A 72,089-nucleotide genomic window follows, 5' to 3' on the forward strand; every position below is an offset into this window, starting at 1 on the left:
CCCCACTTTCCCGAAGAGGAAGTTTGGGGGCGGTGAAGGAAGTGACCAGCCCAAGACTGCCCAGCAGTAAATGACAGAGGCACCATTTGAGGCCTGTGCTCTGGACTAGAGGCTGTGTTCTTTCCATTGCACCACTCTGCCCCACAACCCCCACTCCTCCCTGAGAAGTGACTTCGAAGCAATCATCCTGTGAATTCTCCCTCCCGTGGGCCCCATGGGGGACACTGAGGAGCACTTTCAGGGTCCCCAGGCAGCAGCCTCTTGTGACTATGGCCCGTCTTTGTCACAGACTCACAGAACCTAAGGTTGACAAGAGACACTGCAAAGGACAGTCAGGGCTGTACTGGAACCAGCTCAAACAGCTCAGGAGAGCCAGCTGTAAAATTTTCAATGTAAACATTTATACCTTAGAAATCAGCAAACACTCAAATCAGAGCAAGATATATCTATAATTTTATATACAATTCTCTATATAATGATATTTATTATACTATTGTCTGGTCTTAAAGTGATGGAGAAAATGGTTTTTAAAATGCAGACTACATTTTAAAGTGTGTCATGTCCAGTGAGCTGATTGTTAAACACTCATCATACCCTCCAACATTATCCCCACTCATGATCTTTCAGCCTCAATTCAACACCTCTGGTACAGGGGAGTTCACTACCTCCCTCACTAGCCTCTCTCACTTTACTAGGAAATCTCTCCTTATACCACATCTAAATGTGCCTTTCACAACTCCTACCCATTTCTCTCAGTTCTCCCCTCTGTGGCCAAGCTGAACAAGGCTGAACCCTTATTTTACATGACAGCCTTTCAAACACTTGAAACCCTGAATCTTCTTTGGGCTGATTCTTTCATCTGACCTTCATATAATGTGATTTTGAGGTCCTTCCCTAGCCTGGTCACCCTCCTCTGGACACCCTCCACCTTATCAATGAATATTCAGATTATCAGTATATTATATTATATTAAAGTATATATAATATCAGTATATTTTATTATCAATATAATCAGAGCTCCCCAGTTGTGGAGGCAATGCCTCTCTTAATAATTACATTAGATGTTTTTTCCTACTGTGTCATACTGTTGACTTAAATTAAATGGACAATCCACTAAGACCCTCAGATCTTTTTCATATGCCCCCATTTTATATTTATAAAGTTGATCTTTTTGAACCCAAGTGTAAGATTTCACACTTATGCCTGTTAATTTCATATTCTTAGACTCATCCCAATGCACTAGCCAGACAAGATTTTTTTGAATCTTCACCCTACCATCTCATATGCTAGATATCTCTTCCTGATATTCAGATTTGATAAGCATACCTGTATCTAAATCACTGACCAACATGTTAAAATAACACAGGACCAAAGATAGATCCCTAGGGCACTCCCCTGGAGACCTCCTTCCAAGCTGATATGGAACCATTAATGGTTATTCTTTGAGTACATCCACTAAGTCAGAAACATGAGATGGGCTAGTCAAGAAGGCAGTTTAACCAATGGGAAATTCAAGTGTTTCACTAGTACTCAATGAATGTTATAGACCTAGACCAGAGCCTTGATTGAATATAGGGATCCAAAGAAACATCAGCAATAAGGGAGAGAATTACAGGTGTGCACAAAGGCATGGGAGATAGCATGTCATGTTTGGGGAACACCAAGTAAAACAGTTTCACTTGAACATATGGTATATGATGGGACATAATGTGAAATTAGGCTGTAAATATGGGTTGGAAGCTGATTGTGAAGGTCTTAAAATGACAGTCACAGAAGTTTGTATTTTATCCTAGAGACAATAGGAAGCCACTGATGTTTCTTGAACCAGTCAGACCAGTGCTTTGGAAATATTTCCTTGGAAAGTTATGGAAGCTGTGTTTGTAATGGGGACCAGTGAATGTGCAGACCTTGTCATCTTCCTTAGTCAAGGTAACCTGTCCATGTGGAAGACACCAGGTAGCTTGATTCTAGAACTGTGATGACATGTAAGGAAACAGATTGGAGAGCATTTGTAGACTGTCCAGAATAGTCCCATTTGGTGAAGGGTAGGCTTTTTGCGTGGTCTCAGAAGTGTACAAAAATGGTCTGCCAGTTTTGTCTACTTTCTCTTGTCTTCTCTTTGCTTCATTCCCATCAGAAGGAGCTTGCCAATGACCTCACCAATGGTACCTGGTGAAAGACAAATACAGAGAGGCTTTGGGAACTTTCTCCCTTCTGAAGCCTGCAGCAGCCCCAGCAAACAGGACTTGGTGCTTGGCCTTTATATTTGTTCTTTTCCCTCTTAGGTGAAGGGAGTAGAGTCCCCAATATTGGGGGTTTTAAAAGTCAAGAAAGAAAGCCACAGAAATCTGGCAGTCAGAGTCTGGGCTGGATTTCCTAGCCATCCAAGCTTTATGCCCTGAAGAACAAGCTGTAATTTTCAAGAATGACCTTCAGGACTCCAGCCCAGTGGAAAGTTTCAACCAGGAGTCATGCTATATCTGGACATGAATTTGGTAGGACCAACGCTCTGCAGGAACTGAGCAGAGTTTGGAGCCTGCTGTCCCCAGAGATGGAAGAACATGGCCCGAAGTGTTGGATAAAGTACTTGAACGTTATTTTCTTGCTATATCTTCGAAGTAAACATCTCTTTGTAAAAGCTAACCAGTATGAAGTGGCCAAATAGAGCTGAGATGCCAGTCACAGAACCATAACAATTGGGTGAAGGCAGCTCCAGCCAGTGGAAGTAGGAAAGAGTCACTGGAATATCTCAGAGTTCCTCTGGAACCCTAAGAGGAAATATCTCTGCACTGGTCCTGGGAGAGAGGGCTGGAGTGCGCATGCTACCCGGCAGAGAGGGGGGAGACTAGATGGACAGAAGCCGATTAGATTCTGCAAAGCTATTGTAATCATCCAGATCATGAGGTGACAAAGTCCACCACCTGAGGTGGTGGTGGGCATGTGACTGGAGAGATCTGCAGAATCACAGAAATGCTAAGCTATTAATTGGAATATATTATGTGTTATATATTATAATTATAGTATAAATTCTAAATTATTAGCCATCTAGTCCAATCAATATCCAGAAGGAACACTGCTATAATGTACCCAACAAGTGGTCATGGACTTTCCTGGAAGACCTCCAAGGAGAGGGACCCACCACCTATCAAGGGAGCCCGGGTCACAGAGACAAGTATTGGATGGAGGGTTGAAGCCCTAGCATCTTCCTCCCCTGGGGTAGCATTTCTAGAACAGTTTTCTAAGAGTCTGAACATCCAAGAGCCTTACTCCATGTCATGTTCATGGAAACCATGGAGCCTGGAAGGTGGAGATCTGGAAGAATCCTTCTCAGATGGAGCTTTGCCTTTGAAATGCAGTAAATAGACTATGGGACTGACTAGGAAGTAAGAGATAATGTAGTCCAACTCTCCCCTTTTATAGATGGGTAAACCAAGCTCTAGAAATGGGAAGGGACAGATCCAGGCCCAGGGACCTAGCCAATACACATGTATTGAGCAGCACAGCAAGGATTCTAACTCGTGTCCTCTAGTTCCAAATCACTGTCTGTCTGCTCAGCCATACAGCTCCCACCCGCCTCGGCCCCACCCAACTCTTTTCTGTACCCTGCCACAGCCCAGTCCTGTAACCAGCTCTTCAGTGGGTGACATGGGAGTCAGAGGAGAGCTGGGCCCTGTCCACTGAGAGCTCCAGTCCCCCGTGGGGGCAGGAAGGGGCAACAGGACTCATCCATAGAAGAGAGACTCAGACCAGTGTATTAACTTATTCATTTAGCATTCATTCATTTGCTCATTCAACACACATTTATGATTTAATTTGATTTATTATTTAAAATATTCTGCATGCAGAAAACTGCTGGGGCAATTTAGTGAAGGCCAGGCCCTGAACTTGTAGAACCTCTAGTCTAGGAGTAGAAGACTTTCACACAAATACCAGTATTGCACAACAGCGCATGGTAGGGCAAGTTGAGGGAGACTGAGTGCTCTGACACTCAGGGGGTGGAAGCCGGGGCAGAGCACTAGGGTTCCATGGAATGCCAGCAGGGGAGGGTTGGAAGGAAGCTCAGTGGCCACGGGGTTCAATCTGTACACAAAACAATGCCTCTCTATAACATACCTGGCAAGTGGTGGTCCAGTTTTTGCTTGGAAACCTCCAAAGACAGGGAGCTCACCATTTCCCAGGGCAGAACATTCCACTTTGGGATATTTCTCACTGTGAAGAAAGGCTTTCAGGACCACAAGGAGAAAGAATTACCTGGCACTGGGGCAGTCCTGGAAGGTTTCCTGCAGAGTGGGCCTGGAAAGAGAGGGAGGTTTTTAACTGGCTCGTAGTTGGGGGAGGTAGAGGACATATGGGAAAGAGTACAAATAAGAGGGGGTAGAGGGAGAAAGAGAATGAGACTGAGTTAGAAAGTATGGGGGTCCGGGGTAGGCTGAGAAGGACAGGGCAAAGGACAGAAAGGAATTGGGCCTTCAAGCAGGAGGGAGAGAAGGGACCCCTGGGAGGGCCCCTATGGCTCACCCATGAAACCCAACGCAAAGCTGGTCATGGCAGCCACAGACAGCAGCCAGGGTGCAACAGTCTTTGTGACTGCCCTGAGCTCCAGCCTCCCTCCCCCCTGCCCATAGTTCTCCCTCCAGGGCAGGGATTAGAGGATCTAAACCTGGGACGTTTGCCCTCAGCGGGACACAAGGGTTCTGGGAATCATTGGCCTAGCGGCTCTGCAGCCTGTAAGGTCACACTCCCAGGCGCGCACACACACACACACACACATGTCTTCCCTGATACTGGTAGGGGAGGTCCTGATTGTAAGGACAAGTCAGGGAAAAGAACCTTAAAATGAAATATTTCTTAGGCACATACATGCCCCAGGCAGAGAACCAGGAGTCAAAAGGATTTCTGGTAGGAGGTATGGTCAGCAATCTGGAGAACCCTCGAATCCCAGGGTAGCATCTAGTCTATTGTATAAGTTGTCATCCATCTCTTCTCTAATGAAACCAGGCCACCGGATCAAAGACTATCTGACAAACCTGTTGTCCCAGGCAAGCAGTGGGGAGGTTCCCCCAGAGGCCAACAGCTGCCTACTTAAAGGCTGGAGGTTCCAGAGAAGCCCAGGCACCCCCAGGGATCCCAGCGACCTTTCTCATTTCTTAGAACCACCTCAGAATCTATCAATTAATAAGCATTGATTAATGCCCTATCATGTGCCTATGCTAGGCACTGTGGATATGAAAATAAATATGAAACAACCCCTGCTCACCAGAATCCCACATTCTACCAAGGAAGAACAGAGCATGTCAGCACTAGAAGGAACCACAGGGCACAGAACACAGAATGTCAGTCAGAGTTTAAAGAGATTTATTTTTTATTTTTAATTATCAAGTGAGAATGATTATAAAGCTCTTATCACAGTATCTGGCACATATTAAGTTTTATATGGAAATGTTAGCTATTATTACCATCATCGTTATTTTAGAACAAAAACCATGGAAAGTCAGAGCTAGAAGGTCCCTAAGAACATAGAATGCTGAACCTAGAAAGGCCCTTAGAACCCAGAACATGGAATTTCAAAGCTGGGAGGACCCTTAGAATGCAGTGGTATCTAAAAATAGGTTTTGGATTAATGGACCAGGGCTAAAAATATGGGCTCTTAGCAAAGGATAGAGTGTCCCTAACAAGAGCCTGGAGTCTAATGAATCTGATTGGAGGTTTTGAATTTGAAAAAGAGGGAATTGCCTTCCAGCATGACAGGAGAGAGTTGTGATGGGGACTTCAGCTAGCCACATATCTGCTGAGATCCTCCCCCAAGAGGCAGAGCACTGAGATAAATCCTGGACTGGCCTTAGTGATCATGTTATCCTTCTAAAGGAAAATGGCACCAAAGGGAGATGCTTCTGTAGACCCTATTCTGGTCAAGAGGGAGCGTTGGCTGGGGAAGAAGGGATATGAATTTCAGGGGGCAAGTAATTGATGTCCTCCCTTGAAATTCACAGGTGAGAAGGAGAGGAAATCAGGGCAGTCTGATGAGCAGCCCAGGTTGGTGGGGAGGAGGGTGATTTCAGAGTTTTCAGAAAGAGAATGGATAGCATCCAATGTATATTATTTATATTAACCCTCCTGCCTGCTTTCTGGTAATTTTCTATTTATAGGAGATGGGCAGCTAGGTGGTGCCAAGGTGTGTAAAGCACCAGGGATGGAGTCAAGAAGACCTGAGTTCAAATCCAGCCTCAGACACTTACTAGCTGTGTGACTCTGGGCTAGTCACTTAACCCTGATTGCCTCAGATTCCTCATCTGTAAAATAAGCTGGAGAAGGAAATGGCAAAGCTATTCTAGTATCTCTGCCTGGAAAACCCCAGATGGGGTCACAGAGAATTTGACAAGACTGGACAACAACAGATCTTGTTCATATAGACCTGTTTGCATGTTGACTCCTCCGTTAGACTGGGAACTCCTTGAGAGCAGGGGCCATGCTTTGCCTTTCCTTGTGTCCCCGCTGCTTATCACAGAGCCTAGCATATAGTAGGTGCTTAATAAATGCTTGCTGACTTGACTATATTGGTTTAAATGTGGAGGATTTTTATCAGATTCTTCATAGAATTTCTCTGGATCTTTATCTTTAGCAACTAATATTGGTGCATCAGCTATAGTTATCTTTATCTCTTTGCCTTCATTCTAGCTTCCCTTTGTATCTGCTATTTTCCCCACTTAGGATGTAATCTCTACCACAGCACAGATGGTCTTTCTTGCTTGTATCTACATACCTAGAGCTTAGCTCAGTATGTGACATGTAATGTTCACTAAATTCTCTTTCTTTCACTCACTTATTCTTATCATTAATATTACAATAAAAGATAAACAGATATCCCCGGAAATAATGTTTCTTGGTGCTTTTGGACTCTGATAAAGCCCACTTCACCAACTACTTTCTTTGCTTCTCCAAGGGGTAAGTACATGTGAGCCAGGAGGAGGAAGAAGAGGAAGAGGACCCATGGGCCATCCTTCCATGGAGTTACCCCTTCCTTCTGACTTCTGACTTTATTTAAAGCGAGAATGTCAAGAAAATGAGGGAATTCAGCTCCTCAATGGTTCCTGAACAAGGATCTCCAAAGAATCTCAGCAGCCCAATTTAAGTTTGTAGATAATCTAAAAACAATCTGAATTTTAGCCCTTTCTGTCCCCTTACACACACTCACACACACACATACACTCACACACACACACAACCACTGTCAGCACAGAAAAAAGAGTCACACAGAATAGACTATCATTTGGTATTTGTTTCATGAATTTTATCAGTGACTTGGATAAATATATAAAGTGCTTTGCAAATCTTACAGTTGTACAGAAATGCTGGCTACTGCTCTTACTTCTCCTTCTACCCTGATTCTCCTCCTTTGCCCCTCTACTACTTGCTGTTATTGTTGTTGCTACTACTACTACTACTACTACTACTACTACTACTACTACTACTACTACTGCTGCTGCTGCTGCTGCTGCTGCTACTACTGCTACTACTACTACTACTACTACTGCTACTACTACTACTACTACTGCTACTACTACTACTATTGCTGCTGTTGCTGCTGCTACAACTACTACTAAATTTTCAGAGAACACGCACCAGAGAGGAGCAGCTCACAAGGAGGTCAGACGCAAGAGCCAAAACAATCCAGACAGTCTAACACAGTGAGATGGATCTAATAAAAAGAACTTTAATAGAGTCAAATGTAAAATAAAAGCCATGAAATGTGATGAAAATGTGAGATAAAAGCATGATTTCCAACATCTCACTAGAAAACATCTAGAAGATGGTGACGAGGACAGTGAGAGAACTGGAGACCATAATGACAATGGTGGTGGTCAGTTGTGACTGACTCTCCAAGACCCCATTTGGGTTTTTTTTGGCAGAGACACTGGAACAGTTTTCCATTTCCTTCTTTAACTCATTTTACAGATGAGGAAACTGAGGCAAACTCAGCTAAGTGGTTTGTTCAGGGTCACACAGTTTGAAAGTGACTGAGGCTGGATTTGAACTCAGGTCTTCCTGACTCCAGGCCCAGTGCTCTGTGCACTATGGTGCTACCTAGCTGCCTCTATCATAATAATAACTAATATCTATTAAGTGCCTCTGGTGCTCTACAATTACTGTCTCATTTGAGCCTCACAATAACCTAGGAGGTAGACACTATTATTATCCCCATTTTACAGATAAAGGAACTGAGGTAAACCGAGGTGAAGTGACTTGGCCAAGGTCATACAGCTAGGAAGGTCTGAAGCTGGATTTGGCTGAGGGCCTGTTAAAGGAAATGGGAGCTTGCCGAGGGCAGGGGCTATGTTTTGCCTTTATTTGTATGCCCAGAACTTAGCACAGGGCCTGGGATGTGGCAAGCCTGTAAAAAATGCTTGTTGACTAACTGATTAACTGATTCTGCCTGGAGAAGGGAAAGCTCAGAAACACATGTAGCAGCTATATTCAAGTTTCTGAAGGGTGGTCATTCGGAAGAGGCATGCAATTCCTTCTGCTTGGCCTGAGAGGGCAGAGCCAGGAAGAGTCAGGGAAGTCGCTGATGTCAGCCCCCACTTCCTAACAGCCCAGTGGACGCCCAGAATGGAAGGGGCTGCCGCAGGAGCTGGGCGGCTCCCTCTCACCTGACCGCATCTCGTCCAGGTGTCCTGGGGCTTCTCTTCTGACTCAGTGAATCTACGAGTCCTTCTACTGTTCCCAGACTGACCCCAAGCCCAGGAGAGGGGATGTGGGACAGTCCAGGGCAGCCCCTCCCAGCCACTGAAGATACAATTCCTCACAGCATCTCCAAAGCCGGGAAAGTGAGAATCACCAGCACAAGGGTGCCAAGCGGGCCACATCATCCCACTTGTACTTTCTCTTCAGTTCTCCCATTCTCTAGGAAGGGAGGGAGGCAGGGGCAGAACAGGGCAACATGATCACCTCTCTACACCTCAGCAAAGCAAGGTCCAGACAAGTTTAATGGCTCACTCAAGATCAGAAAGCCAAGGAATGCTTCTCTTGGCCTGGGCTCTGGGCCTCCAGCACTCTCCTCATGCTCACAGACCTCTCCATTGCTTCTCAGGCCAAATACACACCTCCCTTGTCTTTTAATACTTCTGTTTGCTCTATCTATCCACCCATCTACTTATCATCTGTTTGCTATCCATTCATTCTTCCATCTAACCATCCATTCATCTATCCATCTATTTATCCATCTGTCTATCCATTCATCCATTTATCTGTCTATCAAGCCATCATCTCACTGAAATTGCTCTCTCCAAGGTAACCAATAGCTTCTTATTTGTTCAGTCCAGAAGACTGATTTCTTTCTTCCTGATTTTCTATGAAGTCTGACACTTTGGACAGCCTGAATATTCTCCTACTGAGACTTTTCTACAAAGCCCCATTATTTCCCTCACCTCCACAGGTCCGCTTTCTTCTTTGCTTGGTTCTCCTTTTTAGATTCAGCTTAGTTCCAAACCATGTAACGTTTCCTTGCCTCAGAAGACAAGCAAACCCTCAGACTCCCAGGCTGGTGCAGATCCAGACCACTTTTTGCCCCACTGAGGTGGGATGTTATATATACATATCTAGCCCTAGTTTTACTCCTGAGAGATTATTGGACATCTGCCTATTAGACATCTTTAACTCTCTGTCCCACAGGAATCTTAAACTCAACAGGCCTAAAACATTATATTTCCCTCCAAGCCTCCCCTCCAAACACACCTATTCCTGACAGGGGCACCCCTAGGCTTCCAACTACCCAGGTTCCCAATTTGGAACAGCCTTCTACTCTTTCTTCTCTCTCACCCCACAAATAGCCAATGGACCAAGCAGGCTTTTGTAACATCTCTCCTTAAAACACAGAACATGCCCCAGGGAGCTTTCACTTTCCAAGTTGCAAGGTCCTGAAGACAGGAAAGATGGTGATAACATTCCTCAGACACTCACTTCAAACTGAGACTTCTCTTAGAACCTAGAAGAGAGACTATCAGAACTGGAAGAGTTCTTAGAGCTTAGGATTTCAGAGTGAGACATGAACTCATAATACAGATCAGAGAATGTCAGAGGTGAAAGGGGCCTTAGAACAGAGAATTTCAGAGCCAGGGGAGACTTGGGAACATAGAATACAGAGTATTAGATCTGGAAGGAACACTATGACATAGAACATGGAATGACAAAGCTGAGAGGGGCCACAGAATGCTAAAGTTGGAAAGGTTCTTTGAACCTAGAACCGAGACAGCACTGAGAGAGACCCGAGGACATGGAACATCAGAATGTCAGGAGGAACCACAAAACTGAGATCAGCTGAAAAGAATCTTAGAACATCCAATGTTAGAGCTGGGAGGGCTCTTAGAACATGGAACATCGGAGCTGAGTTGGGTCTTTAGAACAGAGAAAGTCAGAACCAGAAAAGGCCTTTGAGCTCCTTCAGCATGGCAAGGGGCACACTCCAGGAACTGGACCAGGGCTGTCCGACATGTTTACAGATGCTTGGCTATACACAAATAGATAAAAGCACATCAAATTTGCAGATACTCCAAAGCTGAGAGGGAGGGCTAATACAATGGCTGGTGGTCAGGACCCAACAGCCAGAACCTTGGGCTGAATCTAATAAAAGGAAATTCAATGAGGATAAGTGTAAAATCTTGCACTTGGATACAAAAAGTCTCCTTCACAAGGGAACAAGTATTTATTTCACAACTACCATGTGACCGGCAGCTGGGCTGAGCACTTCACAAATATCTCATTTGAGACTCACAACAACCCTGGGAGGAAGGTGCTATTATTACCCCCATTTTATAGATGAGGGAAATCAAGGTCAAGTTACTTGCCCAGGGTCACACAGCTAGTAAGTATCTGAGGTCAGATTTGAACTCAGGTCTTCCTGACTCTTGGCCCGGCACTCCTAAACACAGTGCCATCTTTGCTTCCCAAGCAAAAGATGAAGGAGGGGGGTGGCCAGGTAGCACAGCGAGTAAGAGCACCAGCTCCAGTGTTGAGAAGACCTGGAGATCGAATCCTGGGCTCAGACACTTAGCACCCACCCAGAAACACCTGGCCGTGTAACCTTGAGCAAGTTACTTAACCCCAATTGCTTAGGGGCAGCCAGGTGGCTCAGCAAGTAAGAGCACTGGCTCCAGTGTCGGGATGACCTGGATCAAATCCGGGCTCAGATACACAGCACCACACCCAGAAATAACTGGCCGTGTAACCTTGAGCAAGTTACTTAACCCCAATTGCTTAATTAAAAAAAAAAAAGATGAAGGAGGAATGAAGAGATAGCAGTGTGTCTGAAAGAGGTCTGGGGGTTTTAGTGGACCACAAGCTCAACAGGGCCAGTAGTGTGATGGAAAGGCCAACCAAGTGAACTCATTTAGGGTCTGCGTTGTTCCAGGAACAGAGGTGACAATCTCACAGCCCTCTTTCCTTATCAGACCCATTTGGAGGATTGCATTCAGCTCTGGGCAACATAGCTTAGGAAGGACGCTGATAAAGAATGCCCAGAGGAGGGCAACCAGGTTAGCAGAGGGCCTTCGATTCAATGATCTCATTTCTCAGCAGAGTATCCTTGTACACTTTCCAGCTTTAAACCTCTGATCCTATGAACTCAGGACACATTTTACCCACAAGTAGGGTTGTGTCCAAGCTCCTCCCCTTTCTAAAGAACATCAAGCAACCAGCCTTGTCATGGGTCCCATCTTTAGCCTGGCCCTGTACCGTCGGCATGACGCACAATGCCAGGAGGGGAAGTGTCTGGATTACTTCTCAGTAACAGACGACTCCCAGAAAGACCCGTAGGTTTACTTCTCTCTCTCATGGCTTTGTCAACGTTCCAATGTCTCTGTTTGGTACTGGCTTCTCGGCCCCACAAAGGGGTCAAATAGGTCTGTAGGCCTCTTCCCAGATCCACAGGCATCTGGGCATCTCTTTGTCCTCATGTATCCAGAACAGTCTCATAAAAATGGGAGTTGGAGGAGGGGGAGAGGGCTGCCATGCTCCCTATACTAATAAGACCAATAAGCCTTCAGTACTCAGAAGAAGGAAAAGCGTACCCTGGACATCAGGCCTTGCTGGTCATGGGCACCAGCTCCTCCCTGGAGCCAGTGAGGGTCACAGCCTGACAGTTTTCATGTTCCGTTCCTTTCTGATCACTGAACCTCCAAATCAAGACACAGGACCCCCCTTCCCAACCCTCCCACCAGCCTTCTTGGACTGGGATACTTGGTACACCCAGAGAGAGGTGAAAGAAAGCTGAGGGATCTGAGATTTCTCCAGAGTCAGGACTCCTGGCTTTAGGTCCCAGTCCCACCCTGACTTACTATGTCCCTTTCTTTCTCTGGGCCTAAGCTTTCTCAAGACTATTGTGAGATTCAAATAGGTTGGAGTCCAGGTTCCAAGTGTCAGGGTATGCGGAGAAATACTGAAGGACAGCACCTTCAGACAACCTCTCCCGCTATGGGCAACTGGGTGGGGAGGGGCGGTTCACAAAGAGAGAAACCTCTCAGAAAGTGGTCGTTCATTTATTTGGCAGCTGAAACAGCTCCGTCCCTCTCTTACAGCCTAGGAGGGGGCCAGACACCAACACAGATGAGTATTGACACATGAGCAAAACAGGAGGGGCCAGGGACGACGCTGGCGAAGATCATTATTACCCAGAGGTCAGGGAAGCCTTCTTGGAAGAGGGGCACTGAGTTGGGTTTTAAAGTCTAGGCTGAGTGAGGAAGGGAGGTCATTCAAGGCAGAGAGAACCCAATGAACGAGGTCCCCAAAGCAGGCATGGCCAGAACCAGCCATTTCTGCACCCAGGGATAAATGACAGAAACATTCTCTCAAGCCAACATTTTTTTCTGGTGGTGATGGGGAAGGCAGGAGGTACAGGCCAGGGTGGAGAAAGCAGTATATATCTGTACCTATACCTATATATGTGTGCACACATATGTGTATATGTGCATGTATATTTGTGTGTGTGTATAGATATATATATATATAGTAGTTTCCTGTTTTATTTTATTTTATTTTGCTTTTTGGAGGGGGGAAGGTAGGGCAATTGGGGTTAAGTGACTTGCCCAAGGTCACAAGGCTAGTTTTTGTGTTTGTGTTAAGTGTCTGAGGCTAGAGTTGAACTCAGGTCCTCCTGACTCCAGGGTCGGTGCTCTATCCACTATGCCACCTAGCCACCCCAGGAGTTTCCTATTTTAAGAAATTCTTCTTGCTAGCTGGGCACTAATGTGCTGCAGCACTATGTTACCATGCCCTTTAAATCTGGTGCCCTGAGCACAGCAGCAATCACCCCACCCTAGTTCCATTTCTGTAGGTTTAAGAGCATGGCGGGTTTTCTGGGAACAGAGAATCATTTAGCTTGGCTAGAGGGTAGAGAGGGATGGCAGGCTCACCTGGGAGGGCCTTCCCCCTTCCTGCTTGAACTTCTCCTCTACACAGTACTAGAAATAATAATAATAATTACTGTAAGACTTGGGAAAATTGAGATACCATTGGAGCAGGGAGTCCCATGATGGAGATGTTCCCTCATTTGGACCAGGGGCGGTCAGCTTTCCAGTGCTGAGTTTATATGAATGAGCTGGTCTGATCTTTGACGCCAACACGCTCTCTGCCACTGAGTCCATTGGAAAAGTCTGTCCAGCTTGGCAGGTACAGCCAGTGGCAGAGCCTTTGGGAGCCCAGGGCACTTCTTGTCCTGTGGAGGCACCAGCAGTGGATTCCGAAGAAGGAAAGAGAGCTCTCCCTTCTGTACCATGCTGGAGTCTACAGAGCACCTTCCCCAGAAAGGTCTGGAAGTCAGAAGACCTTGGAGTGACTGATGTCAGAAGATGCTGAATAACGCCTTTGTTTCCCAAGCTGGGGACCCAGGGCCAGGGGCTTCCCCAGCCCGGGCGTCAGCCCCTGCGGGGTCTAGGGCCTGCCACTCTGTGGTCCTGTGGGCAGAAGCACGGGAGGGGAGGGGGAACGGAGCAAAGACAGCCTTGTAAATTCAACAAGAGAGCTTCTCTCCATCACTACCCTTCCCGTCTCCTTGGAGAAAAGCCAGACCTGAGCATGGTCTGATGGATCCAGTCTGCCCCCTGGCGGCCTGACTTGTGAAGGCCTGAGCCTGTGTCAGCCCTGGCCCAGGATAGCCTGACCGTCCACTCCAGAGAGTCATCTAAAAATCGCCCCTTCATCTTGCCCTCCCCACCCACCCCTGCCATGGACAGCCCTGCCTGGGGGCTGATGCATACTGTCAGCACTAAAAGAGCTGGCTTGGGTAAGAACAGGATGCGTGTGTGTGTGTGTGTGTGTGTGTGTGTGTCTATCTGCAAGGATCTAAGTGTATGTCCCCGTGGGCTGGCATGTCGTCTCCGTGTGCCCGGCAGCGGTGAGTGTCTACGAGCCTGTGAGCAACACGTCTCTGTGGACCTGCCTCTGGGTGCACCCGTGCCTGTGTGCCCACACTTGTGTAAATCATCTGTGTCTCTGTGCACACAGGTCCATGAGCACACTTGCATGTTTGTGCCTGTGCCTGTGCGCGTAAGCGTGTGTGAGCCCGGATCTTTGTTTTGGGTCACACATTGAAGCAGTTAAGGCCCCATAATCGTATTGTTTGTTTAAAGTTTGCTTTTGGACAAGGGCCGGAGCCAGAAATAAAGAGCAGATGCGCGGAGCAGCCATTATGTATTTTTGCAATTAGCCGAAAATCCAGAGACTTTTCTTAAATAACAAACACAATTCTGTGGGATGTTGATCGCTGGGAGCCACCCCTCTCCTGGCCAGGCCGGCCAAACCCACCCCAGGGAGGGCTTTGTTTGCAAACGATCCCCAGTGAGATGGAAAAAGGCATCAGGGGTTCTCCAAATAGCATTCGGATGCAGACTCACCAGAAGGGAAATGCCACATTGGAAAAGGAGGAAAAAAGAAGAGGAGGAGGGGAGGGAAGGGAGAGGAGGGGGAGCAAGAAGAAGTGATGATAGAGGGGGAGGAAAAGGAGGAGGAGATGGTGGAGGAGGAGGAAGAGGAGGGGAGAAGAAAACAGAGGAAGGGTTCTTTCCCATCAGGCTGGAAAGCTCTAAATTAAACAAACTACCAGGTGCTGCACTCGAGACTGGAGAAGCAGACAAAACCACCCAGTCTCTGCTTTCAAGGAGCTTACAGTCCATGGAGGGAAACACCAGGTATACAGATAAGGTGACCACACCTTAGCTCAAGGAGAGCAGCACCAAGCAGGGGGTGAGAAAAGGCTTCCTATGGGACACGGCATCTGAGATGAGCCTGGCAGGAAGCTAAAGGTTCTAAGGAGAGGAGGGGCCGTGCTTTCCAGGCACTGGGGATATGAGTGCGCAAAAACAAGGAAGTGGGAAATGGAATCATCACGTGTCCAAATAACAGCTAGCAATCCAGTTTGGTTAGAATGTCAAGAGCAAGAAGATGAATGTGGAAGAATTCTGGGAAAGTAAGAGCAATATTGTAGGAGACCTTGTCCTACAATACTGCAGGAGAGCACCAGGCCTGGAGTTCAGGAGGACCTGAGTTCAAATCAGACTTCAGACACTTACTAGTGGTATAACCCTGGTCAAGTCACCTAACCCTGACTGCCCCCAGAAGTCACTGGAACCCCTTTGGGTAAGGGGTGATGTCTTCAGATTTGTACCTGATGGAGATTATTTTGGCAGCAAGGTGATGAATGAATTGGAGAGGGGAGGGAACTGAGGCAGGGAGACCAGTTGGGAGAACTGAGAGAAGAGGATTATTGTGGAGGATGTGTTGGGAGGGAAAAGCATTTAGAGAGCACCTACTATGTGCCAAGTGCTTTCACAAATATGATCTCATTTGATCCTCACACTCACAAGGCAGGTTTTATAATTATCCCCACTTGACAGTTGAGGAAACTGAGGCAAACAAGTTAAGTGACTTACCCAGGGTCTTACATCTAGTAAGTGTCTGTGGCTAGATTTGAATTCAGGTCTTCCTGACTACCTGTCCTACCTAGCTATCCCCATCTGATGGTCGTGAATGTTCTTTAAGAGTCATTTCGGGACAGCTAGGTGGCATAGTGAATAGAATGTCCACCCCGGAGTCAGGAGGACCTGAGTTCGGATGCAGCCTCAGACACTTAACACACACACACACACACACACACACACACACACACACACACACACACACACACACAAAACCTAGCTGTGTGACCTTGGGCAAGTTACTTAACCCCAATTGCCCTCCAAAAAGAAAAAAAAAAAGTCATTTCCATTAATAGCGCCCATTCTGAGGGTACTATTCCAACTCTCACTCCCACTTTGCAGTCCCCAGAGTCCTTCCAGTTGCCCTGAAGAAAAACCTCCTTTCCGTATTGTCTCTTCCTAGTAGAAAGTGAGCCCCCTGCTAGCTGGGACCACCACCTTGCTTTACTCTTGTGTTCCCATAGAATAGTGCCTGGTGTACAGTAAGCACTTAATAAATGCTTAATTTAAATAATAATAATGACCTAAAATTAAAATAAATGCTTTCTCATTCATTCATTCATCAGCTTATATTTTGAAAAGACACATGCAGAAAGTAGGGAGAGTTAGCATAGCACAGTGGAGAGAATCCTAGGTTTGGAATCCAAAAGACCTGAATTCAAATACAAGCCCAGAGCCCAACTCTGCAATGCTGGGCAAGTCCCTTAACTTCTCCACCTGTAAAATGGGGTTAACCAAAACACTAACCCTCCAAGGGCCATTGTGGGGATTAAATGAGACTGTTTGTAAAGCACTTTGGGGAACTTGAAAATGTGATAGAAGCATCAGCTCTGGCTGTTAGTGATGTCCGAATCACTGAAGCCTAGAATGAGCTGAGGGGGCTGTTGGGTGAGGGGAAGGGCAACAAAAAAATTGTTTTTCAGCAGTCTTGGCAGCAAATGAAAGATCAGAGAAGGAGAGGCCTGAGATGGATGCAATGGTAAACAGAAAGCTGAACCAGAAATTCTATATTTTGTTTGCTTCCTCTACCACAGAGAACTCTCCTCACTCCACACTTCTTGGGATTACGAAAAGAAATGGTTGTCAGGGACCTGTATCCTGAGACCAGCAAGGAGATGGAAAGGGAAAGCCTGGGTTGCCCTCAGTGAGTTCAACTCTGCTACGAACTATATCTAAGGGCATCAAAAAGAGCCCCCATCGGTGGAGAACAGGAGCAAGACTGCAGGATTTGGGCAGATGTCCCAACTATTAAAAACAAAAGGTGGAGACTTCTTCCAAATGTATTGCTGGTGAGCTTGACCTTTAATTCCTGGCAAAATTCTAAAACAGCATACTAAGGAAATTATTTTGCACAAGCTGTTTCTTATACCCAGAATGTTCTTTCTTCTCACCTGTACCCCTTGGAATCCCTAATTCCCTTCAAGGCTAAGCTCAAGAGTCCCATCCCACATGGGGCATTTCTGGATCCCCTCCCTTCCTGTTGAGTCCCTTCTCCCATCCCCAACAAACATCTTATAGTTATTTTGTCTTTTAAAAGGCAGTTTGGCACAGTGGATAGGGAACTTCAGTGGCCCTGTGGGGCTTTAGTTGTGCTATTAAAACTCTGGACCTGAAATACCTTCTTCACCACTGAAGAGGCTTCTTCCTCTTGATGACACTTTTTTCCACCCCTTCCAACCTTCAGCTTTGCTGAAGTCCAAATGGGGACTCCCTTATATGAGCATTTTTAAAGAGCTGCAGAGATCAGAAGTAACAAGTATGGACTTCATCAAGAGTGGGTCACGACAGCTTAGCCACAGTCTAGACAAGAGGTCTCCTAAGGTTTTCTCCAAATCTGAGTGTGAACAGGGACACAAAAGAGCCAGCGCTTAAAATCTAATACAGGAGGGTGGGCAAAGACTTCCAGAGTAAGAATTAAGGGATGATTAAGCACAGAGAAGGAGCTACAGAGAAGGCAGAGAGAAAAGGAACCAGAGATGACTTCCAGTTTCAGGGATGGACCCATACTGGAAACATAGTTATTTTCAGAAACACTTGTCTCAGCAAGACCCAAATGAAGAGATATGAGAGGACTTCCCCAATACACCCTTTTGTGGAGATGGAAGGTACACAAGTGTTTTAAAAACTTTTTTCCAATGTATGGACTGGTTGTGTTGATTTTTTTCTCTTTTCCTTTTGATCTTTAAAAAACATCATTTTGACATATTGGATGAGAACGGATGCTGGCAAAAGCTACAATGATGTGGGAAAAGACATCAACAAAAATTTATTTTAAAAATAGATTTTTTCCATAAACATAAGCTATTCATTAATTACAAGCATTTTCCTTTTTTTAATAGGGGAAAAGAAAATATTTTGTAATTAAAAAAAATTTAAAACAACAACAAAATGTCCATTCTAAGGCAGAATCTGGTCATAGGACGTGGTATGATAGGGAGACCTGAACCAAATGATCAAAAGCATAATGGAACTGTCTCCCTATCCTGCCTCCCTGAAGCCATATGTCGGTTAATTTCTCAGTTGACCATACTCAAATCCATCATTGATACACAGGTGGGTGGTGGAAAGTGTTGATCTGGGGCCAGAGGAAATCGGCCTTAGTGACAGATGCAACAGTTACTAGCTCTGTAAAATGGAGATCACAACAATTCCATGACCAATGTCCCAGGACTTTTGTGAGAAAAGCATTTTGTGAATTTTGAAGTGTAAACATATAGCAGTAGGATTATAACTATTGTAGTAAGGTGAGAAAGAAAGCAATTTGCACTGAGAAGTCCAATCAAGTCCTGTCTTATTCCACCTAGAAGGCTGGGTGGTGAAGTGGCTAGAGCCTTGAACTTGGAAGCAAAGAAAACCTTGGGTCAAATCTGGCCTCAGACACTTACTAGCTGCATGACTTTGGACAAGTCATTCAACCTCTGTCTGCTTGGCTTCCTCGTCTTCCAGGTTGTTGTGACCTCAAGGGATAACATTAGTCATTTGGCAAGCCTTGAAGCACTATATAAATGCTGTTATTTATTATTAACATTATTCCACCTTAGGTGGCCTCCTTGAACTGTGTAAGTGAAACCAGGTCACACCTTGACCAAACACATGACATTCATTTCATGAAAACCAGTGAAAGTGAAGAGTCAAGGATGGTTCCCTGGGAGGACTGAGGTACCTATGACACACGGGAGGGAGGTGGTGTTTTGGGAGTGCTGGCTGGGTCAAAGGGGAAAGATACCAAGTGGAGACGTTATTACTCTTCAAAGGCTTCTTGGAGACTGTAAAGGGGTGACTCCCCCTTCCTGTCTTACTGGGGGATGTCCCTCAGGCAGCTATCAACCTCTCACTCTGCACTCCTTCACCCTCAACCCCAGCAGCAAACAGTACTTTAGCTTTCTTAGTCTGCTGTTCTCCGTGCCTAGCCACAGCAGCATGGGGGCCGGGCTCAGACTGAACATCCCTGGAGGGCCTGAGTGTGTCTGCAGGACTCTTTGGGAAGCCTGCCATAACATCACGTGCAGTTTCATAAATGCTTCAAGATGCTCTTTCTCAGTCATCTTCCTTGGACGCTTCCTCATGGAGGCAGTCGTGCCCTGGGCCCTCCAGGGCCAAGCTCCAACAAGAGGCTTTGAGTGCAAACTTCATGGCAGACTTAGACATCAGCCAGCATCTGAGGGCTAGCCTGGCTAAGTGTGGCATGACTCCTCCTGAAGGTCATTTTTAAACCAAAGCAACCCACGAAGACCCATCTATCAAATAAGGGCAGGGGAGACTGATCTGTGTTACTGAGACAAGGACCCTGTCCTGAGAGACCTTCTTAAGTATCTGAAAGTAACATCCAAGTACTGTGGTTAGAAATTAAAGATAAAAAAGGGGAGAAGAGGAGAGAAGGGAAAGGGGATAAAAGAAAGTGATGCACCGACGTTTTAAGTATAGAAGACAATGAGCCATATCCCAGAGGGACTGGTCCTGACCCAAGCTTGGGATGAGTCTTGTGGGTTTATTTCTGCATGGAGAACAGTGAGCTGGGCACACGCATCATTGAGACCACAGGAAGATCTGGTAACTACAATAGAAGCTAAGCAGGAGGGTCACAAGCCTATTAGAAATACTTCATCCCCTAAACCCACCAGCTATTGCCAGTTCCCCCTGGGGAGAGACAAGCCAAGGATAGTGGGGCAGGTACAAGGACAGGCCCTTTGTGCAGTGGCCCTGACTTTTTTTCCAGGGCACTGCTACAGAAGGCTCCTCCCTTTGGTATACATGGGGGCAGTGGCTAACCAGAATCACAGTCACAGAAGGTTAGAACAGAAAGGCCTTAGAAATAATATGGTCTGTCTATACTCCTCATTTTAAAGACAGGGAAACTTAGAAGCAGTGACTGGTCCAAGACCCCAGGGCTACTAATTAGCAAGGGCTGAGACTAGAACCTGGCTCCCTCCTCTCCTGATCCTGCCTCCACAAGAGCCCAAGGCTCAGAGCAGCTAGGTGGCACAGTGAATAGAGAACCGGCCCTTGGAGTCAGGAGGACCTGAGTTCAAATCCGGCCTCAGACACTTGACACATTTACTAGCCTTGTGACTTTGGGCAAGTCACTTTACCCCAATTGCCCTCCAAAAAAAAAAAAGAGCCCAAGTTTCAACCTGGATCTTTGAGCTTCAGTCTTAAAACAAGAGTCAGCCAAGGCAATAGCACACATTTATTGATATCATGCTTAAATAATTTACACTCTTTAACATCACCACACAGAAATAACAATCATAATCTAGTCAGTCAATAAACATTTATTAAACACCTACTCTAGGCCAGGCACTGTGCTAAGAGCTGTTAAAAACAAACAAAAGATTCCAAATGAGAAAACTTCATTGCCCATGAACTTCACGGTGACTGTATCTTTAACAAAAGGAATGACCAGACTGGCAAAGTCAGATGTGGCTCCATCGGGGCCAACATGTTTTTCTACTTACAAACAAACAAAAGAACAGCCACCCAATTTAGCCGTTTCTGGGTTTCAGTTTGCGAAGCTGCAGACAGATATCTGATGAAAAGAACCAAGGCACCTCTTTTCGGCAGCCTGAGCACAGAACATTGGAGGACAAATCTGTCTCTCTCTCCAGCTTGGGAGCTGGGGGTGAGTGGGCAGAAGTCTCTACAAGCTTCCTCTAGTCTTCAGTGGAATGGGCGTTCAAGCTATGACCCTAGGAAGGCCCTTACACATTAGCTGGACTAATTCGGCAGAGGGCTTCTGTGACCTTCTTTCTCCTAAGAAGCCAAGATAATTAATGCTCCTCCCAGCTCTGGTAGGGTGAAATACTTCACAGCGCTGGCAGGTAAGGGCCTTCTATCAGCTGGAAAATTAATTTGAAAGAAGCAACTTCCCTACCATGCCCAAGAATGTTTTTATCTTCACACAATAGATTTCTAATAATTTCTCAACTGTTCCCAGTCAAAATGTCTCTTCCCAACGCAGCTGGGGCAGAGTGCTGGGCAATGTCTAGATACAGGGGTTGGGAAAAAAAAGTTTTAAGAAAATTTAAATTTTTTGAGTCAAGTCCACTGTGTATAACAGCAGCTAAAAGAGGGAGGAGGGAAGAATGAAACTGGGAGGTTTTAGCAAAATTGCTGAAGGAAGGTGTGGCTCCTTGCAGATGGGATGGGCTGGGGAGGGGCAGGATGCATTCTTCACTTCCTGGTGATAGGACTGATCAAGTGTGGCTCCCTAAGTCAAATGATACCATCCATCAATAGAACTGAATGAACAAAAACATCTGAAGACAGAATCAAACACTTGGAAGATGTATTTATTAATTGTTTTCTTGAACAAACCAAAGTGCAATTATTTTTGGAAAAGTCCTTTTAAACAAATAACAATGAAAAAATAAATCCACCAAGAAAACCTAACAAATTTCAAATTCAACCTTTAAGACAATTTCCCCTCTCGAGCCAATACCAGACCTTATTATTATCCTGAAGAACCCAAATCTCTTAAGTGTTCCAAAAATCAAACTGTTGAAGATCTCCTCTTCCCTTCACCCTGGCTCATGTTTTGTCTGTCACAGGCAAGGAATTCTGCTAGGGCTCCTCTGACCCAGGAAGATGTGGGTCAAGTGGGTCTGAAGAGACCTGTTCCCTCGCCCCCTCACCTGCTGTGGCCTCAGGTCATGACGGAATCCAGATGGCCTGACATCCTGGAACCCTGAGCATGCCCCTCTCTCCCATTATTCACTGCCAAGAGCCAAGGAGGTTCAGATCAGGTCCAGATTTCTTATGGTCAGTTAAGTAACAAACATAAAAACAACCCCGAGCCCTTGTTTTCTCACTTCATTTAAAAAAAAGAAATTGAGCAAACAGTGACTTCGTGAAAAGATTCCTGACATTTGGTCCACGGATCCACACAGCAGGTGGCAACTGCTTTTTAACTTGTTTGGAAAAGCAATTGGGGACCGTCCTGTTGCTACACAGTGGGTCTTGGACACGCAGAGCAAGTTTGGCTCCGAAGGCACGTGCAGGACAGGAGGGGAGGGCCTTCTTTGCTGGGTTACTGGGTTTCCAGAAGTTACTGTCTACTAGCATCATGTGAAATGACCCCGGTAAAAAAAATTTTTTCACTTAATCACTATCTATTTTCCAGTCATCCATGGAGACATAAAGACAAAAAGATTAAAAAACTTCTTTAAACAAAGGGTAGACCGAAGTAGCAGCTATGGAAGCAAGGGTCAAGCACGACATATGGAGTGGAATTAGCCTTCTTTGTCAAAGATCTTCAAGACGTCTGCAAACACCTGAAACAGAAACACAGCCCACATCACTGAAGGACTCAGAAGGGGAGGGCCTTCCCAACGACCTGTGGTTCTAACAGGGCCTGTCATCTTTTAAGAGCAAGAGTGAAAGCAATGAGGCACATCCTCCTCGGCCCCGATGGCAGGACAGGAGCAGTGGGTGGAAGTCGTTCAAGCAGATCTGGGATCTGGGCAAAGGCACACCTCACCATCACAGCTGCCGCAGAGGGGTGAGGCCCCCATGTCGAAGGCCTGGCAGAGAGGATTCTTGGGCTGAATGCTCTATGGGGCTCCCGCCTGGCCCTCAGAATCCATGATCCTGGAATCCCTTCAGACTCCAGGGGCCCAATTCTGCTCTGGTGTCTTAGAGGACTTTATCAGCCCATTCTACTGGACCACATGCATGGTGTGAAGATGACTAAACACATGTTAGGCAAACATTTCTATGTGTATTTTACAAGAGAAGGAAAGTGCTGCCTGGCAGGCCAAGCCAGCAACAGATGGCCATCCACAGGGGGCACCACAGCTTCATTTCAGGCCTGTCCTTGGCATAGGATAAGGGTAGTAAAAACCAGAGTATTATAGGAAAACAAGCACAGTACTGCTAAACAATATATTAAATGAACATGTTGTCCTCATTTATAAACTAGGACCTGCAATAATACCCAGATACCCAGGTGAGCTCAAAACTGCAGGGGGGCGACAATAACCCTGGACGTGTTCCCAGCACTCTGCAGAGCCCTTACTTGGGCACTGTCCAGCAGACACTGATGCACCCTCAGATTGAGAGGCAATATTATTATCCCCATTCCATAGATGAGAAGCTAAAGACAGGAAGTCACTTCCCAGGTCACACAGTTAAGCCTGTGGCTGAGCTGAGATACAACCCCCCCAAGTACAACCTTCTTCCTGTGCTGCCCCATCTCCAAATAACTGAAAAGCACTATGCAAACTGTGCAGAAAGACAAGTGCAGCACCACTGATGAAGGCTTTCCTCCCAGGCTCTGTGCTTGGGGGAGAGCAGAGGGTTATCGCGATGGGGGGGGGGGAGGAGTCACAGTTCTAATTCCGAATTTGTCATTTATTAGCTGTGTGGATTTGGGCTAGTCACTGTGCCTCAATGTCCTTATCTGTATCGGGGATGCTAACACATACATTACTTGTCTTACAGGATTGCTGTGTGGATCTAATGAGATTGTGTAGACAGAGCACTTTACAAACCTCTAAATGCCACAAAAACCAGCAGTTCTATTATTTTAGAGGTCCATCAAGAGCCCTCAGTCACCCTGGTTGATTGTTTTCTTCTCTATTCTTTCAGCAAAATGTCACCCTCTGGGGATGGCTTGTGCAGGTATCGGTGAAGCAGTTCCACCTTCCCCCAAGAATTCTGCGATCACCACCAGCAGAAACGTGGGCAGTCGAGCTTTGTGGTCCTATGTCCTGTGCCCATTTACTGGAGGCTTATGCTGTGAATGAGGGGAGCTACAAACAGATTTGCCTGTGATTTACACATAGCTGCACTGCTCTCCATTTTTGTCTCTCTATAATGATGAGGGACAAAAATCTCTGGCACTTTCCAGTTTTCTTGATTCTGATCTTCTCTGTTCCTCCCCATAGGCCTCGTCTCACTGACCTGGCCTCTCTCTAGGACAAGCATCAGCCCCAAGAAAGATGACTAGAAGAGTGGAGTGGGCAGTGAGCACCTCCAGAGGCCCTGGGGGGCACAGTCTGGAGATCGCTGATTTAAGAAAAGAGGATGAAAGGAGAAGGGAAGTGATGACGCACCTCTGGGGCTGTGTCCTTCACTAAGTGGGGCCAGGGAAGAGAGAGGACAGGTTGGGGGCTTCTGAACTGGATGGCTGAGCCACCCAAGCTACAGAAGTCTTTCCATGAGCCCCTGCAGACTCAGTTTCCAAAATCTCCATCTTCCTAAGGGTTCAAGTTCATAAGAAATCACATACTTCTACCAAGAGCAAGCCTGAAGTTATAAAACCCCCACTAGACAGAGAGAAGGCCTATTTTTACCCAGTTACCAATGATTTGAAACATACCAGTCCTTCCAATACTCCTTCCTCTCCTGCCCAGCCTGAGAGACTTAGACCACACTGTGGCTGACACGATCCCCTTTTCGAAGGGGAGCAGAAGTATCGGAATCTTACCTCGTCAACGGGCTTAGAGGCGTCCACCTTCCTGACTTTCCCCATCTCCTCATAGAGGTCAATAATAGGCTTAGTGCACTGCAGATAGGTCTGAATTCTGTAACAGAGAAAAGAGGACCAGACTAGATGCTAAAAAGTTATCTCCCCTTTCACTGCCATGTTCCAGTGAGGCCCAGTGGGCTAATCCTTGTGGGCACCACTGCATCCTAATCGTGACCCTGCCACTGGACTGGGAGATTTCCAGGCAAGGCATCCGACCTTTCTAGGCTAGGCTCTTCCTCTCCCCGGGCCTCTGAACAGAAGGAGCACGAAATCCGGCAGCCCCGGCTGCCCCAGCCCAGCGGAAAGCATCCACTCCCAGGATGAGGACACGGCCAAGAGTGGCCCTCCCTAACAGCTGTGCAGCCCCCCTCGGGGCGGGCGGGGTCACACAAACAACGGTACCTCTTTGCTAGGCTTTCCCGGTTGTCATCACTCCTCCCGCTGCTCTTCCCCCTCTCGAGACAGCGCTCGATGCAGATCTGGCCAGAAGGAATGTGAGAACAATTACTAGACGGAGACACTGATCCCAAACCTGCCATTGTCTTTACCTGAACAGCTCACAGGAAGCAGAGGAGAAAAAAGAAAAAAACCCCAAACACAAGATTCCCTGCACGGAGCTCCGAGCGTCTGATTCATTAATCAGCAAGCCAAGCCTTTGACGTTGAAGCATGTGGTTCAATTTATATAAACGAGGTTAAACAAGTCCAGAGCACCCTAAGAATCCATTCATGACTCAGTTTTTCCTGGGTATTCTTTTACAAACCGCAATAAAAAGAAGGACATGTTATTAACTTATTAGGTATGAATTACACGCCTCCGTTTGGGTCCCACGTTGGCTTACTTGTCAATAACACCATAAATATCCCAATATTTAATCACCAACATATCTGCACTTAAATAAAGCATCTCTTGTTAATAACAAGTAAACATTCCTTCCTTACAAAGCTGTGGTAACATTCTAGTGCTGACTTTGAAGAATAAGTGAAAACAGACTGGTTTGGGGTTAGAAGAGGAGGGTGCATTTTTAAATAATGCAGAGTCTCCAATGATCCTCCATTACCACACACAAGGGCACACTTGTCCTTGTAGCCACACACACATCCCACAGAGTCTTCAAGGGACCACTTCCAATCCTCAGCTCGTCCAGTTACGGACACGAGCTTAACAAATTTCAAATTAGAGCAATTGTCAAACGGAACTAAATACATTGATTAAATAATTCTTGGAAATCCAGGTATTTAAATTCCAAATAAAAAAAATAGACACATACACACATTTAAAGGCATTCTAAGTTGTCTTGAGAAGAAAAAAAAAACCTAACCTGTCTTGTATCTTTGAAGAAGAGTATCAGTCAGAACACCCTAGATTCTCTGGCTCTCTGGGAAAGTCCCTTTGATGCCCCAGGGGTAGCCATTTCTTCCTTGCCCTCACACAAAGTGAAACAGTGGTTCTGATCCCAGTTCAGTCCAACCTGATGGCTCAACCTGGCCATGTGTGTCAATTCCCATAAAGAATAACTAGGGCCTGAGTAATGTGAAAATAAAGGTAATTCTGGTTCTGCTAGGCCCACAGCCCCACTGCCTCTGGTTCTGCTAGGCCCACAGCCCCACTGCCAACGCCAAAGCATTTTCATATTCATACAGCAAGACAGGGAGCTACCATCCTTCTGGGCTAAATTCACTGCTCCTGGCATAGCCTGTATGTGCTGAAGGCCCAAGTGAACACCATTTTGTGGGCTTCTGCTGTTGATGGCCGATGTCCTACAGAGCCCAAATTAGTTCAGCATGAGACAGTTAAGACGCTGCTCCTTACCTCATTATCACAGTCAAAAAACAGAATGAAAGCTACATCTGCTTTCCCATCCATGGTCTTGTTCCAGCCTTGAAGGTTGTCCTGATTTCGTGGAAACCCATCAATCAAGAATTTATTCTTCTGAGCATTGGCCTCCATTGTTTGATCCATTTCCTAGGGGGCAGAAAGAGATTTGTGTGTTCCAGGGATGATTAATGGAAAGTTACAAGGAAAAAAGCAAAAGAACTGTTTGGGAAAAGGTCCCTGAAGCCAATGGGAACCCCTTCCCTTCCTCTCCCCTCCTTGAGACACATTCGGAGGCCGTCATCACTCCAAGGGTCTGTTACTCACTTTTGCCAAATTAAAATTCATGCTTTCTTTTTCTCTCACCTTGGCATAAATTTCCACAGAGGGGATCAGGCAATATTGTGATCTATAATGTATGCAAAACCCCTCAGAAAGTAGGGAGCAGGATGGGAAGCCAAGTGGGAAGAGGATGGAATTCGGAGTCAGAAAACTCAGGTTCCAATCCTAACTCTACTGCTTAGAACAAGTCTGCTCATGGCTACATCATTGCCCCTTTGGGTCCTTCAGCTATAAAAACAAAGGCATCAGAGAAAGCCGACTCCGTTAGGGTCCCTGGAGCTTCCCTAAAAAGGACAAAGCAAATGTAAAGGATTACAAGTACCCTAACACATCAGCCGAGTCCTTAACCTTCCATTAAAGCCCTCTTCGGACATCTCACTCTGGAGGCCAGATTCACTCCTCAGTGCCAGCAGTGTCCCAGCTCTGGCAGGTTCCACCAGGCCTGTCTGTTGCACAAGGACCAGATTCATGAAGCTCAGAGAAGCCTATGGCCTGACTGCCAAAGGACTTCATAGGTAGACGAGACTCCTGATAAGGAAAATTCCAGTGAGAAGGGCACTGACTCTCCTCCCTGGCCCCACGTGTGCTTCTCTTCCAAGAGTCTCAGCCACAAGGTGGCACTATTAGTCTGGAGGACTACATAGGTCTAGAAGAGGGATTAGATGGGCGGATGTCCGGCTCATGGGAGAGGGAAAGAGTTGTTTTGAACAGTTGTTTTGAAGTTGTTCTGAGGTTATGCTGAATCCTTTGAATTGAGTCCTTTGTGGGTATGCTTTAAATTTTTTCTGAAGGGAGAAATAAAGAGTGTCCTGTATCTGACGGATACTGTTAACCCGAGTGCTTGTAAGGGAGTTTAGGAGTTCTTTTACTGGACCTGAACAGTCCAAATAGCTCACAGTAGCATTGGAGAAAAATAGTCCAAGCTGTTCCTCAACTTTGTGGCTGTCCCTTGCAGTCTCCCCAACTACAGGAGCCGTGTGAGTTTGTACCTCTTCTCTCCAACAGACCTAGTCCATAAACTTAAACAGAACTCTTCCTCGTCCCTACAGAAGTATGGCTTTCAGAACTTGGTGTAGTCCATGCAATCTCTGTCTGTCAATCTCACTGTCTTTTTTGGGCTAGACCCAGCACTTCATTGGTAGAGGGGACTCCTGATGAGGAAAATTCCCTTCCCTGATGTGAGCTGGCACTTGCTCTGCTATTTATAGTGAGTCCTGAGAGCCATAACAGGCCAAAAGGCTCTTCCTCTCTCTAAGAGGCCGAGTCCAGGAGCTTTTCACCACAGCATGACCCAGGCTGTTTCTGTTTCTGGGGATGAGGGGGCTCCAGGAGGGCTTCACAGGGACCTAAGACAGGCCTCTCGGGCATCATTTTCACAGCCAGGGTCTCCAACTCAGCGCTGGTTCTTTCTTCTCTGGCCAATCTGCCTGTTCCCTTGACAGGTTTCCAAGACACAGCTCAGATCTATTGTGGACCCAGAATCACAGGATGTGAGAGTTGGGAGAGACCTTAAAGAGCTCCAGGCCATAAGGAGCTGCTGGTGGAGCTGTGAGCTGGTCCAACCAACCTGGAGAGCAATCTGGAACCAGGCCCAAAGGGCTACAAAACTGTGCATGCCCTCTGCCCCAGCAGTGCCACTGCCAGGTCTGTGTCCCATAGATTGAAAAAAAAAAAAGAAGGAAAAGACCCTACTTGTACAAAAATACTTATAGCAGCTCTTTCTTGTGGTGGCTAAGAACTGGAAATGGAGGGGATGCCCATCACTCGAGGACTGTAGTATGTGAATACGAAGGAATACTACTGTGCCCTAAGAAATGGGGAAGAAAGACCTGGACAGACTCACAGGAACTGATACAGAGTGAAGTGAGCAGGACCAGGGGAACACTGTATACAGTAACAGCAACACTATGCGATGACCATCTATGACAGGCTTACTTAGCTCTTCTCAACAATATAATGATTCCAGATCATCCCAAAGGCTCATGATGAAAAATGCTATCTGCCTCCAGAGAAAGAAGTCACATCGAATACAGACTGAAGCGTACTGTTTTTCACTTTACTTTTTTTCTTTCACTCTTTTTTTGGTGTGTTTGAGTCTTCTTGTACAATATGCCTAATACGGAAATGTTCTACATGACTGTACATGGATATACTATATGAGGGAGGGAGGGAGAGACAGAATTTGGAACTCAGCAGTTTTTTTTTTAAGTTTTGGAACTCAAAACTTAAAAACAAAACAAATGTTAAGAGTTGTTTTAACATGTAATTTGGGAATAAAATAAAATATGATAAGAAAAAGACCTCTAGTCCAGCCTATACCCCAAAGGACTGTCCATTAGGACATCCATGAAAATGGTCACCCAGCCTCTGCTTGGAGATGTCAGAAGAGGAATTTGTAAGCTCTCAAGGCAGCCTCTCTCAGTGTGGCATGGTCCTCATGCCTAAGGGTTCTTCTGCTATCCAGCCTCCACTGGCCTGCATGTTCCTTCCCCCAATTGCTGCACATGACCCCTCCTCCACATGACAGCTCTTCAAGTCTTCTTGAAGACCGCTCTCAGCTCCTCTCTGGCCAACTCCCAAAGTCTTGTCTTTCCTTTTCGTCTTCAGGCTGTCTGAATTGTCCTATGCTGACTTGTGCACAAGGGTCAGTCTGGCTGTCCTCCAGATGCTCGCTAGGTTTATCAAAGTTCTTCTTTTTAAATGCATTTTTATTATTTCATTAAATATTTCCCCGCTACATGTAAAAGAAATTTTAACAATCATTTTTTAAAAATTTTGAGTTATAAATTCTCTCCTCCCTCCCACTTTCCCCCTCTTCTTGGGAAGGCAAGCAATTTGATATCGATTATACGTGTGAAGTCATCCAAAACGTATTTCCATATTAGTCATGCTGCAAAAGAAAACACAGACCAAAAAAAAAAAAAAGAAAGTAAAAAAGTCTGCTTCGATCTGCATTCAGAATTCCTCAGTTGTCTCTCTGGAGATGCACAGCATTTGTCATCATGGGACCTTTGGAACTGTCTAATCGAGGTTCTTCTTAAATGGTAGCTCCCAGTTAGAACACAACACTCTGGATGTGGTCTCACAAGCAGAGCACGGAAGGATAACCACTTCCTTATTTCCAGAAGCTCTGACTCTCTTAATGTATCCTAAAATCCATCAGCTTTTCTGACTGCCACAGTGCAATGCTGACTACTTACAGGCCCTCTGTCCGCCCCCATCCTGAACTGGAAGTTAAGTTTTTGAACCCAAGTCCAAGACTTTACATTGACTGCTGCTGAATTTCATCTTACTAGATTCTGCCCAAAGCTTCAGCTGAGAGATGTCAGTCTTGGATAGCCAAAACGAGATAAAAATCTAACTGGGAAATAGTTAAAAAAACAAATAAAAACACAATAAAACATAGGTAATATTATATTTTCAAATTAAATCAAAATGCATCCTCTGGGGATATTTATGGACAGACTAGTAGCCACATTCATATTACTTATTACATACAATATGCAATTATATACATATGTACATTACTGTGATATATCTTATCTATGTAATATTACAATCTGAATGGGTGTAATAATGGCCATTCAGACCTGTAAGGGATAACTGTCATTATACAGTAACAAAGGTTTCCAACTTTTTTTCTGTAAATAAGCAGCCTGTTGCTGAGGGGCAGTTAGGGCACCTGTAGATCTCTAACCATTGTCCATCATATATTCCACTTTTCTCTCTTCTTCCTTGTACTCTCTCCTTTCGCTTTAGTAATCCTTTCCTATAGTTCTGTTCCTTTAATTCCTCTTAATTTTTCCTTTTTTACCCATATATGTACACACACACACACACTACCCACATACATGCAAAGAAGAGGCTGGTCACATGGACTGACCTAATTTAATAGAATATTCCTCCCTCTTTCATTCTCTAATGCCATAAGGTCTCCACAATGTGCTCGCTGCCCATAAGATGGAAACACAATACCCTGCTGTTTTCTATTAGTTTGTTCAAGTGAAAGATGGGTTTAATTTATTGGTTGTTTGTCGGAATGAATTAGTCATCATTCATACCCCTTACCCTTTTGAGCAAGCTGATGGTTATCTCAACTGGCACAATCTCTCCTTCTCTTATGTACTTTTCAATGAGCTCGCCATACTGAGAATCTGGCTTATTCCTCTCATCACGAAGAAGATCTCCTGCAGAAAGGTGTGTATAGCCATATTTCTGTGGGGAAAAAAATACATACAATCCAGTCTTAGCCAGGGTCCTAAATTTCTATAGAGTTGTTACATTCAATATCTCAAGGGCAAAAACATTATGATTGATCATTCACATTCCTACAGAGGTAAACTTAATAATATGGACACATATTGGGAGAGGAAGGGGAGAGAAGAAGGGAGAAAGGAGACAGGGAGAGGGAGAAGGGGTGGGGTGGGGGGAGAGGCTAATGTAGCACAGTGGAAACACCGGTGGATTTGTAATCAGAGGCCAGGCCTTGAACCTCCATCATAGCACTTACTCATGCTCTAACACCTTTGGGGCTGCTTCCCAGGCTGGGAATGAGGAGGCCGGCCGGCCTAGAGGAGCAATAGCTCTCTCCATCTGGCACTCACAGTAGCCTGTGTTCTTCCTGCAATCCTGAGTGTCTCTCAGGGGATAAGGTACTACTTCCTTCCTCAAGTTCTTCTCTCTGTCCCCTCTGCCCAGGGCGATTCCTTCCTTCTTGAGACTCAGATCTACCTTCCATTTTCTAACCTTAACATCCCCCTGCTGAGCTCTCATCCCATGCACTACTCAGTGTAAAGGGGTTCAAATGGGGGAGTCTATCTTCCTAATTCAACCATAAGCTCCCTAAGGGCGGGGACCCTGCCCCTTACCTTGTGTTACCAGCATACTCAGCATAAAGCTTTCCAACAAGGCCTCAGTGCCTCTTAATACATAGATAAATTGTGGTGGCTAGATGGCGCAGTGAATAGAGCACCAGCCCTGGAGTTAAGGAGGACCTGAGTTCAAATCTGGATTCAGACCCTTAACACGTACTAGCTGTGTTGCCCCATGTTCCCTCTCCAAAATAAATAGATAGACAGATAAATCTGTAATAGAAGGGGGAACAACCTAACCTAGCAGCCCACAAACATTTTCTTCCTCCAGTCCCCCATGAAGACCCCCCCAAGATAACTCCCCTCCACCAACACATACCTACTGTCATCCCCTCCCCCTCACCCTGAGCAGAACAAGGAAACAGCCTTTGTAAACAGAAACAGGTCACGCCCTAACACAATGAGGGACCCTCAGCCACTAGGTAACTGTCCCCACTTCAACTGAATGTAATAATCCAATTCAATGAGTATTTCTTTAATGAGTAGCTGCTGCAGAAGACTAAGGCAGGTCTGGCTCCTTCCCCTGAAGCCGCCCTCTCCAGAGTGACCAAGGAGCCTCTTCTCCACCCTCATTCTCCTGGACTTCTCTGAGTCCTCTGACACAGCTGGTCACTCCCTCCTCCTTCCAGATCTAGGAGATGGAGTGTTGTGTGCAAAGAACAAGGAGGCCATTGCCACGGGTCAGAGAGCCAGGGGTGAGAAGACTGCAAAGGTGGGAAGGGGCCAGCTGTGAAGGGCATGAAGTCACAAAGTGGTTTATATTTCATCCAGGAAATACTGAGTCAGCCAGCTGGGCTGGAATGTGGAGTGAATGCTGGGAATGTGATACATCCACAGAGATCTGGGCCTCAGGTGACACTGAGGAGTTTGTGATACCTGGAGTCTACAGAGTTGGGGACAGGCTCAGCCAGAGTATGTGATTTCCTGAGGGTCTTCCAGCGGGGATGTCCCTGCCCCAGAAGGCACTCCCAGACCTCCACAAATCCCAAGTCCAACCCTCTGGTCCACAAAGGGAAAAGTGTGGCCCACCTGGGATGGTTTCTAAGGTTCCTTCCATGACTCACTTTGGTGCCTACTAGCTTCTACAAATGTGTGAGAGGTGGGAAAGGACCAAATGACAGACTAGAATCCAGTAACAACTGGTGGAACAGAGACTGTGGCCTTGGCCATGCTCTGGGGCTGTCTGGGTGATAGAATCCCCTTCTACAAAATGAGGGGGTTGGCCTAGGCCTGGCAAGTGATGACCCTTTCCAGCTCAGACAATCCATGCTCTATGGGACCTCTGGACTCTGACATTCTATGTCCTATTCCAACCTACCTCGGTCTCGGTTTCCTCATTTGTAAAATGGGCATGGCAATACCTGTAATATTTACCTAATGGGGTTGTTATGAGGATGGAAAGCAGTGAGCTCTATAAAGAGCTTTGCAAACCTTAACAGTCAGTCAGCAAGCACTGATTAGGCCTCTCCTTTGTGCCAGGCCCTGGCGAGACAACTCGCCCACAGGGAAGGCCTCTTCCTTCTCCAATGGTCTGCACTCTACCGTTCCTTCCTGCTTTCAGTGCAGGCAGAGTCCTGGTGAGCGCTGACAGCATCCTTACAGCACTCCCCACCGTGCCTTTGGAGAAGGCTTTCTGGCCTCTTCCAAGATGCCCACATGTGGGTCCCTGATCCCCTGGAAGCTTCTCCAAGCCAGATGCCTACACAATGTTTGGGGCTCAGCTGCTTTCACTCTCGGGTACACAATTTCTTTCCTTTTGAAAGCATTTTACAACCACGAACAACTCCTGTCCACACAATTTTCCGGCAGCTCCATTGTTTTCCCTTGTTTGTTTTGGCGCTGTCTTGGCAGGGTCCCTGCTGGCCTGCTGCTGGGCCTGGCGATTCCAGGCTAGGATAAATATGGCCCAAATGAAGACACAAACATCAGCGAGCAGCCTGCGGAGTGCGTGCTCTAATCTTGCCCCCACCCAAGAAGCCTTGCTCCATAATGTTCTGCCGTGCATGCAACATATACATGATGAAGCCCAGCTAGTAATTTAGAAATTAGTGCATCTGCGGCGTGCTGAGACTGCCAAACTGGGGCCTGCATTAAAGTGGGTTTTACCAATTACATTCTCATTTGGTTGGGATTTCTTTAGGGAGAAAAAAAGCAGCGAGCTATGGAGGTACAGAACGGCCTCTAAACATAGAAGCTGCATCATCTAGGAAGCAAAGATCAGCTTCTCTGACAAGCCCAGAACTTACCTCACTGTGAGGATGGCCTGAAATATTTATTGTGCGTGGGTCAAACCCGCACAACCGTCTTTCTACCCACTGAAAATTTCTTTCCGTATTCCATTCCTAAAGCTACTTTACTTGAGTTCCCCACGGGCAATTATATTTTACAATGTATCTGTCTTGTGTTTTACCTCTCTAGGGCCTGAAGGCTATGCTGTTCCACCATCCCAGAGTTGTGGGCTGTTTTTTAATCGATCACTTCTACAGTAAAGACTAGGGTACTTATCATAATAAGCAGAGTTTAAACAGTACTTAATGCTTTCAAAAGCATTCCATCATAATCAAGTGATAGCCAAAGCAAATTCTGAGAAAAGCAAGGGTGGAAATTATGGAGCCTTAAAACCCAAACGTTTTCCCATTCCCCAAAAGCTCCTAGCAATTGAAAACGAGACCTAAGTGCAGCCTCAGCATCGGGACACAAAACCACAACAGGTTATAAAATACCATAAACTAGAGGAATGAAAATTCCAACTTTTCTCTTCAGCCTCCAGCGGGAAAGGGATCAACTTAATATGGTGCTGGCCACTGCCTCAATCTTCACTTTCCGACCCCTTGTTATTAAATTACAACACAACCTAATAATTGTTTTATAGAACACTCCCATAATCTGAGGTTAAAAAAAAGCACAAGACCTTTCATTTCATGGTTGTTGTTACAACCAGGTCTCCTGTTGACAATTCCATGACACCTGTTGTCCCGGATAGTCTCAATCTGTTTCTCTTTTTTGGACACGTTCCTGGGCTCTTCTACCACTTCCCTGTTGAGCTCCCAGGGTGGGCAGGTGCCCCCTTCAGCCTTCCAGTCGTAGGCTACGAATGACTAGTGTGCTCTGCCCCACACCATCCCTCCAGCACGGGCAGGCAGCAGGAAGGGTACAGAGGTTGTCAGATGCACGTATACCTCAAAAACACCTGCCAGCTCCTTGGGCATTCAACTCACAGCTCAGAGATCTTACAGAGAGAGACATTCAGGGTAAATGTGCTCGTATCCCTTTTATCCTTAAAATCTCCTCCTGAACACCATTCCAAGATGCACAGCCAACGAGTACCACCAAAAGGGTTGTCTTTCTTGTTTGAAGATGATGCTATTATCCATCCCCTCCTTCCACAAGCAGGGCTGAGGATGCCCTCAACCCATGAGGGGCTGTACTCCGAAGAAAAGCCCATCCATCCATCCCACCCTCCTTTCAGTTCTCCAGAAGAACTTCTCCCAAAAAGTGTATTGGTTGAAATGACTGAGAATGATCCCCCTTCCCCCCAACATCAGAGAGGCTGCTAGGTGGCACAGTGAATAGAGCCCAGGCCAGGAGACAGAAGACCTGAGTTCAAATATGGCCTCAAACACTTACTAGCTGTGTGACCCTAGACAAGTCACTTCACCCTGTTTGCCTCAGTTTCCTCATCTGTAAAATGAACTGGAGAAAAAAATAGCAAACTACTCCAGCATCTTTGCCAAGAAAATCCCAAATGGGGTCCCAAAGAGCTGGATGCAACTGAAAATGACCATACAACAACATCAGAGAACTTTTCTCTGAGGCTTAGTATGACTGTTCCATAGTTCCCAGATGTTTCAAACTGGCCAACCTTGCAGGTTTCTTTCCAATTCCACCCACGGAGAGTTGGAAAAAGTCAACCCTCCACCCTATGCCAACCATTTAAGGAAAGTTATTATTACAAAACAGGCAGCCTCCAGTGGGAGAATTAGAGGGTCAAGATTTGCCTTCAGTTGTTCAGAGATTCTGGAAGCCAGCCCCATTAGGTCACTGCCCTTCCTGCCCAGGGGATGCACGTTATGGGGCCAGGCCTATTTAACTGGAAATGGACATTATTAACTATCAACCTTAGAAGTGGTAAAGCCTCTGGTCCTTTTTATAAACAAGCTGGCACATAGTCATCTCCAAACCAACATGGAGCTTCCACTCTAATTAAAGGATGATACGGGATTTTTAGAACTCACATCCTACAGGAGATGAGGGGCGTAGGAGATTGCCGTCCCCCTCCCTCCTGTTTCAAGGGATTACAGTTCTACTGACTTTCCCTGAAACGTTGTGCTCTTCATGCAAGAAAAAATTTCCTTACAAGACAAAACTGAAACGGTTCTGAGCTTCTGAAGAGAAAGGAAAAAATGTCTGAGAAAAGGTGAAATTTACAGAGGGTTATGTGAAGCTGGCAGCAGGAGCTGGGGCAGATCAGCCGGGCCGAGCCCAGCTACTGAGAACATTAAGGCTGATGAACGCTATAAAGAGTCAGCCTACAGGAGCTGTGAGGGAGATCTGGGGCACAGCACCGCCTGTCAGCACTGCAAAGGACAGCCCCAAGAAGTGGCGTGCCCACACTCCCAGCATCACCAGGAATGCCCTGCCAGTCTCCCAGCTCCCAGCCTCCTTTCCAGGAAGCCCAGGCCACTTCCGGGCTGCTCACATTTGAGGAAAGCTTTGCTGGCATCAAGCCTGCACTGGTCTTTGGGCACAGAGCTAGGACCCGTGTATTTCCCATGAAACGGTGCTGCCTGAGCCATCTGCCTGCCTCAGATCCTGGAACCCAAGCTTTGGAAGAGCAATGGCTTACACCCCAGCATCCCTGCTACAGCAAATCTGCCAGACAGGCAAGTCATCAACATTCATTAACAGGGATGCAAAGTTAAAAATCTGAACAATAGCAGCCCCCAAGTGGATAAACAAATAAAAAGCAATTTGGGTGGGGATGCTAGCAACTGGGCAGATCAGGGAGGGCCTCAGTGGGAAGAGGTCTTGGAGCTATGCCTGGAAAGGCCTGGCACAGGAAACTGTACAAAGGTACAGAGGCTGGAGTTGGGATACTGTGTACAAGCCGGTATGGCTGAAATCTGCCAGGGTAGGGGAAGGGGAGGTAGGAGGTAGCATGGAATCGAGCTAAGCTCAGGAGAACGCTGAGGCCTAGAAGAGCTTAGATCTTATCGCAAAGGTAATAGAGACATAAGGATGCTTCCTGAGCTCACACAGAGCCAGTCTCCCATGGTACCTGGATCCCTACAAAACCGGCCTTTTCTTCAGAGGGTCATACAGAGGTATAGGCATAAACCAGTGTTTTCCAAAGTCTGTTATTTTATAGGATCCTTGAGTTCCATTTGACATAAATGTGGATTCATGAGAAAATTCCAACGCCAACAATATTTTTATTCTAAAATATTAAATATGAACTTATGTATGAATCAAAAATGTTACATAAGGCAACTTTTCAAAAGGAAAATAGGACTAATTCTTTTTCTCTTTTGCTCCCAAATATACTAAACTCTGCTTCATCCCAGGATATCCCACACACCCAGACACCCTGATTGGTTCCATCAATATATTTCCAGCCAAAAACAGAGCTCTGTGGTCAAATTCATCTGGGAAATGCAGTCATGAGCCATTCTGGAAGCAGATTGGCTGATGTAACATAGGAAAGTACTCAGATGTGCCCACACCCTTTGTGGTGCGTCACTAATATCAGACCACACACAACAAGAAAGTGTGTGCCAACCACAGTTACCCAGGGACCCCCGGCATTTTGGAGGCCTGGGAGCTACCAACACATGATTCCAGTAGAGCTACCCTTGATGCCCACTGAGGCTGAGACACAAGCAGCTGGGAATCTGGAAAGTGAAATGTTATTCTACTCAAGTCAGTCCATGCAAACATGTACACAGATAGCTAGGTCACAAATAAAAGACACTAAAGCACCCTCAAGTAATCCACACACCTCACAGGCATCAGGCCCCAAACCCAACCACAAACTAATAACAAACAGAACGACCATGGATACTTCCTGAATCTGCCTAGGAGTTGAAGAAAGGGAAAGATAGCAACAAGGGGGTTCATATTCACAAATTCTAATCCCAGTGCAAGCAGATTCAGGTGTACAGACTGTGCTAAATACTGGGGGGATGGAAAACAAAGGCAGAAACAGTCCCTTCCGTCAAAAAAAGCTCTCACTGATCAGGGAGACAAGACAGAAATAACCAGGGCCGGTACAGCCAGGGGCGATGGAAGGTGCCAGCAGTGCTGGGGAAAGCAGGACAGGTCTCCTGCAGATGGTAGGACTTCTGAGAGGGAGGCGAGGGGGCGGAGCACTGAATGCCTAGGAGACGCCCACACAAACGCATGGAGATGGGAAGTGGAGGTAACACTGAGGACAGTAACACTTGCACGGTGCCTACCCCGTGCGTGGCATCTCAGCTGATCCTCACAATAACCTGGGAGGCAGCTGCAGCTCTGATCTCCGTTTTACAGAAGAGGAAATTGAGGCAGAAGGAAAGGGGCTTGCCAGGGTCACACAGTGAGTGTCTGAGAAGTTTCAGAAAATGGAAAGTGAATAGTGACTCAATGAGGGAGGTGGAAGAAAGATTGCCTTGCAAAGGTAAGAACCCAAGATTATGTAACAAATTTGTTGTGGGTCTGGTTACCAGTTTTGTGATTTTCTCCAGCTTGAATAGGAGCAAAGATCATGGATAGTGAGAGTAATTCAAGGCTGGAGTGTGGCAAGTTGTGATCAGCAAAAAATGTCTATGTACAGTTGAGTTGGTTCAACAAGGGATTGAGGTAGGAAAGGAAGTTAATATCTAGTGTTATAGAAATGCTAGATATTACTATTATTATTGGAGAGCCTCTAGCTGGTGCAGGGATGATGGAGATCACAGTGAGAACAGAGGACAGGGTTAGGAGTCGCAAGTCACTGGGAAAAATGGAATGATAAAACATTACTATTGTATGACGGAATTTCGGAGCTCATGAACACAAAAACGGAACATGTGTGGATGATGGCAAGACTAAGGGTATGACCATCTCTGTGTGTCTGGGATGGAGTGAAGGTATTTAAGGGAGCAACAGTATGGATGTTAAAGTCCCCTTGTCTAAGGGCAAAAGATGAGGAGGAGAGAAAAACGGTGAGCCACTGACTTCACTGAGGAAGGAAGCAGAGTGTCCTGGGGGCTGATACAGGATCACCACGAAGGTGAAGACTGGCTGATAAATACGGATAAACTGACCTCAGAGGAAGACAGGCTGTTGAGTAAGAGTGATAGAAGGGAAATCTGGAAGCATCAACAAGAAGCAAGGAGTGTTCCCACTCCCTCTACTGTCACCAGTGGGTGCAACAAAGTGAGAGAAAGTGTCACCTGAATTGAAAAAGGGTGGCCAGGGAGGCCAAATGATCAGGAAAGAGCCGTATCTCAGTGACTGCTGCAAGATGGAAGGGGTGAGAAGGAATAGAGGTTTAAGATGAAAAGAATCTTATTCATTATATAACAAGCTTTTAAGAGGCCACAGTCAAAGCGCTGGTCAGATGTGCAGTGGGACATTCTGGGGGTAAGGTTGGAATGAACAGAAATAAATGATTAGTCAGCTGGCAATGGAAAACAAGATCCACACAGCAATAACTGAAGGTTCAGAATCAGAGATGAGATGAGTATAAGGAGATGAGGTCATGCTAACCATGGAGAAGGGAGTCCAGGCAGAGAATCTGTGATGCAGACATGTCTGCTGAGAGAGGAACATAATTAAACTTCAAGGTCCTCCCTCCCACACTGCAGGTGGCAATGTGTCCTATGAGGTCCCAAGAGACCCGCCTCACAACAAGCAGGTACAGATGCATATCTGGGAGCCGGGTCAGGAAGCAGAGGTACCTGGTCTACTGGAGAAGACTCTGAAGGGCAGAAGGCTAAAGAAGTCTTGTCTCCAGGTGACCTACAGTAAAGATGGGAACCCTCAGAATTTCTTCAATTTCATATTGGTTCCAGGAAATGATGCCACAGGGAAAATATAAGTCTTTTTAAGGAACCCGAAAAACCCAGCTCTCCTGGGTACATTTTAAATCTTATCATCTATGTGCTTATCCCCAAAGAGATTTAAAGTTTCTTGAGGGCAGAGATTATGATTTTTTTTTATCTTCCATCCCCCACCTCCCAGCGCTTTGCTCATAGTAGGTACTTAAAACAGGGGATTATGGGACTGAATTGTTTCAGGCTGATGCAAATTGGCATCTCAGTCTTCAGAGTCAGGAATCAGAAACAATCCTGTTTAACTATGGGGTGGGGCCCGGCTATAAACCAATAGGGTCACAGGAGAGGGTGACCATCTGCCCCAACTAGGAAGTTCATGTTTGCTTTTCCTCCTACCTACATCTGGAAATAGAATGGAAGTGACTCGATCATTTCCTGGAATTGGTTTCTGGGCAGTGCTTTCCTTTCCTGGTAACAAGGTGAGAAGGCCCCAAAAGGACTCACCTTGTAAAGAACAAGATTTCCAGGCAGCCTCAGGCATTCTTTTCTTATATAAGGGTTGGTCAGGCTATCTGGGCCATCTCTCTTACTGTCTGGGAAAAATGCCATGGGCAATGAAAAGAGTTTAAAAGCCAAAAAGGGACATGGAGAAACATTCACTGTTCCCACTGTTTAATACCAAGCCCAGAGAGTACTTAACCAGATCAGCCCAAAGAGGCTGTTATTTAGTCTGGGGGGGTGGGGGGGAATGGGTTATAAGCAACAACTCTGCTTTGGAATTTTATCCCAGAGGTTTTGAAATACAATAGATTACCCCAGAATGGGAAGTATGGGAGGTTCAATTAGAAAAGTAAAATCTTCTTTGTAAAAAAAAAAATGGATTTGCTGTTGTAACAAGCTTATGGGTCTAGAAATGGCCTCTAGGGGCAGCTAGGTGGCACAGTGAGTAAAGCCCTGGCCCTGGAATCAGGAGGACCTGAGTTGGTTCCAGCCTCAGACACTTAACACCCACACAAAAAAACTAGCCATGTAACCTTGGGCAAGTTACTTAACCCCAAATGCCCTCCAAAAGACGAAAAAAAAAAAAAGAAATGGCCTCTAATGGGTATTAAGGCGGAGGAGCCCAGTGAATGCCCTCATGACTAGGCATGAAGACAGGCTTAGCAGTTTCTTCATCACCCTTAAGATACAGACAGAAAACTTCATTTTTTAACCCCCTGAATCACAGAGTCTGTCTTGCCTTTGGCCACTTGGTCAGTGGGGACTAGGGGACTGTAGCTACCAGAATAACAATAAGAAAGATGAATTCACAATATAGGAAAATTGGAAAGAGACGCCACTTGAACCTTTGGCCACACTAAATACAGGAAGAACCTATCACCAGAGTGATTACTAGTTACAAGGACATTAGGGATCATCTAATCCAGAGGTGTCAGACACAAGACCCTCAGGTGGTCCCCAACACTCCAGAGTGTGGCCAGAACCAGATTAAACTTCGAAATGGTTAACAACATTAAAAAAATCAACAATGTTTCATTTGAAGCCTAAGTCAATATGCAGCCTACAAGGACTCTCATGTATGGATTAGCTGGCCTGGCTGCCCATTGCCATTTGAGAGTGACTCCACTGATCTTGTGCAATTCCCTCATTTTCAAATGAGGAAACTAAGGCCCAGGGAGAAGGGACTTGAACCCAGCTCCCAATCCCCAATCCCATTTCTTTCTGTTCTTCTACACTACCTCCCTTTGGAGAACATCTGGCCAGGGTTTCTTCTTCACGGACCTAGGAAACAGGAAGCTATGGTTTGGTTTTCAACATCTGGATAACTGTATTTCAAATTATCTCATTTCTAATCCTGGGCATTTTTATTTGCAGTTAAAAACATCATCCTACAAAGGGGTCCAACCTTGGGCATCATCAGACTGCCTGCCAAAGGGGCTCACAGAAATGGGGAAGACCCCCTGCTCTCATTTTAAAGATGAAGATAAAGCTTAGGGAATTCCTACATTGAGGTATAAGGAGAGGGAGCCTGCAGGACAGAGTGAGAAAGGCTCTGTATTTGAAGGAGAGGAACGGGAGGGAAGCAGGGAAGACTTCATGGAGACACTGTTTGAACTAGGCCTTGAAGAAGATTCAATACTTTTGATGGAGCCAAAGTAGACAGCCAGCAACCAGGGTGTGAAAAAGCAAACTGTGGTACCTAAATGCAGTCAACGGAACATGCCTGAGCTCTCAGGAACAATGAACATGATGATCATTGACCCATGGGCAGCCTAAGATGAACTGATGCAAAGGGAACCAAGCAGAACCACCCAGGAACCACAATGTGAATGGAAATAAAAAGAACGCTGTCATGAGAACTGGCCTCGAAGGGAAGGTTCAAGATGGCGCCCTCCTGCCTCCTCTGCAGGGGGGGGGGGGGGGGCCTACAGCTCCGAATACTGCATACATCACGTCAGCTTTCATTATGGTACTTAGTTTTGCTGAAATTGTTGCAGAGATTTTTTCTACTCTGTTACGAGGGGTGACTCTGGAAGGGGGAGAAAAGAGGGATCCAGGGGGAAATGCAGGTGATATAAAAAGACAATAAACGTTTATTTTTCACAAAATGACTCATGACAGATTTCAGCTGGAGAAATAGCTGAGAAGATCTCTGGGAGCTGGCACATCCTGGGGGCAGGGGAGCCCAGGACCAGCTCAGGGAATAGCCAGGGCCCCAGTTTGGGGGTAAATGGAGTTAAGGGGCCACAAGGCAGGACAGACAGATCCAGCACCATGGTTTTGGGGGAGGGAAAGGGGCCTAGGTTTTCAGCAGGAGAAAGCCATGACCGCAACTGGGTAAAGATGGAGAGAGGAAGAGGCAAAGGCAGTTGGATCCATTACTACCAGTCACATCTCATCTGTAGAAATGAACTCTGGGCCTGCCTGGCAGGGTGTGATTCAGAGGTGCCTGTTTTGTAATTTGTTTGGACAAATGTTACAATAAAGGAGCCAGCACCCCTTGCCTCCATCCGTAGAATCCCCCTTCACAGGGAACATCTCAAAGCCACAGAAGTAGGACTTAATCCTTGATTTTCTTAACTATGGCTCCTCTTCACCTAAAGTCCAACCCAAATGTCACCAACTCCAAAAGTCTTGGTTGGGCCTCACAAAGCACTATTTTGAACTTCTTAATGTACTTCTCATATATTCCTAGGTATCATAGTCACTCTGAGGGAGACACTGCTATTTCTCACCAAACTGCTTCCCACCCCCCACTCCACCCCACCCGGAGGGCTCAGTACAAGGAGGGAAGAGGACACTGCTATAGCACTTTCTGAATTAAGAAACAGTCATTACTTCATTGAAGCACCACAACCCAGTATGATCAGTTATACAGGTGGGAGTTTTCTCCTTTTTTATTCTTTGTTATAAGGGTTGACTCTAAAAGAGGGAAGGAAAAAGGAAACTTGGTAAATATATATAAAAACATAAGATATCAAGAGATGATTTAAAAAAAAGAGAAATTCCTGCCCCAGTATTGTTCTCTACCTTCCAAGGAAGCTGACGCTCAGAGAGGAGAGGAGACTGGCCCTGGGAGTCAAGGCCAGAACCCTCCAGTTGTGTCCAGCAGTCCCCATCTCTCTCATGGCTTGCAGCTGCTGCTCAGATGAAGGGTCTGGAAAGCAGAGGTATCGAGCACCATCCCAGCCCCACAGGGGAGGCTCTCAGACTAGCTGGGAACTGATGCTTTTCCTTCAGGAAGCTGTACTAACTCAAATCTGATCACCAGGCAGCGTAAGACAGGTCTGGCTAACACGATGTCAATCACACCTGTTCCCCATTAAGTTCTAAATGCTCTTATCAAATGTTTAGTCTGGGGAAATGTTCCAGATTTGTCAGGTTAAGGTTGCTGGAATGTTAGGGCAAATATGTTTTCACATGGCAATTACATTGAAAGGAACAGCCCCCACCCGGTAGTCCAGAATTGGTATGATGAGGGTTTTCCCTACATCAGGTAAGCTATGAGGAGCCGGCCAAAGCTCCTCCTTCATCCCTCACCATCTGGGTTAGCCCTCCTCCTTCCCCCCAACCCCCCATCATTTCAACCACCACCTGGGCTGAAATCTCCATGCTTCTTCCCCCCCAGCCAAGAATTCTCTTTGGGTGGCCAACCCTTAAATACCCATGTGTGACCAAGGGGGCTGGACCTCTCTTATTCGATTGTTAGCTAGTCTCGGTTTATCAGATTAGCTAGTCACAGTCACAGTTCAGGAGAGAGGCCTGAAGACAAAGACAGCCGGCCTACATTTGAGAAGGGCCTCTCTATCTCCTTTAATCTAAGCAAGTTTTAGCTCTGTGTTGTTCTTAGTATCTCCACTAATATCCCACCCCAGGCCCTTATCACCAGTCCTGGCACAATTAGATTCAACAGATATTTATAAGTGAATCACAAGCCAGGTTCCTGATAGGAATAAAAAACAAACAAACAAAAACCCCTCCCCTCAAGGGCCTTACATTCCACTTGGGAGATGCAGCATACAGACATCAGCAAGTAACACAAAGTGAGGTCGAGAGGCTGAGTGCTCTGGACCTGGGGAAACACTGCTTCTCTAGGTCAGGGTCTGGCCATCCTGGCCAGGCCACCCAGGGCTGTGCCTTCAAGGACTCAGGTGAGGACCCCTCCAAGATTCTGCGGTCTCCAGCAGGCACCAGCCTTTGTCTCCCAGCTTCCTCTTCATGTATGATTGGACACTCCAAGGGCCTGCCGCCCAAGTCTCCATCTTGGCCCTCTGCCCCTCCAACTGAGGACATGAAGTTTGAACAGACAAAGGGCATACCAAACACTGCAAACTTTCCATTCATCCACGTCCGCCATCACCACCCCCTGGAAGCTGCCCCTCCCAAAGGAAGCCTTCCCCATTTTTCCACAAGAAATGAGTGCTCCCTCCCCAGAGTACTCTGCAGTTATTTATGGAAATTATCATGTGCATCAGACTTATCTGCTACATGCCATCAAACCACAAGCACCCCCTAGCATGGTGGGAGGGGCAGAAACCTGGAGAAGAGACAGGAAGTGTAAATCCCGAAGGCTGCTGCTTCTGCTCTGGGACCGAAGTGAAGGAAGTGCTTGTCCAAAGCTTGCAACTGAAACTGAGGCTTCCCTACTTTCCCCCTTTAACCAGGGGACAGAAGTTGGGGGGGAGGGAAATGCCTGGCCTAGCCCTGCGGTGGGATGGGGCCCCCACACACAGACCCATGCCATGGCCTGTCCAGACAGCCTTGACCATGAGGGGGCATTCCCACAGCAGTGATCTGGGGAGACAGCATTCACCAGGAACCCCTTTTTCTGGTAACAAAACTAGAGGGAATGAAGTGGAGTTCTTAGTTTTAACCCCCATCTCATTTCTGCTTATGATGTGGCTTAAAAACAGCTCAGACAGTAATGACACAATGAATACACACATGTATCACCTGCTGCATCTTCCACTGACATTCTAAGTCCCCCCACCTCTCCTCCACCATCCCCACCAGGTTCATGCCAGGACAGATGGCAATCCTCTGGAGTGCAGAGGGCAGAATGCTGGCTCTGCCCTGCAGGGAAACTGAGGGACAGCCACGGTATGGGAAGGTCAGCCCAGTAAAACGAAGTATGGTACCTACCAAACAAAGTTATAGTGTGGATGAAATCAGATACTGTAAATAAAGCAAGTGCTACAGAAATACTAGTCATTATCATTACTGTTATGCCCCTCTCTAAACCCATCCCTGCTGCACTCCTGGGGTTCCGGGTCCATGCTCTTCTCCAAACACTGGGCACACCCAGGAGCCTGGATTTCAGCATGGGGACTGGCCCACCACACCTGGACGCCCTCCCCGATTTCTGGTCAACTCCTCCCTGACAATGTACAACAGCAACCCTCAAATTGCCAACTTCCTTCTCCCTCCACTCTGTCACCCCTGAGCTCTTTTTCTGGAACTATGACCAAATTAATGCTGTTATTATTTCTGGAGAGCATATGTCAAACCTTCTCCCCTACAGCCCCCACCCCTATAACTATGCATTCAAAGCATCCTTATCCGGCCACTATTCCTCTATCTGGAGGTGCCCCCAGTGAGAACAGAGACTCCTCCAGGCCAAGGAATATTTTTTTTTTTTAATTTATGGGACAGCCAGGTAGCGCAGTTGGACTTGGAACTTAGAAAGACCCGAGTTCAAATTCTGCCTTGGATACTAGTCACTTCACCTTTGTTTCTCTCAATTTTATCAACTGTAAAACGAAGTATGGTACCTACCAAACAAAGTTATAGTGTGGATGAAATCAGATACTGTAAATAAAGCAAGTGCTACAGAAATACTAGTCATTATTATTACTGTTATGTCCCTCTCTAAACCCATCCCTCCTCCAAATGCCCCTCTTTCTTTGGGATGAACCCCCAAGCCATCTGAGAGTCTTCCCTCTCCTCCACTGACCCAGAGGAATCCACTGCCAAACCCCATCATTTCACCCTCCACTTCCCCAGCTCAGGCAGGCCATCCACTGTGCCCTCATCTCTAGCCCCCTCTCCCCCAATGCCACCTTTCCCTTTTTCCTACAGCCTCCCCTACCTTACCTCAGCCCCAGTCTATTCTCTGAGGACCCCTAAAGGTTCCCATCAGTTTCCCATTCAGATTCTACAACTCCACAGTTATCTGAGGCAACTGACCTTGACCAAAGCCTGGGCATCCCCTGGGAGCCAGTGTGACTACATGTTCGGGCAGTCTAACTCAAGCCTGGGTCAGGTGGCAAAGTAAAAATGATTCAACTGAGGGCCAGGCCCTCGAAGGAATTTACAAGCTGGAAAACACTTAAGGGGAGGCTCTCCAGGAGAAACCAGGCTGGCCTAAGGGCCTGATTCTTGAATTTTTGTGACTGGCTCTGGGAGAAAGGCTTCCTGGTATTTTAAGAAGCATCCAGCAATAAGAGTCTGGCAAGGATATCTATCCCCTTGAGGGAGCAGAATTTGGGTCTGGTGTGACTAGCTAACATCAAAAACAATTCTACAATTTAAAGATGGAGAGGTTTTTATAAAATGACTTAACCATTTTCCTGTCCATTATATGATAATAATCATGGTGCTTTAGAGCTAACAAATGCTTTCCCCACAAAGAAATAGCAGTGTAGGCCTAAGGATGATAAATGGGGACTGAATGGGGGTGTGGGGGGTGGAATGCTGGTGCTAAAGACACTGAGGAAGAAGGGAAGGACCCTAGAAGATGACTGACAGACAGACATCGGGAGGGAGGAGCCTAAGATCTAGATCAGTGGGGTCCAACTCAAATAAAAACTGAGATGATTGGATAATGACTTAGAAAACCACATATTAACATTATCTACACTTTACTCTATTTTTATTTATTCTGTTAAGTATTTCCCAATGACATTTTAATCTAGTTCAGGCAGCACTCTGGAGAATTAGGAGTATCCTGAGCTGTAGGCAGCACACTCCTGGTCTAAACAAACTGCATAGGCTTGGAAGGAGAAAGGACAGGAGAGAGGATCCAAGGCAGGGCAGGCAGGGGATGGACGGATGGAGTTCAAGATGCTCACTTAGGAACAGAGGCTTTGAATCCCTGTGAGGCTTCGTCCCACCTAGGTCTACAAGGTGATCCTTTGCTCTAAAATCCCCAGGTCTTAGGAACTCAAGCTTATCATCAATTGGCAGTCCAAGGCTTCCAATGGTGTTAGCAGCCACTGATGTGACATTCCTGGGGCAACGAGAAAAGCCCAACTCCAGACCCTGGAGGTCATTCAGAATTTAGTAAAGCAGGGGAGTGGAGGTCTAACCAATGTGACTCCAGACTCAGAATCTCAGACCTCATCATTAAATCACCAAGGGTCACTCAGACTAACCCACAGGCCTCATCTAAGATTGCTCAATCCTGCCTGTGAAAAGGAATTTTACTATAGCTAACACTCCTGCCCTGGACAAGTCAATCCCAGCCTGGAAAACAACTGAGGTTTGAGAGAAGGAAGAGGAAAAACCTACATGGTGAAAGCAGTCACCAGGGAAGAAAGGTGACACTGCATGGTCACAAAATTCAGGTCAAAGACTAGAGGCTGCTTGCCCTATCTCAATAACCTTTGTCAAATCACACAGTCATCTCTCCTCTTTCAAAATAAGGGCACGGTTTATATATGGGATTATTAGGCACAAACCAGGTTGGTTGCTAGGTTTGGGAGTTTTTATCCTTTTTACTTAATAGGTTTCTGGGAGCACACTTGATTGGCTATGTTAAAACAAAACTTGTCACTAAAATAAAAACCAACTAAATGCCTTGAGCTGGCAGGTGGGGGGAAGGGGGGTCTGGGTTTAGTAAAAGCCCAAGACTTGGAGGGAAAGAGAGGACAAAAGATAAATCACAGCCCTGACCTTCACTAGCTCAAAGACTCTGGGCAAGACTCACCTCCCTGAACCTCGATTTCCTATTCTGCAAAGGGGGATAACAGGGCTTTAAACTGATTGATGAAGTCAAAGGATTTTGACCAATTAAAAGGTCCTTTGGAATCTTCAAGGTCAAGGGGCTCTACACCTTTCAGCTCCTGCTGGACACCTTTGGCCCACCAGCTAGGGCTGCCTGAGAAAGGACCCCTGGCCACAATCACGCTTTAGGAATTCATATGGAAGGAAATGCTTGATTTCAGTTAGAGGTTAGTGAAAATAAAGGTGGCATTTTTTTTTCCCATCCAAGTTCACAGACCAGACCTTGGGTGGTATGTGGACCCTAGGCTAAGAATCCCTAATCTAATCCAATCCTCTCGTTTTTTCAAAGAAATTGAAATTGAGATACATGATACTTGGCAAAGGGCTCAAGTAAGACTAGGAACTGAAACTCAGGTCATCTGACATGAATCCAATGCTTGTTCCTCTAGAAAATACTGCTTCTAGTCTTGAATCATCTAGAATCTATATGTTTGTGATCTATTATTCATTTAAAATTCTTTGAAGCCAGTCATGCTGTTTTTCCAATCTTCCACTTTATCATCTGCCTTCTAAGAGGTGGAGGAAAAAGAGGCAAAAATAATCTAAAGATGAAGAAAAAATAGAATTTAAGTATTATTTCCCTTGTCAACATATTGGGTTTGTTTTTTCTTTCTTTAAATTGAAAAAAAAAAAGGGGGGCTGCAGTTACAAAACCCTGCTGGGGAGCTCACAACCTCAGATCCTGATGAACCCAGTGAGCACACCCATGCACCACACACACTGACATCTCAGAGTTGGGACAAAGCAACTTTGTTAGGCTGGTCCAGAAGATAACCCTGGAGGAAATTCAGGACAACAGCATCGATAAATTAGTAAAGGCCCAAATCCCAATTCAGCCAAGGCCTTGGAGTAGAGAGGCCAAGGAGGAAAGGATCCTGGAGACAACAGCTCCTCAACTCTCCCATCAAAGGCTGCCAGGGTCAAGGTCTTCCCTTCAGATCTGATCTTTCCCCACAATCACTGAGAGGCTCTCCCTTCTCTGGAGGCCAACCTTTTAGTGACTTGGCCCATGCACACCCACAAGCAAATCCGATCCCATTCCATCATTGTTCCTCAGTGGCCAAGGTAGATTTTGGCTCAAGGTAAGAGACTTTCCCAAAGTTTAAGGACGGGCAGCATCCGGCTCAAAGCAGTTTCCAGACCACCCTGGATTCCTTCAGAGAGAGCTGGCAGGCACAGGGCAAGTTCTGGTCTGGGAGGTTTCCCTGGCATCCTGGCACAGGGTGGAGGTGGCCAGGCTGTCCTCTGAGGTCCCTTCTAACTCTGTGATCCTGGGCTCAGCAGGCCCCTGAATTACTCACTGACACTAAAAGAGTACCAGATGGGGAGTTAGGATATGCGTTCAAATCCTGTCACCGCCTAACTGTGACCTTGGACGAGTCATTTGTCTCTGGGTCTCAGATTCCTTAGACAAAAAATGAAAGAGCTGGGCTAGACCGAAGAGTCATACTCTAGCTGTGATTAAACCAGATTAAATTGTAACTGGGAAGGGCGGCCAGGTAGCACAGCAAGTAAGAGCACCGGCTCCAGTGTCGGGATAACCTGGGGATCAAATCTGGACTCAGATACTTAGCACCACACCCAGAAATAACTGGCCGTGTAACCTTGAGCAAGTTACTTAACCCGACTGCTTTAAAAAAAAAATAACTGGGGAAAACAGTTAACAACATAAACAAAAATACAAAAGAATATAATAAAGTACAATAAAGTACTTGACTACTTAACAACAGACTTCCGTCACAGCTGCTTCCAAACCCCAGAACCACGGGTGAGCAGCCCTGTCCTGGAGAGCCCAGGGGAGCCCCACACCCCAGGAAAGGGACCCCGGGAGGCCCCCAGAGGGGTGCCCCTCGGAAAGGAGCCCCCCCCAGAGGCGCCCCGAGGAGAGGAGCTTCTCCCCCCCCACAGGCTCCCCGCAGAGAGGGTTCCCCCCCAAGAGAGGCGCCCCGTGTGACCCAGCCCCGGCTCCTCGAGGGGAGAGAATCCTGGTGAGGCCTTTATGCGGCTGTCTGGGCCTAAAGACTCCCCCTGAGGTCAGGGGCAGGTGACCAGCTAGCTCCTGGAGTTGCGCGCAGGAGGGAGCCTGGAGATCCTGCAGCCTAACCCGGAAACTGAGGCCCGGAGAGGCTGCCCTGGGCCAGCGGGGATGGGCGGGGGTCAGAGCATGGACTGCAAGGGAAACTGAGGCCCGGAGAGGAGGAGGACCCCGCCGGCCAGGCAGGCGACAGCTACGTGGCCATCGCCCGCGACCTTTGGCTGCTCCTGGCACCTCCCTCCAGCGGAGGCGGGGGCCGGCACCGGAGCCACAAGTCCCGGCATGCCCCGCGGGACCGGTCCCTCTCCAGGGGTCCCGGCCTCCCTCCCTCTGCCCGGGGACCACAAATCCCGGCATGACCCGCGGCCGCTCGGGCTCCGAGGGTCCCGGCCTCCCTCGCTCGCCCTCGCAGGACCACAAGTCCCGGCATGCCCCGCGAGCGCCCGGCGCTCGGGCAGCGGGGCGGTCCCGAGGGGCACGCCGGGAGCCGTAGTCCGGGGATCCCTGAGGCCGCAGGCCCGGCTCTCACCTGCACAATGCGGGAACATTGGGTGCCCTTGCCGGCGCCGGGCCCGCCCAGCACGAACACGACGAACGGCTTCATGAGGCGAGGCTGGCGGAAGCCGAAGCCGGAGGTCAGGGGGAGCAGGCGGCGGACGCTCGGACCTGGGGCCCGGGGCGGCTGCAGCAGGAAGGGCAGCGGGAGCGCGAGGCCGGGAGCGGAGACGCGGAGGCGGAGGCTGCAGCTCAGCATACGCCAAAAAGCTCGACTCCCGGGCACTCGGTCTGGCAGCCGGGGAAGAGGAGGAGCGCGGGGAGGGGCGAGAGGGCGGGCGGCCGGGGGCGGGGCCTCGAGGGCGGGTGGGCAGCAGGAGGGGGAGAGGCGAGGAGGGGTGGAGCCACCCGGGCCGCCCCACCCCGCCCCTTCCATCCCCACCAGTGAGAGTCAAGAGGATGGGACAGCCCTCTTCTCTCCTCATCCAATTGGGAAGCACTGGGGAAGCCCTGGGCCCGTGACCTCCCTTATAGAGTGAATCCAAGGCTTCTGATTCCATTGAATGTAAGCCCCTTGAGGGCAGCCACTGTCTTTGCCCTCTTTTTGTATCCCCAGCATCTGGCACATAGTAGGAGCTCAATTTTTTTTTAATGCATTGAATTGATGTAGAGAATTCCTAAATGAGGAAAGCTCAGCTACTCTGTCCCTTTTGAGTTGTAGAGTTGCCTGAAACATTCAGAGGTTAAGTGATTTGCCCAGGGTCACCCAGCCAGTAGGGGCCAGGGGGAGCCCAGGGCTTCCTAGCTCTGAGTCCAGCTCTCTCCCCTGCTCGGAGGCAGGTCCATGTCTGTGGCAGTCTCTTGACATTGGATGGATGCCCAGCCCATGTCATCACCAATCTGTTCTTAATGTACCGTTTAGAATAAAGGCCTTTTCACAAGAGCTTTCATGATCATTCCCATCATAGGTTTTCGAAGAAGAACCTTTGTTAAGGGTTCAGATATGATCAATTAAAGGAATCACGGGCACAGATACACTTAGGAATCATCCTGATTGTGCCAATGTAACTGGCCAACGCTGGCCCCAGAACAGCCAAAGTAAAGGAAGCCACAGAGTGGGCCAGGGACCTTGATTCTTCTCTCTAACATTAATATCATCTCCTCATCTGTCTCCTCCTTTCCACTCACAGCCACCACCCTGGCATAGACCTTATCATCTCTTGCCTGTATCTTTCCAATGGAAGTCCTTGCCTTTCCCCACTGCAATCCATCTGCTGCATAGCTGCTAATCTAATCTTCCTAAAACACAAGTCTGACCATGCCACTTCCCAACAAAAACTCCACTGGCCATTATTATCACTAGAATCTTTTCTGTTTAGCAATCAAATGCTAGAGCAGTGCAGTTCCAACCTGCCTCTGCAATGTTAGTACAGGTTACTCCACTCCAGGCAAATTAGCCTTACTGAGCTTCATACTTATCGCTCCATTTCCCATCTCTGACTGGCTGTGCCAGTGCTTGGAAGGCACTTCGTCCTCACTTTCAATTTTTGGAAGTTTCCTTCAAAGTTCACCTCAGATCCCAACCTTCCACATGAAGACTTCCAGTACCTTAACCTACTATTACCTTGTAATTTTTTGCATAGTTTGATGTAAGGCACTGTCTCTTTCAGAGGTGGGTAGTTTTTATTTTTTGTTTATTTTCATTTATAGGGGAGAAAACAAAGACAGTTGTGAGAGAAATGCTTTATTAAAAAAAAAAAACCCTGGAGAAAATTCACTTACTTCAGGTAAAAATGTCCCAAGTGTCCTCTTTCTAAGCATATAATTTACAAATTCCTGCTATCAGGACTTTGAGTTAATAGCTGGGAAACTCTGGTCCCTAGGACTATTTGGTGACTATGAGACAAATGTATATTGCCAAGTTATGGCTTAGTTGGTAGAAATTTGAATTTGGGCTTATAACCATAAGATAAAAGTAAATCATTTCACTGAGGGGACCTTGCTTTGGACTAATAGAGCAACTCACAGAAGAGCTAATTCAGAAGCAATGCTGATCCCAGGAGAAATCTCCACTTGAATCAAGGAAGAAACCCTACTTAGAACTTGCACTGCCATCTGCTTGGAAGAATAGGCTGGAGTATAACAAGTTTTGTCTCTTTTACCCACTGCTTGCATGAACTGAGTAGAGAAAAGAAAAGATTTTGCCTGTGGAAAAACTGATTCATATTTCTATCTACTCCCACAGGGAGAGCCCAACCAAGAGGAGAGACCTAGGAAAGCTCTGAAGATTCCCAGATTTTGATCTTATGTTTTCTTCTGAAAGAATGTAGCTGTAGAGTGGCCATAGTGGAGGAGATAAACAGCCTTCTCACTCAGGAGAGGAGCCCATCAGTAAATTGTTGTTCAGGCCATTCCTAAGGGGAGGAAAGTATATCATGTCAGTCGTCTGGAGTTGTCAGTTGTGCTGGGCATTTGTGTTCCTCCTCCTTGGGCTTCCCTGCTATAGTTCTGTAAATTTATACTCACTTTTCTCCAGTATACACAGATGGGAAAATGTTTCCCTAGTTAATGGGTCAAACGGTATGCTAATATTCTTATTGCATCAGCTTTTGTTTTGTAAATTGAAAGTTAATGGAAATTCACATGAGCAGCAAGATGGAGGAGTAGACCTTGTCACTGATCCCCACAACCTCTCAAACCTCTCCAAAACAAATAATGAATCAAATATAAAGCAGTGTCAGCTGTCAACATGGTGTAAGACACCTGGAATCCAAAATAAGCTAGAAAACAAAATCCAGATCCACAAATTGACACTTACCTTGAGCTCACTTGTCACTGCTCTGCCTCCCAAGCTACCAGCAGTGAGGCTGCCCTAACAGACCTAAGGACATGAGCCAGGGGCCACAACCCTATAGCACCAGTGATGCAAAGCTCTGAACTGCCAATACTGCCTGGTAGACAACCCTGTCCAAGTGGGGTCAATTCTGACCAAAAGTCACTTGGGGCAGAGATCTAGGTTGGCGAACTTTGAATTACCTAGTATGGAAGGAGGCTGATATGCTTTAAGACCCAAACCCTATGGAAACCAGGATCAGGAGGGAATCATGAAGTGAGTAATATAGGGATAAATAAGGGAAGGGAAAGACTGAAGTTACCAAAGATTTCAGGAAAAAGAAAACTCAACAACCTTGAACACAAGCATGTCAACAGGAAAAACAGTAACAACAGAAGGAAATCTGGGCCCACAGGTCCAGTAAGCCAGTGTCCCTATCTGTGAACAAATACTGCAAAACAAAGGAAAATGATTGAATACTTGATAAAACAGAAGGCCCTGTGGAATGTGAAGAGAACATGGAACCACAAGACCCTGTTTCTGAATGGTTCAAAAGAGAAATAAAACTTATGAGAGCAGAATAATGGCCTTAACAGCAAAAATAATGGGCAGAATAGAAAAACTAGAATCTGTAATCTCACCAAAGAAACAAAAGAGAGGACAATAGACTGGGAATGTAAATAAAAAGAAGTAAAGGACAACCTAGAAGAGAGGCAAAAGCAGTAACATTATAAGGAAATAGGCTCCAGGCAAAACATACTAATCACAAAGACAGGATGCATAGAGACAGCCTAAGGATCATAGGTCTCCCAGAAAAACATGACAGGACAAAAACCATTCATGCCATAATGAAGGAAATAATAGAAGAGAGTTGATAGAAAAGTTCCATGTTTACCAAAATATTTTAAGCAGCATTTTTTGTGGTAGCAAAGAACTAGAAGCCAGGTATATGTCCATCATGTGGGGATGTCTAACCAGGTTGTGGCACATGAATGTGATGGAATATTACTGCGTTGCAGGAAACGAAAAGTACGATGAATATGAGAAATGTGGAAAGATGTGAATTGATGCAAATAGAAGTAAGCAGGACTAAGAGAATAGTATATACAAGGACTACAACAATGCAAAGAGAAAGAAGAGCAACCACAAAATAATTCAAGCTAAATATTGTGAAATTATGGAAAACAAGCTTGACCACAAGGAATAGATAGAAAAGGACACTTCTCCCTACTCCTTTGCCTACTCCTTAGGGTCCATGGGTTTGGAGCATTACACATGACATTGGATCTTGTTAATTCATCAGTCAGTTTTGCTGAATTTTTTTCTTTTTTCTCTTTTTAGTTTTTATTTTAGGGGATGGTTCTTTAGAAGAAGAAGGGGAAACAACACTCAGGGAAATTTAGGCATTGTAGCAGATAGTAGACATTTAATATATGCTTATTGATTGATTATTTTTTTTAATTTATTTACTTTTAGTTTATAATATTCAGTTCCACAGTCCATTGAGTTTCAAATTTTCTCCCCCTTCTTCTCCTCTCCCCTCCCCCATGGCGGCATGCAATCAAATATAGGGTCTACAGATATCTTCACATTAATCATTAGTCAGGTTGTAAAGAAGGATTATGATGGATGGAATTTCTGATTAGTGGGAAAGAAGAAGCAAAACAAAACCAGAAAAAGAAACAGAGCAAGTAGTTTACTCCAATCAGCGTTCAGACTCCGCAGCTCTTTCTCAGGGTGTGGGCATCTCTTTTAATCATGAGTCTTTTGGAGTTGTCTTATAACCTTGCATTGCTGAGAGAAGCCCAATCTATCAAAGTTAGTCGTCACACATACCTTCTGTCTGTGATTGCATACAGATTTCTCCTAGTTCTGCTCTTCTCACTCAGCATCAGTTTATATAAGTCTCTCCAGGTTATTACGAAGTGTGTCTACTCCTCATTTCTTATAGCACAGTAATATTCCATTACATTCATATACCACAACTTGTTTAGCCATTCCCTAATTAATGGGCATCTCCTTGATTTCCAATTCTTTGCTACCACAAAAGGAGCTGCGATAAATATTTTTGTACATATGGGTCCTCCTCCCACTTCTCTGATCTCTTTGGGATATAACCCTAGAAGTGGTATTGCTGGGTCAAAGGGTATGCAACTTATTTATAACGCTTTGGGTGTAGTTCCAGATTGCTCTCCAAAATGGTTGGGTCAGTTCACAATTCCACCAACAATGCATTAGTGTTCCAATTTTTCCACATCCTCTCCAGCATTTATCATTTTCCTGTTTTGTCATCTTAGCCAATCTGGCCGATGAGATGTGGTACCTCAGAGTTTTTTTGATTTGCATTTCTCTAATCAATAGTGATTTAGAGCATTTTTTCATATGCTTATAGATATCTTTAATTTCATCTTCTGAGAACTGCCCGTTCATATCCTTTGACCATTTATTAATTGGGGAGTGGCTTGTATTCTTATAGATTTGACTAAATTCTTTGTATATTTTAGAAATGAGGCCTTTATCAGAAACACTGGTTGTAAAAATTCTTTCCCAATTTTCCACTTACCTCTTAACCTTGGTTACATTAGCTTTATTTGTACAGAAACTTTTCGATTTAATGTTGATTGATTATTATGAAAAATCTGCCACTGACTCACTTCCTTGGGCAAATGACCTTTCCTGCAATTTTCTGGTCCTATAAAATCAGGCTAAGATTTTAATACGGCTTGGCAAGTAATTTCAGACAACTTTTTAGCACAAAATAACAACTGCTCTATGACAAATGTGTCTAGGAAGCTTCTGGTATGAAAAAGACCTAAGTTTTCTAGTGGGCTGTAACTTGAGTCAGCTAGATGGCTCCATAGTGCACAGACCACCTAGCCTAGAGTCAGGAAAACTCATCTTTCTGATTTCAAATCTAGCTTCGCACACTGACTAACTGTGTGATCCTGGGCAAGTCACTTCACCCTGTTTGCCTCAGTTTCCTCATCTGTAAAGTGAGCTGGAAAAGGAAATGACAAACCACTCCATTATCTGCCTAGAAAACCCCAAATGGGGTCACAGAGACCTGGACATGACTGAAAACGACTCAACAACAAAAATAATTTGAAGGTTCAAAAGTATGACGTGGAAGCCAAGAGAGCTACTGTGACCTTACTTTCCTGGAACAGATCTGGTAATATACAAAGGGAGGGCTACTAAGTCACATGGTCATTAAGTGGTACTTATTTGAGTTCAGAACTTTCTGATTAAGCCTAACTCCAGATAGAGGGATAGGTTTAAACAACTACAGGAAATTAAGTAGCAAGATGCTAAAGCATATAAAAAATAAGTCACAGAATTAGGCATAGGGGTTACAGAAGCGAATTCCAGCTTCTCTTTTCATGGTGATAACAATCAGTCCTCTCATCCTTAATGTCACCCTATTGGTAAGAACAACCAAAGTTATTAGGGATTTACTTAATGCCATAAAAGCACTATACTATCTGCTAGGAGAAGACTGAGCATTATCTGGGGCTTTGAAAGGAAGATAGACACTTGGCATACATCGTATGGTGAACAATCAAAATAACCTTTCAGAATATCCCTGAAATAGCCACTGTATCACTGAAATGGTCACACTGCACACACAGGATATTAACATCGTGTGGTTTGATGGGCGTCTCTGTTTGCTTTGGGTAGGTAATGAGATCTTTTCTCCTCAAGTCTACCCTGCCCTGCTATGTGTACATAAATGTTTGTCAGGCAAGTCTGATTCCAGAAAGCTGAAAATTCTCTCTACCTTCCCTAATAAGTTCTCATAAATTTCATCAGCTTATTTCCAACATTGTCAACTCATTAATGCTGGGAGCTACATCTCTATCCATCCTCAGCTTCAGAGAAGCATCTTTTAACCTTTGTGAGAATACTTAAGTGGCTTTGTAAGTTCTTTTACTAACACAAACTCTGCAGAACGCTGTTGAATGGTAAATGGTCTGTTCTAGTATGAACAAACTGTGTAATTGATAAACTGTATAATTACCGATAAACTATATAATTACTCTTCCTCTTTCTTAACTCAGTAAGCACTTCCTCAGTGCCTCTCTCTATGGTAGTGGGAGGGAAAAGGCAGTAGTCCCTTCATTTCCTGCTTAGAGATGACTCTAGCCAGCTAGTGTATCGGCTTTGGTGGATCTGTGGTCTCACTGATGTGAGCTACCTGCCACCAACCATGCTGACCTGCCTGGAATATTTCACATTCTAATGGAGTTTGATGTTTATTGTTGAGTTTTGTTACATATATTGGAGGCCCCCTGTTAGGTATGTCATACGGCTCTTTCCAGAAGCCTCAAAGCAGCTTTCAGGGAGCCAGGAAATCACAGGGGACTCACAGGAATCTCCCCACAATGATAAAAAACAATCCCATGAATCAGTTCAGTCAGTCCTCATGAAGCAGCTTTGATTTATCCAACTTTTGCAAGGCATCAGCTTCCTTTATTTGGTGGCTTCCTTTTTCTGATTTCAGTTCCTACCCATTGTAGCTGAGTTATAGTTTAAAAAAAATACAGAACAACCTGGCACCTGTTTATAGCAAAAACATGTAATAGTAAAAATGGAAAATGAAACAAAACTAAGTGCCCATTGGAACTCTGCAAAGATCATTGCATTTGGAGTTAGAAAAACTGAGTCGCTGCCCTGGAGCTTCCCATTCTAGCTGTATGACCTTGGGTGAGTCTTTTAATGTCTCTGAGCTGCAAATTTTACAGCCACCAGGTGCTGAGTTTTTGCTATCATAGCCACTACAAAGGCAGGGAGATGTAGTGCTTTGTGTTGATGAGGGGAGTGCCCACTGAAAAACCAGGAAAATTCTGGTTCCTGGAGGTTTTGAAATGAATGTTATTGTTGTTTTTTTTTTTTTTTACTATAATTAAAGATAATGAGAAATATAAGTAGTAGAAAGACCACTTGCCCTGGAGACAGGGGACCTAAGTTTGACACTATGACTTTAGGCAACTTAACCTCCCTGGGCCTCAGTTGTGAAATGGGAGTGGGGAGGGATTTGACTAGACCGGCTTTGAGGTCCTTTCTATCTGTACCTATGATCCTATCAGATCCTAAGTCACTTAACCTCCCTGGGCCTCGGTTTCCTCAGATGTAAAATACAGGGGTTGAGGTCCCTTCCAGCTCTAGACCTAGGATCCCAAGATCCCAATTTAAGTGAAGAAAGACACCCCAAGCCCACTCCACACACACAAAATAATGCCAAGTAAAAAAAAAAGCTAGCTCTAGATGAGTGGGATGCATGCTGACTACAAGTTCATGGTGATTACGGATCCCCAAAGGGTTAGAATCCCCATTTTTCAAATGGGGAAACTGAGGCTTACAGAGATTACGAGACGTGTCCAGTATGGCATTGCTAGTAAAGGTGGTCAGGATTTGAACCCAGTTTCTCCTGCATCTAGTCACTCTGCCACATTTCCTTTGTCATATATGGGAACACACAGATAGAATCACCAGGAAGGGATTAAGAGGGAGCCAATGAGAAGTTGTTGCTGCTATTTGTGTATTTACTTATGCTCTTCATTATAAATTGTTATGCTCCAGACTGATATACAAAGTTAAGTAAGTTCTAGCGATAGAAAAGAATCAAAGAACAAGACCTGCTGTAATAGGGGGCTGGCCACTTGATGCCAGGCCTTGGAAGCAGGCACAGAGGGTTGCTGATGCAGTTCCCCATGGGAGGAGGCTTGGAAGTCTGCTTCTGGGAGACACAACATGGTGACATGGAGTGAAAGCACCTAAAAGAGATGTGGATCCTGCCCAAACCTCCTGGAACCGGGTCCAGTCTGGCAAACTTCTGGCAAGTAGCAGCCTCTTTGATTAGCTGTGGCTGCTTAGCCAGAACTAGAGTTATGTCCCCATCTTTTCTTCATCAATTCCTCCATAGCTCTCAGCATTTGGTAAAAGATACCATGATGAAAAGGAGAAACCTTGGCCCTCTCCCTCTGAGGTTGATATGTGCCCTGTGAATATGGGACTCAATTCTTTGCCCTTAGCATTTGTTTTTTCATTTAGGTGAGATTGAAACTAAGACCTTTGGAGTTTTAAAGGTCAAAAGAGTAAGCCACCTAATGTCCTAGAATCCGAGAGTTGGGTCCAAGATGGCTTTTTTAAAAAATTTTTTTAATTAATTAATTTATTTTTAGTTTACAACATTCAATACCACAATCCCTTGAGTTCCATATTTTCTCTCCTTCCCCCTCTTGCCCCACCATGGCAGCTTGCAATCAGATTCAACAAATACTTTCACATTAAACATTAGTCACGTTATAAAGAAGAATTATAACCAATGGAGGGAACAATGAGAAAAAAGGAACAAAACAAGATGAAACACAAGGAGAGCGAGCAGGTAGTTTGTTTCACTGTGCATTCAGACTCTAGTTCTTTCTCTGGATGTGAATCTCCCTTTCTATCATGAGTCTTTTGGAGTTGTCTTCTGACCTTGCATTGCTGAGAGGAGCCTGGTCTATCAAAGTTAGCTGTCACAGATACGATGTGTCCGTAATTGTGTACAAAGTTCTCCTGGTTCTGCTCTTCTCACTCAGCATCAGTTTACATAAGTCTCTCCAGGTTATTATGAAGTCTGTCTGCTCTTCATTTCTTATAGCACAAAAGTATTCCATTACATTCATATACCACAACTTGTTTAGCCATTCCCCAATTGATGGGCATCCCCTTGATTTCCAGCATGATGGGTTTTGCAGTCAGCCCAACATCCATGTCCTAAGGAGCAAGGAACAACCTTTTGGATCCAGCCCAGCTGAGACAACAGCAGAGGAGTCACATTGGGAGAAAGGGAAGATAGCCATTTAACTCAGGTTTTCAGGTTGTCTTGGAAGCAGCCAGGGATTTTCAGAGCAGGTAAATGAATTTAATCCACATGGTTCAGAAAGGTTTGGAGGCTCAGTTCTTATTAGGGAGCCTCAAGGGAGCAGTAGAGTTTATTGTGATGAGTTAGGTAGACCTGGAGGGGAGGAGGCAACTGGAGGTAGATAAACCTGGAGAGAGCCTGAAAACCACTTTGAACTCAGTCAGGAGGCTTTGAGTTTCAGTCCCAACTCCAACATTTACTAGTTATGTAAGCTGGGCAATTCATTTCAATTTAGTACATTTATTAGGTGGCTGCTATGGCTAAGTCCCTCAACTCTCCAGAAACTGAGTTTCTTCATCTATAAAATGACTATAGCAATTCTTATACTAGTACCTCTGAAGGTTGTGAGAAAAGAGTTCCATAAGCCTCAAACTGTTCCAGATATGGGTGAAAATATTACTAGTATTGGTAGTACATAGTATGGAACTCCTTAGGAAGTTTAAAGGTCACCTCCTGTCACCCAGAGCTAGGTCAATTTCTTTTACTCACTCTTTCAAGCTCCTTTTCCTCATAGCCTAACTTTTAATTTACATGTCCTCTTTCCTCTTGTGACTATGCCCTAGAAATAGACTCTAGTGGTCTAGAGGACATGTAAGGACTGGGAGAAAAGAGAAAGAGGAAGAAGATAATGGACTGGGCCAGCCACTTACCGACCCAGCACCTGGAGAAAGGGAAAATTTCTTGAAAAATCTAGTGCTGTGATAGATACAGACTCAGCTTTCAGGGCAGGGTTAGAACTTAGTCAAGAAGATAGCCATGGCACTGAAGGCAAAGGGCCCTTGGACTCTTTCCAAGTGGGGATCTGGTGCCTCAGCCAGCTGACATGGCTTGAACCCGGATGCTTTTCAGATCTTTTCCTCCTTGAAACCTGAATAGCAACTTGTTTGTACTTGGGGCCACCTTGATAGGGAAATTTCCATATAGAGTTGTCACAAGTGAACCGAGCTGCCTCGGTGCCCAGTACTGTCCTCATATATCCACTATGTTCCCTTTTCTTTCTTTCTTTTTTTTTTGTCTTTTGGAGGGCAATTGGTGTTAAGTGACTTGCCCAAGGTCACATGGCTAGTTTTTTTGTGTTAAGTGTCTGATGCTGGATTTGAACTCAGGTCCTCCTGACTCCAGGGCAGGTGTTCCATTCACCACACCAAATAACCGCCCCTACTCCCTTTTCTATTGTGGGGCTATTGATGCTCATTAGATATCCCTGACAGAATGACAGATGCCTGAGGCCAAGAGCCCTGTCTAAATTTTTTTTAATCTCCTCCAGTGCCCAGTCTAAATGAGGAAACTGAGAAAGAAAATTATTTAAGGTCACTCTGGGCACAAGTACATTGAAGGGACTTGTTTCTAGATCCTCTGATTCTATATTTGCTACATCACAAATGTGGACATTGTCATGTGTGTCAAAAGGCCACCAAACTGGCTTTTGTTTGGATATGATTCCTTGTGTTTACATGTCATTCCACCCACTCCCTTCAGCACAAGCACAATGCCAGGCTTTGGGGACACTTGGGTTTTTGTGCCCTGGGCTCCATATTTTTCTTGTCTGGTTGGACACATCAGCCTTCAGCTGCAATGCCCACTACCCTGGATAGCACCTTATTTAGGAGTCAAAACAAGACCAAGTCTAATTCCTAAGTTTTTTGAGGAAGGAGAGGGATGGTCACACCTTTCACACTGGCATTCCTTCTATCTCAAAGATCCCTACTGGCACAATTACACACACACACTTTCATACTTTTAAAAATGATGCCAAGTCCTTTAATAATCACAATTAATAAGAGGTCCTATTTTTATGGCAATGGAAGGTTTGCAAAATCTGGAGGTCATATAAATATCATTTTATGTATGAGGAAGTTGGACTCAGAGGCATTAAGTGACTTGGTGATGGTCACACCCTTCTGAACTGAGGGTTCCCTAAAGTAGAAATCACTCTTACCAGCTGAAAGAGGAAAAAGAGAAGTGACCTAGGTGAGTAAATGAGCCTCCAACTGTCACTAAAGCTGAGACCCCAGAAGAGCCATGTTTCCCACCAGACCCAGACAGGGAATTCTCTGCAGGCTTGCCTTGTTACAGGGTCCTGTGCCATCCTCTGCTGATCATTATTTATCAATGATTTGGAAAAGGCATAAATGGCATTTCTATCAGATTTTTCCATTTAGCATTAATCACCTTCATCTCAGTCGCGGCCTGAGGTTTGAGGACCTTCCCAGCATTTCTATCAGAATTGTAGCTGACATTAAGCTGGGAAGGTCCTCAAACCTCAGGCCGTGACTGAGATGAAGGTGATTAATGCTAAATGGAAAAATCTGACACTTCTTTAATGCCTGGGAGACATTATTGTTCTGTTTCTATTGATAAGGTACCAGGCTTTCCCCAATACCTGGGTGAACTTGGGTAAAATGCCCCCAAATGCTCTCTGTGGTTCCCAGAGAGCTGGTAACCTCTGGCTCCTAACTTGTCTCTCTTGTGGCTTGGTTCATTAATCTCATGGTTTGGTCAATGTGTTTATACAAGTAGTATTTTATGACATGTGCCTCTATCCACTGGTCAATGATATGGGCCATGCGCCTGGGTTCTTGCCTGGCCTAGGCAGCCCCAATGCCAGTCCATAATCCTAACCCAAGCCCAGAAAGTTAGGGAACACAGTCTGAATGCTTGGACTCAAACCTTCTTGTTAGTTACTCCTACAGGGATCCAGAAAGCATCCCCCATCTGCTTTCTTTTCCTTCATTCTGAAGTTTTCATATAATATTTTTTATTCTGAACTTTAACAAATGTTAAGTGAAATGAGCATTTCCGTGTACATCGTAAAACAGGAAAGGATTACACATTAAATTGCCAATTAGATTTCAATTTTCTTTAAAGGTTGTAGCAGCAAGCACCCCAAGAGTCCTCAGGGTTTGCTGCAACCACAGGTTTTTGGATCTGCTTTGATAAAGGAAAGCAACTCAAAATGGGTTAACAAGCTTACTTTAATCAGTCAAACATATATCGTTTACCTAGTTCAGGGGAAAAAGGTCAGCACCCTGAACTTCAAAGTATACAGGCAGAATTATCAAGACAGAAACAGATCAAGTAGACAGCTTTCCAAACTGTCCAACCATTACATCCATACCAAATCAACATCTGGGTTTCAGCATCTGGTTTTTTCAAAGCCTGGGGACTCTGGACAACGGCTTCCCGGAATCCAGATCAAATCACAGAACACTTCTCAAAGTGAGCCCCAAAAACAAAGCTACACATCAGGGCTTATATAGCCTTCTCCTGGCTCAAAGAATGTAACAACCTTATTGACTCACTGGCCAATCAAGAAGTATCTACTGAAAAACAAGCCTCCCACCCCAGGATCCAGGTGCACTTTAGCCTAGGGGCAGGGAAGATCTTTAAATTTACATTCCCATTACAAAGGTATATAATAAATTCAACATTTAACTTTCAGAGTTGATCTGCTTTTCTATTATTCCTTCTGACCTTTTTTCTCTTTTTTTTTTTTTTGGCAAGGGTAGGGCCTCTATCATAAGTCCACCTTTCCATCTGATCTATCCCCTCCCCAAATGGAAAAAAAACCCACCAAAAAAAAAACCCAACTCATCCCAAATGCAGAGTCAAGTAAAACAGATTCTTATATTGGCTGTACCCAAAAAATATGCTGTATTCTACATGACCAAAGTGGAAATTTGTCTTGCTAGACTATATTTGTTCAAAGGATTCCTTTTTTTTCCTCCCAACTTGAGGTGGGGTAGGAGGGAGAGAAGAATTAGAGATAGACAATTAAAAAAAAAAGAAAAGGAAATAGAGTCATCATTGAAGTAGTTTTAAAATGCATATTAGAGAAGTTCAGAAAGAATCAGACAAGCAGAACAGCCTTGAAATTTGCATGTTAAAAAAAAGGGGGTGAGTGGCTAGGCATTAGTGAATAGAGCACCAGCCCTGGAGTCAGGAGTACCTGAGTTCAAATGTGGTCTCAGACACTTAACACAAAAACTAGCCATGTGACCTTGGGCAATTCACTTAATCCCAATTGCTCTCCAAAAAGAAAAAAAAAAGGAAATTTGCATGTTGAATTCATTATAAATTTAGAAGGAAAACATAATATAGATTCACTGTTTTATGCACAATCACTTCTGTTCTATGCATGCAGAATTGTCATATCCATAGAAGACACATATATGGTGTCAAAGTCCATAATAAAAAAACTTTAATGTTGTTATTGTTCATATTGTTAAGTCTGGTTCTGCTCACTTTACTCTACATTAATTCATGTAAATCATGTAATTCATGTTAAGGGGTGAAGTGGGGCGGGGCTGGATGATGTTTCTCTGGGTTAAAAGCAAGCAGAGTTGCTGATTGAAAATGGAGAGTTATTGGAAAGTTGTGAGCCCTCAATAAAGGAAGGCTATGAGTGAAGTTTATTGCTCCACCCTCCAGCTCTCCAATCAGAGGGGAGGCAACTGAGGGCGTGGAGTGCAAAAAAAAAAAAAGAGTCAAATAGCATAGTGATGAGATTTCAGATGATCAGCTTATTCTGAAGGACAGCTAAGGTTCCATGGAGTCTAAACCCAGCAGAGCTGTTGATGAAAATGGAGAGTTACCTGGATTAAAGCATATGCACTTTAGTTGTTAGCAACCAAGGCCTTAGGGCCAAGTACCCTTCCCCCTGTAGGAAGGCCACATCCCCGAGTACCATGCCACGTGAATCTGCTGACCACAGAGTGTTTCGGCAGCAGGTGTTCTAACCACAAAATGTTTCAACAGTTGTTTACAAGAATCCCTCTCCCCACCCACTTCTTCAAAGAGTATATAAGTCCTATTTACCAGCAATAAAAATCTCTCTTTTTCATCAGACCTTAAAACAAACTCTCTTGGTCTCTCTCCTTCTTTCCCACCCATTCCTTTGCAGGCTGGGTCCTCCTCGGCCCCACGAATAACTTGGTCCCGCAGGACGGGACAAGTGGCGCACAACGTGGGGCCCGAGGCTCGGACCCTTGCCAGACGGACCAGTGCCTAGCAGAGAAGTCGTCGCGACCCCTTCTTTTTCGGTGAGAAACCCCCTGGCTGTAAGAGCCCCTGGCTGTGAGAAGCCCCCGTCCTCGGTAAGTTGAATTCGTCCATCTCATACTCATGGGTCAGAAATTATCTAAGGAACAGGTCTTTATAAAGGACCTTAAATCATTACTCAGGGAAAGGGTAGTAAAAGTTAAGAAAAAAGATTTAGTAAAGTTTTTTTTATTTGTGGATGATGTTTGCCCTTGGTTCATTGTAAATGGGCCAGAGATTCACCCTGGCAAGTGGCAGAAAGTTGGCAGGGATCTAAATAGAAAATTGCAAACAGAAGGTCCGGAGGCGGTCCCTGTGACTGTCTTCTCTTATTGGGGCCTCATTAGAGATATTGTAGAAGCAGCCCACAAGGACCCAAATAACCAACAATTACTATCAGTTGCGGAGTTCTGCCTCCGCCCCCTGTCCTGAGCAGCCTCCTCGGCCTCCTTGCCCCCCGCCGGCAAAGAGCCCTCTTGGCCCCCGTCGGTGGTAATAGACATGCCCGTAGCCCCGAGACAACCCCTCTATCCCCCCCTTCCCAAGGAGGAGCCACCTACGGCCGACTCCCTTAACTTTCCAATATTTACAAAAAAATCCAGCAGTGATATTTTAGACCCTGGGGATGCGGCAGCCTTGGAGGATGAGGCAGCTCGTTATAATGACCCTGATGGGCCCCTTGGACCTCTCCTCAACACAAGCCCCCATCAAATTTCTCCTCCTTATGTGGTTCAGACTTGTGCACCTGCCCTTCTTTCGCCTGCCTTATCCCTGCCACCCTCATAGAAGCTAGAAATCAGCTTTCCACCCAGGTTAATGAACTTCGGGAGGTCCTTGACCTCCAGAAGCAGTTTGTTCAGCTTTCTACTGAGCTCTCCTCCTTACAGAAAATGCTGCATAATTCTGTTCTCCTCCCGGCTTCAGGCCCCTCAGTTGGTCCTCCCCCGCCTCCCCGCCAGAAGGGACCCTCGTAAAACCAAAGATGTAAGGGTAACCTTTCCTGTAGTAACCTGCTCCAATAAGTCCGCCCCCCCTTCCGATGGCCCCTCCACTTCTGCTGTAAAGCCCTCCACTACTGATGACTCACAGGGGGAATCGGATAGTGAGGGGGAGAATGAGAGTGAAAACAAAAGTGATGATGAGACTCATGCGGCACAAGGTGCTCCCCCTGCAGGGTTCCGTAAATTAGATTTTAAGACCTTAAAGGATCTGAACGCTGCAGTCAAATCTTACGGACCTAATGCGCCTTTCACACTCTCAGCCCTTGAGGCCATGTCCCGTGGAGGCCATATGCTCCCCCAGAATGGGTCCGTGTAGTTCAAGCAGTCCTTTCACCCGGGCAATTCCTAACCTGGAAGGCAGATTTTTTCGATCGCTGCCAGTCTGCTGCCGCTGCTAACTTGAAATCTCCACGTTCGCCTTCTGCGAACTGGACTTATGAGAAACTTAGTGGACAAGGGAAATATGCGGCAGAAGACCTACAGCGGCGTTTCCCTGTGGGGCTTTTGGCCCAGACCGCCAATGCAGCCCTCGCTTTGTGGCGATCCCTGCCCAACACTGGCTCCCCCTTTGCCCCCCCTTAATAAGATCGTTCAGGGAGGGCAGGAAGATTTTTCTGAATATGTCAGCCGCCTATTAGAAGCCACTGAGAGGACCCTGGGGAGGAGGCTGCTAATGACCAACTTGTTAAGCGCTTAGCTTATGAGAATGCTAATAATGCCTGCCGAGCTGTACTACTCGGCAAATGGAGAGATAAATCCCTTGATGAGATGGTTCGCTTTTGCCGCGATATAGACCCCCTTGCTTCCAATATGTCACATGCCATGCATTTAGCTATAGGAGCGGCATTCCAAGTAGGCGGGCCTCCTAGACATTGTTTCCAGTGCGGCCAGCCCGGTCATTTTGCTTGCCAATGCCCTGGGGACACCCCACCCTCTGCAGGCCCTCCAAAACAGCTAAATCAACCCTCCACTGTTTGCCCTCGTTGTCGTAAGGGGAAACATTGGGCCAATACCTGTCAGTCTGTCACTGATGTGGACGGCCAACCCTTACCCTCCCATCTGGGAAACGGCCAGAGGGGCCAGCCCCGGGCCCCTCAATCCATTCCCTTTGTACGAGCCTCAGGGAACAGCCGGTCTGCCCAGCACCCCCCCCCCCTTTGCCGCGCAACAACAGGAAGCGCAGGGGTGGACCTATGTGCCACTTCCCCCACAATATTGAATCTGGAAGATGGGGTGCAGACCATTCCTACGGGTGTCTTTGGCCCTCCCCCACCGAATTCTTATTTCTTTATTATGGGCCGTGGGTCCTCCACCCTTGCTGGCCTGATGATTCACCCCTCCCTGGTTGATAATGACTATACCGGGGAGATTCAGCTGCTTGCTACCGCCCCCTATGGCCCTGTCTCAATTGATAAGGGACAACGCTTGGCTCAGGCCTTGCCGCTCCCCCTGGATACTGCTTACCCTGCCCTTGTCAAAAGGCCCGGAGTATCCCGGCCCGGATCATCCGACCTGTACTGGGTCCAGGCCATCTCTCAGGAACACCCTACTCTTAAACTCACAATACAGGGTAGGATTTTTGAAGGTATTCTAGATTCTGGGGCCGACTCTACCATTTTGTCACAAGAAGCTTGGCCCGCTGCTTGGCCCTTGCAGGCCTCCATAACCCACTTACAAGGCATTGGTCAGTCCAGGAACACCCTCCAAAGCTCCCAATGGTTACCCTGGAAGGATAATGAAGGAAATGCTGGTACTGTCCGGCCATTTGTGGTCCCTGGACTGCCTGTTAATCTCTGGGGTAGGGACATCCTTTCTCAGATGGGAGTTATTATGTGCAGCCCCAATGCGATTGTGGCCCAGCAGATGCTCTCCCAGGGATTCCTTCCAGGACAAGGCCTGGGAAAAAACAAACAGGGACGTTTGACCCCCATATCGACTGCCCCTAAGGTGGGTCGTGCAGGCTTGGGTTTCCACAACCATTTTTCATAAGGGCCACTGGTCCCCCTGCACACCAGGCAGACAAAATCACCTGGAAGGATGACCTTCCAGTCTGGATCGACCAGTGGCCCTTATCCATAACAAAGCTAGCTGCAGCTGTGGAATTAGTGCAGGAACAACTGGCTGCGGGGCACATTGAGCCCTCCACATCACCTTGGAATACCCCCATTTTTGTTATACAAAAGTGTTCAGGAAAATGGCGCTTACTACATGATCTTAGGGCAGTTAATAAAACCATGGTCCCTATGGGAGCACTTCAACCGGGGCTCCCCTCTCCTGTAGCCATTCCGAAAGGATTTTCTAAGATCATTATTGATTTAAAGGATTGTTTCTTTTCCATCCCCTTACATCCTGATGATTGCAAACGTTTTGCCTTTAGCCTCCCTATAGTTAATTGTGTGGGCCCTTCTCCCCGTTTCCAATGGAGGGTCCTCCCCCAAGGCATGGCCAACAGCCCTACTCTTTGCCAGAAATTTGTGGCCCAGACTATAGATCCATTCCGGTTGCGCCACCCGGAGATTTATATTATCCACTATATGGACGACATCCTCCTAGCAGGACCTGATGAGCCGCACCTGTCCATCCCATTTCTGAGATCTGAAAAGTTACGCATGTATTCATCAATTTTCAAGAAGCCAGTTCTGATTCCGCTCTTAACATTTTCCACTGAAGGTTCAAGAGCAGATCCAGGTTTTTCTGCTGCCCTAAAATCTTCATTATTAGTAATATGTTCTAATAAGTGTGTTGAGCAATAATTTGCCACTCGAGATCCAGCATGACCATCATAAACAGCAAAAAAATGACCAGTTTTCCAAGCCATGAGGAATTCCTACAACTGCTGTGTGAGCATCTTCCATTTCTACTCTCCATCCTTGCATGCTGCTGAGGCCATAACGCAAACCATTCCCAGCACCGTGAGCATTATGTTTCTCAGTTTTGGGCTTGTCCAAAAATGCACCCATGTTTAGCACTGAATCTGTGGCAGGAGGACGGAGAGGTCCCTTGGGTCTCGTTCCGGCCCCACGCTGTCAATCGCTCGTTGCGGCTCTACAGTCCCGCGGGCTCTTTATTTCCCCTGAAAAAATCCAAACTCAGCCTCCCCAGTTGTTTTTGGGTTTTGAGCTCCTCACTAATCATGTCTTCTCACAAAAACTCCAATTAAGGGTAGACTGCCTTCACACACTTAATGACTTCCAGAGGCTCCTTGGAGATATCAACTGGCTGAGACCTTATTTGAAACTCACTACAGGGGAGTTAAGGCCCCTGTTTGACATTTTGAAAGGGGACTCTGACCCATCCTCCCCCCGCCACTTTACTCCTGAGGTGCGCAAAGCTCTTATTACGGTTGAGCGTGCCATTTGTGATCAGCACATAGGGTATTATGCACCCCTTCAACCCCTTTGGCTCCTCATATTTCCCACCCCCTTTGCGCCCATGGGATTGCTTTGGCAACAAGAACCGCTTTTTTGGATCCATTTGCCCGCATCCCCCTCTAAGATTTTACCCACCTATCCCCATTTGGTTGCTACCCTCTTGCGCCTTGGCAGGGGGGCTGCTTTAAAACTTTTTGGTAAAGACCCCAATCATATTGTATCCCCCTATACTGCTGCACAAGTACAGTGGCTCATTCAGAATGATGATGATTGGGCAATTAGTTCTATTTCCTTTCATGGCACTATTTATAATCATTTTCCTTCAAATAGATTGATTCATTTTCTGCAGAGGACGCCTGTGGTTTTCCCCAAAGGAACAAAAACAACACCAATTCAAGGAGCCCGTTTGGTTTTTACCGACGGCTCCTCCACGGGTGTTGCTGCATTTAGCATTGATGGTCAGGTATCCCGCTTTAATACCCATTTTTTATCTGCACAATTAGTTGAGCTTGTAGCCATTATTAAGGTCTTTGAGCTCTTGCAAGAGCCTTTCAATTTGTATACTGATAGTGCTTATATAGCATACTCTGTCCCCCTTCTGGAAACAGTTCCTTTCATTCGCCCTTCAACTAATGCCTCTCCCTTATATGCAGAACTTCAACGCCTTATTCTTGCCCGAATTGCCCCTTTTTTCATTGGTCACGTCCGGGCCCATTCAGGCCTGCCCGGTCCATTGGCAGAAGGAAATGATGAAGTCAATCAAGCCACTCAACTGGTGGCCATTGATCTCACCGACTCCCCTCTTTCCACTGCACAAAAAGCCCATGCCTTGCACCACCTTAATGCACAAACCTTTAGGTTGCGATACTCCATCACTCGCGAACAAGCATGACAAATAGTGCGTCAGTGCAAGGGCTGCCTGACCCTCCTACCTGAACCTCATTTGGGAGTAAATCCTTGGGGGTTAATGCCTGGGGGAATATGGCAAATGGATGTTACCCATTATCCACCTTTTAGTAAATTGAAATATGTTCATGTCTCCATTGATACCTTTAGCGGCTTCCTCTTTGCGTCCTTCCAAACGGGCGAAGCTTCTAAACATGTGATTTATCACATTCTTGCCTCCCTAGCAGTCCTCCCACAGCCCCAAACTATCAAAACTGATAATGGGCCTGGTTACACTAGCATTGCTTTCCGACAGTTCTGCGCCCAAATGGGGATTAAGCACATCACAGGCATCCCATATAACCCTCAAGGCCAAGGCATAGTTGAAAGAGCTCATCAAACATTAAAAAATATGATCTTAAAATTACAATCAGGGGGGATATGTTATACCCCAGAGCAGGGAATTTTAAGACCCTCCTAAACCATGCAATGTTTGTTTTGAATTTCCTCACTTATGACGCTAATGGCAAAACCGCTGCCGACCGCCTCTGGCATTCATCCACGGCAAGCACTTATGCACAGGCCATGTGGAAAGATCCACTGTCCAATAAATGGCAGGGCCCCGACCTGGTCCTTATCTGGGGCAAAGGACATGCCTGTGTCTATGATACACAAGCACAAAACGCCAGATGGCTTCCAGAGCTCCTGATAAAACTTCACAACTCGCCCAGGGATCTCCCTGAGAAGTCTTCTAACTGTGCTTTGTTTCAGGAGACGTCATGAACCAGACGAGCCTGCCAGACATCTCAATGATCCTTTGCCTGTTTGTCATCTTCGGGGCCATCCCTGGCACCTTCGTACCAGCTTCTCAACCATACCTGGCTGGTAGTAAATGGAGTAGGTGATACAGTGTGGAGGGAGTCAAAAATAACATCTGAAGGCTGGTGGCCTACCCTATACCCTGACCTTTGCAAATTAGCTTTAGGGGCACCAGCCAACTGGGATTTAGAAGGGTATAGCAACCAACAGCAAGCCCCCTTGTCT

At 46.0% G+C, this 72,089-nt stretch overlaps 1 protein-coding gene across 1 annotated transcript; it reads right to left on the reverse strand.

Annotated features, from left to right (window-relative positions):
- Positions 1–21,733: 21,733 nt before the first annotated feature.
- On the reverse strand, positions 21,734–51,335 carry LOC138165365 (UMP-CMP kinase). Its single transcript, XM_069093625.1, has 6 exons — positions 51,043–51,335; positions 31,156–31,302; positions 26,743–26,895; positions 25,333–25,409; positions 24,889–24,985; positions 21,734–22,732 (listed from the first exon to the last, which is right to left on the reverse strand). Exons 1-6 carry the CDS (start codon positions 51,265–51,267, stop codon positions 22,691–22,693), a joined length of 741 nt encoding a protein of 246 aa, XP_068949726.1. The 5' UTR covers positions 51,268–51,335; the 3' UTR covers positions 21,734–22,690.
- Between the last annotated feature and the right edge of the window lie 20,754 nt (positions 51,336–72,089).

This window comes from Petaurus breviceps, unplaced genomic scaffold (genome assembly GCF_028583685.1).
Source record: "Petaurus breviceps papuanus isolate PSGF00001 unplaced genomic scaffold, PetGlider_PUasm1.0 208, whole genome shotgun sequence".
NCBI lineage: Eukaryota > Metazoa > Chordata > Mammalia > Diprotodontia > Petauridae > Petaurus > Petaurus breviceps.

Bases quoted from the DNA above. Each gene is read 5' to 3' on its own strand.
- LOC138165365 (XM_069093625.1), bottom strand. From the start codon at position 51,267: ATGCTGAGCTGCAGCCTCCGCCTCCGCGTCTCCGCTCCCGGCCTCGCG. The intron at 25,410-26,742 runs GTAAGGAGCAGC...CCTTCTGGCCAG, and splicing joins TTTTTGACTGTGATAATGAG to ATCTGCATCGAGCGCTGTCT. The intron at 24,986-25,332 runs GTACCGTTGTTT...TCTCTGTTACAG, and splicing joins CGGGAAAGCCTAGCAAAGAG to AATTCAGACCTATCTGCAGT.